This window comes from Carassius carassius, chromosome 14 (genome assembly GCF_963082965.1).
Source record: "Carassius carassius chromosome 14, fCarCar2.1, whole genome shotgun sequence".
In the NCBI taxonomy this organism is placed as follows: Eukaryota; Metazoa; Chordata; class Actinopteri; order Cypriniformes; family Cyprinidae; genus Carassius; species Carassius carassius.
This window is the reverse complement of record NC_081768.1, coordinates 32,473,551-32,534,498: the sequence shown is the minus strand read 5'-3', so window position 1 is coordinate 32,534,498 and position 60,948 is coordinate 32,473,551. Positions and strand designations below refer to the sequence as shown.

The 60,948-nt window shown below is 39.5% G+C and overlaps 1 long non-coding RNA gene across 1 annotated transcript; it reads left to right on the top strand.

Annotated features, from left to right (window-relative positions):
* Window positions 1-1,013: 1,013 nt before the first annotated feature.
* LOC132157520 (uncharacterized) lies at window positions 1,014-7,002 on the top strand. The gene is made up of 2 exons (XR_009437559.1): window positions 1,014-1,148; window positions 4,533-7,002. It is a non-coding gene; the product is annotated as an uncharacterized LOC132157520 (long non-coding RNA).
* The last annotated feature ends 53,946 nt before the right edge of the window (window positions 7,003-60,948 follow it).

Genomic DNA, 60,948 nt, shown 5'->3' with positions numbered 1-60,948 from the left:
TTCGAGACACCCCACAGAGTGGAGGAGCAGGAGACCTCCTCCCCTTCTGGCCATTTGTTTCATTTTAAATCCCTTCACCCATTCTTCCTTCTACTCAGTCTTCTCAAAATGATTACATGAAATGGTCAATGCAAGTGAACTAACAGTCATGTCTGGTATCATTTGAAATGTCTCAGTGCAACTGGTACAATGGTCTCAATCTCACAAAAGTAGATTAGAAGATAATACAGATCCGAAGAGTCAAGAGATATCTTGATTACTGTGATGGGAGTGCCCTTTCCTAGGGTCTTCCATGTAAATTACCCTTTATTCCCTTTGAGTTGTAAAACCACCCAGGCTTGGGACCTGAGTTAATGCAAATTCGAATTGTTAGTTTCTGTCTTCATCTCGGGGGATGTTTGTCTTGGTCTGAGGTATTTAAAGGATTGCAGCAAAAGGATCAGGGCGATTTCTGTAGCCAGAAAGCCCGTAGTGTGTTGTATGTCTCTTCACTTCATACTATGTATTTTCTAAGGTCAGGTATGCATATTTTACTTTTAGATTCATCTTTGAGAATTTGATGTTTTGTATTGATATGATTTGATGTGTTTCAATTGGATATGTAATTGGCAGAATACATATTTACCTGACTGATAATATATTGTTACATTTGATTTTATTCTGTTTTACTCTGAAATTATTGACTCTAGTAGATTACGTTGAATCCTTGTTAGCGACATGAGCACCCGAATGAACAAGTTAATATAAACTAAAGAGTTTAACCAGAATAATCAAATGTCATAAGAATAGGCCTACTAATTAGAAAAAGACGTACCACCAATTTGCATTCCAACCTAAATTCGAGGTCATATTAAAATGGAGTCAGATTAAATAATAATACAATGGAGTCAGATTAAATGATAAAATGGAGTCAGATTTGAGTTTAACCTAAAATGAATAACTCTACGCGCTGAAAGACCGAACACGCAGGAAACCTTCATCCAGCACCGGATACCTTCCTTGGGCCGAGTGCGTGGACCTTACAAAGTGGTGACCCCGCCGACGTGATCTCCCTACTTATGTGAGTGACGTCTTCCCAGCGCGAATTTCAGATTAATTCTCTCTGAAGATATGAGGTTTGAGCTTCTTCCCTGTCTACAACTGCTGTGGTAAGTTCATTCCTTTTTCTTATTAGAAGTGTTGAGGGAAAGCTTTTTGCATTTCACATATAGACACATTTTTAGAACGGGTCGACATACCCATTGTTAGACCGGAGACCGTAGAAATCCGGTAGGGGGAGAATTAACCGGGAAACATGGCTTTTCAGGGACAATACAGTGACAGTGTAGATCAGGAGATCATGGAAATTCAAGCATTACAAATAAAAGACACACTTCTTAGTTTAAACGATAAAGGATTAAATCTTAAATGGAAAAACAATGAAATTATAGCCTGGTTTTTGGCCGAGGGCAAAAAAATGGCATCTAAATCGAAATATAAAAATATCCCGACTGCTATCGTCTACCTGCTTCGTAAAAATTACCTTGAGACAATAGCCGAAAACAAACGAACAATAATAAGCATCAAAGAAATTGAAAAAGTGCGCTCTGAAGAATTGCAAAAACTAAGAGCACAGGTAGAGGCATTTACATTCGAAAGACAAGGTTGGACAAGACAGAGTGAGATGATGTCAAGAAAAATTGAAGAGCTTCAAAAGAAACTCCAAACCGGCAATAATTATATATCAGCTCTTGAAGACTGCTGTAATAATGCAGGCTTCCCAGTGGCTGCAGTTAAGCAAGTGGCACTGGATGAAACCTTTGATTATGATAGAAACAGCGATAGTGATGATGATGATGTTGCCGCATTAGATTCTCAGAGAAACCGAGATCCCGTTCAGAGACACGGAGAACAAAATCAGCGAAGTCCGATTAAAACCAGAGCAAAATCCAGCGAAAAACCTTCCAAATCAGTTAAAATTGCTGTACTCAAAACCATAACAAATGCAAACGATGAAATAACCACGATTAGCCGCCCATTAACATGCAAAGAGTGTACAACACACAAACAGATCGTGGGAATGATGCCCAGAAGAGGGCCATTCCAACCCTATTGGGAAACACTGATGCTACAAGCCACAGTGTATAAATTGGAAACTAGGGATGTATGGCAAATCGCACTCTTAACTATTCCTGAAGAACTCCGATCTAAATTAACCCCTCAAATGAAATCTGGAGACATAATCAAGCGAAACAATAACGAAACTGACGAAAGTATCTTTGAACGATTAAAACAGGCATTGCTAGATATAAGGGGTCCAACAAGCGCAGATTGGAGCAGGATACTAGAAATTAAGCAGGAAAGCAATGAACCGTTTGAAACATACGCTGAACGTCTGTGGACGACATACAAAGAATATTCCGGTCTAGAAAATGCAAGCCATGATCACGAACCATTATTACAACTCATAAAGAACAATGCTGGCACTCTAGTCCAAAATGCATTGTTAAACGGAGCAGATTCAGCCAAAAACACATTCAGAGCGATTGTAGATTGGGGTTCAAGGATAGAAAACCGATGGAAATCAAAGCCCCAAACTATTGCATCTGCACAGTGGATGACAGAAGGGAATTATTCTAAAATCAATGGGACTGAAAAGCATGTCCACTTCTTGGAGGAGGTGACTTGCTGATATGAATCTAGAACTTTTAGTTCAGAGGAAGCCTGTGCCACTGCTCAAGAAAGTGTGTCGATTTCAGTTCTTAAGGAGATGCAGCACCATAATAGCACAGAGTCATGGACCAGAGCGCATGGTGTAAAGAAAGCATTACAGAGTCATGAAAATCCTCAAACTTCAGGAGAACACAGCAAACAAACCTGTGGCAAAGATAGCAGGTTTTGTTCTTCCTGTCAGAAAATAGGCCATACAGAGGAAAAATGCTGGTCACTGGGAAGGGGTAGACCTCCACCTTATTTTCTGAAACGTAGAATATCGCTTTCTAAAGGCAAAGATCAGGGGTTTACATGTAACAAGTCTACCTCAGATAAAACTCTTAGTGAGTTGACTGCATTGTTCATGCAAGGCCTTCAGCTACTGACTTCACTTGCTAGTGGGTTAGCAGTTTAATAGCAATGAGTTTAATATGGAAACATCCAATTTCAATAATCCTGTTTGCATTTTTCAAATTTATAATTGTGCTAAACATTGTGCGCATAGAACACACATTATAGTTGTTTGTGCTACTAAATGTACACATAGCTTAGTTGAGTTTATTCTCTAAAAAAACACATGACTGCTTTACTGTAAGTGTGTAAACACTTAGGTTTAAGGTTGTAGATGCTACATGCATTCTAGACCATGTGTCTTGAGTAAAACTGGAATAACTTTAATACTGGAATTACATCGCAATTTCAAGTTGCATGTGTGTCTATCTATGTAGAATTTGTTTGTCTCCTGAGTGGTACACTCTGCTATTTTCCATATAGCTACAGTTAAACCATGTAGAGGAGCATAGAATTGCCATGTGGCCACAGTGTGATTTCATGAATGTCTTAATGAAAACGATCTCCTCACATATCGGCAAAAAGTCACTGTACCTCACCCCAATTTTTTTTTAACACAATAATGCAATATGTGAGAACTTAAACCTTGTGGCAGATTGATTTGCTTCACAGTGCCAAAAGGGAGGAAGTGTGATTTCATTTCAATAGTGTGGCACAAGCGATAGCAAACCAATTCATCCTTCACTGAGGAGCACCAACTAAAAATTTGATCTGATCAGAGAGAATGGCTAATATTATTTTTAAATGGAAACTGAATTTGCAACTAATCTTGCAAAAATAAAACATTTTATGGAAGTATTTTGAGCCAGATTTCACCTCACACTCGCATTTAGAGGCTATTACCTGTTACAGCAACAGAACCAAATTTACATAATTGTAAAACTTCCTTTCCTTTGTTTGGAGCATGACAGCATTTACACAAAGCCACAGTCGTATGCAGCCACAAAACACCATTTGATCTTTTAATCTTTTAAATTGACTTGAAAAATAATGAGAGTGGGGTGTAAAATACAAGAAGTCTTTATGTACCACAGAGATCTGCATGTGTGAACAACACAATAAAACAACAATTGTCAAACAGACAACACCGAAACAGGTGAACACATTTCTGCCCACAGATCTGACTGTAATGAGAGCAACAGCAACTGAAGCCATGGACATTGGTCCATTGGAATTCATGACGACATGGGTGATAAAAACACCAATTAATCTAGAAAATGTCCCCAGTAGAACTGGGGTCTCTAATGCTCATGACACAGCAGACTGTGAAGGCTCGACTGCAAGAGCAGCATCAGATGTTACACACTCAGACTGCACTGAAGCGGTAGCAGGAATTCAGATCTGACCAACGGAACTCCGTTTCATGTGACATCTGGATTAAAACAATACACGAGGATGAATGTAGTTAAAATAATTCCACATGCCTGAACATGAAACTGATGAAAGTTCAAAATTAACTGTGGTTCTCTTTGTATTTGTTTCTGTCTCAGGTTGACCACTGCAATTCTTTGGAGGACAGATACCAGGAAGGTGTCTGGTCCCATCTGCACCAAACCAGGACAACAGAATTGTTAGAACATAACCTGAAAAGTGGGAGATGGATGTGAAGACACTTGAAGGGGCCATTCACACCTCACAGGAGAACATCACCACACAAATACATGGCCTCCCGGATTAGAACCGGAACTAAATGTTTGCAACACAGATTGCTATAGATTAGACTCCATCAATCTCCCAGACATGAGCACAGAACACACAACTCCACCATTGCATCACCTCATTTAGACTATCCAGTCTGTACACTACAAACAGAAGACAATGATGGCTTAGATTACAAACGTGGTACTCCACTAAAGATCTACTGTCCATCTTCACACAGACAGAACCACATAGCCTCACACACACAGGACAATAGCATTAATTACATTCCAAAAGATACAACATATCTACTATCTGCAACCGTCTAAACTCATAAAACAATACTGTAACACACATTTGCGCGAAAAGTCACAGATCGATGGTGCAAATTTTTGAACACAGAGGCAGACAAGCCTTTACAATTTAAAATATTGAATCTTTCCAATTGTTATTAGGATGGTTGACAAGCCAGAGGGCCCCTGGTTTCCCAACACATCACTAATGACAATAAACATTATTAAAATGATCAAATATGAAGTGCCTGCACTTCATCTCTATCAATCAATTATAAAATTTTAAACTTTACCAAACCATCAACTGTGACTTAGCCTTTATATCAGATACCCATTCACACACACACACACACACACACACCCACACACACACACACCTGTTACAAGGAATTTAGGATTTACATTGTAGAAAAATGTTTTAATCATGTTCTAAGTCACTTCTTAAAAACCTTAGATCTTCTAAAGTGGCTTGCAATAGAAGATTCCTGAATTAACAGTGTGATTATTGTATATACCTTCATAATTGTGATTGAATATTGTTCTTATTGTCATTATATGATGTTTATTGATGCATACCTCTAAATTAATGCTCAAGTTATACTGACCTCTTGCTGCATTTCCTTTGATTCATTCATACCAAAATTTATGCTTACACGGGACCACTCTACCATATTTGACCTCGAAAAACTTTTAACATCAGATGTACCACTTGCACTGGCTGACATGAATTCATCAGGGTATTTTTTTGTTTTGATTTATTGTTCTTATGTTAACTTATGACTTTTCTATCTTACTCCATGGGTGATGACATTAAGCTGATCAGAATTCAGTCATTGAATGGCCATTAAGATGCTTTTCAGGTGTCCCACACAAATCAGTGTGTAAGCAAGGAGAACACTTTCACCTATTGAAGTCTGCTTAGAAAACTGCACCGCTGGAGGTGAGAGGATTCACGAAGATGGGTCAGACTACCGTCCAAGAGAAGGTGCCATAAGGAGCAGAGGTTTCTCCATAAAGGAATGACACGTAAAATGAACAAGTCGTAAAGGCTCAGATTGACCCAATGAACTGTGCTCACATGCTGAGCTCAACCACAGGTAGAAACCCTGGAGACATTCATCCACCTGCCAAACTCAAGCGACACACACATGCTGAGACTGAGTGTTCTGCAGATGTTTACAGCCCTCAGAAGGTTTCTAAAAGCTGCTATTTGAGATAACATCTCGAAGATAAACAATCATCTTACAGTGACCCCATTGGATTCATCTGAATGTGACCCATTGGGGGTCAAACGGAGGAACTGTAAGGATGAAAGAACCTGAGATACTTTGATCTCCTGAGAAACAGACAATACAAACTTACACGGGCATCTTCGAGACACCCCACAGAGTGGAGGAGCAGGAGACCTCCTCCCCTTCTGGCCATTTGTTTCATTTTAAATCCCTTCACCCATTCTTCCTTCTACTCAGTCTTCTCAAAATGATTACATGAAATGGTCAATGCAAGTGAACTAACAGTCATGTCTGGTATCATTTGAAATGTCTCAGTGCAACTGGTACAATGGTCTCAATCTCACAAAAGTAGATTAGAAGATAATACAGATCCGAAGAGTCAAGAGATATCTTGATTACTGTGATGGGAGTGCCCTTTCCTAGGGTCTTCCATGTAAATTACCCTTTATTCCCTTTGAGTTGTAAAACCACCCAGGCTTGGGACCTGAGTTAATGCAAATTCGAATTGTTAGTTTCTGTCTTCATCTCGGGGGATGTTTGTCTTGGTCTGAGGTATTTAAAGGATTGCAGCAAAAGGATCAGGGCGATTTCTGTAGCCAGAAAGCCCGTAGTGTGTTGTGTGTCTCTTCACTTCATACTATGTATTTTCTAAGGTCAGGTATGCATATTTTACTTTTAGATTAATCTTTGAGAATTTGATGTTTTGTATTGATATGATTTGATGTGTTTCAATTGGATATGTAATTGGCAGAATACATATTTACCTGACTGATAATAAATTGTTACATTTGATTTTATTCTGTTTTACTCTGAAATGATTGACTTGATTATTGACGTAATAGTAGATTATGTTGAATCCTTGTTAGCGACATGAGCACCCGAATGAACAAGTTAATATAAACTAAAGAGTTTAACCAGAATAATCAAATGTCAGAAGAATAGGCCTACTAATTAGAAACAGACGTACCACCAATTTGCATTCCAACCTAAATTCGAGGTCATATTAAAATGGAGTCAGATTAAATAATAATACAATGGAGTCAGATTAAATGATAAAATGGAGTCAGATTTGAGTTTAACCTAAAATGAATAACTCTACGCGCTGAAAGACCGAACACGCAGGAAACCTTCATCCAGCACCGGATACCTTCCTTGGGCTGAGTGCGTGGACCTTAGACTTTGTTAAAGATTTCGCCTCTGTTGCCAAGCCCCTCCACGAACTGACCAAAAAGTATGCACGCTTTAACTGGACAGACGAATGCCAGGAGACATTTAAACAGCTGAAAAGCTATCTGACGTCAGCACCCGTGCTGGGCTATCCCCTCAACAGTGGCCAGTTGCTCCTCGACACAGATGCCAGTGATTGGAGCAGTCCTCTTCCAAGTGCAAGAAGGTGAGGAGAGAGTACTCGCTTACGGGAGCAGGAGATTGTCAGCCACTGAGCAAAACTATTGCACCACCCGACAAAGAACTTCTGGCAGCTGTTGAATTCACCTCTCATTTCCGGCAGTACCTGCTAGGGAGATCATTCACCATACGGACTGACCACAGCAGCCTGCGCTCGTTGACTCGGATAAGGGAACCTGAGGGCCAGCTCACTTGCTGGCTGGAAAAACTGGCAAAGTACGACTTCCAGGTGATCCATCACCACCAAAATGCAGACGCGCTCTCCAGAAGACCCTGCGGGATATCCTGCCCATGCACAGTGCCAGAGCCTAGCCTTCATAACCAGCTTCAGCCCAAAAGGATTCAGTGCAACCTGGCAGAGAGTCCAGCTGCAGAAGATGCTGGGAAAACTCCTGCAGAGCAACTTCCAGGGGGTAGTGGTGCCCAAAGGTAGCTGTGGAGGTAGTCCTGCAGTCGAGCCTAAGTATCTTCCAGTGGGGGTAGTGGATGCTGAAAGTGACAATCAAGCTGGCCCTTCATGCCATCCAGGTGTCTACAGCTTGAGTGAGCCAGCCCAAAAGCTGACCCAGATTTAGCACCAGTGAGGAAGTGGATGGACAAAGGGATGGGCAGGCCACCCTGGGTTGACATAGCACCCTACAGCCCTGCTACCAAAGACTACTGGTCGCAGTGGAAAAGGCTCTACCAGAAAGACGGGGTTTTGTTAAGAAAGTTTTACTGTACGGATGGAAGGGTGTTCTATCCACAGAACCTGCTGCCTCAAGAGTACCGCATCTCAGTGACAGAACAACTGCATGATGGCCCAGTCGGTGTTCATTTTGGAGGAGAAAGGACCCTTGCACGTCTCAAGGCCCGGCACTACTGGTACAATATGAGAGATGACGTCACCCTGTGGTGCAGCACTTTCACCAGCTGTGCTGCGAAAGCCCGCCCCAAGAAAACACCTCAAGCCACCATGGGCACAGTGCGAGTTGGTGCCCCATTTGAAAGAATTGCAGTTGATTTAATGGAACCATTAAATGAAACTGAAAAGCACAACCGCTACATAATAGTGGTACAGGACTACTTTAGCAAATGGGTGAAAGCCTACCCTGTTCCCAATGAACAAGCAATGACAGTGGCTGAAAATATTGTTTCTGAGTGGGTGTGTAGGTATGGAGCTCCACAGTGCCTACATTGTGACCAAGGTACCAATTTCGAGTCAGCTATGTTCCAGGGAATGTGTGAGCTGCTGGGAATCGACAAGACAAGGACCACGCCGTTTCGCCCATAGTCAGATGGTCAAGTGGAGCATTTCAATGCCACCCTGCAGAAAATCATAGCCACCACTGCAAAACGATCTCATTGGGACTGGGACATTATGACACCATATGCAGTCATGGCTTACCGCGCTACCAAACACAGCTCTTGTTCTGTCCAGGCTGGACTATTGCAATGCCCTCTTGGCAGGTCTTCCAGCCAGTTCTATCAAACCTTTACAATTAATCCAGAACGCGACAGCAAGATTAATTTTTAATGAGCCAAAAATAATACATGTCACACCTCTGTTTATCAATTTGCACTGGTTACCAATAGCTGCTCGCATAAAATTCAAGGAATTGATGTTTGCTTACAAAACTACCACTGGCTCTGCACCCATTTACCTAAATTTGTTACTTCAGACTTATGTGCCCTCTAGAAGCTTGCGTTCTGCAAGTGAACGTCTCTTGATTGTGCCATCCCAAAGAAGCACAAAGTCACTTTTACACACTTTTAAATTAAATGTTCCCTCCTGGTGGAATGACCTTCCCAACTCAATCCGAGCAGCTGAGTCCTTAGCCATCTTCAAGAATCGTCTTAAAACCCATCTCTTCCATCTTTATTTGACCCTATAACTTTATATTGTGTGTGTGTAAAGACCTCTAACAGTAGCTTGCTCTAATCTTTTTCTATTCCATCTGTTTTCTTTTTATTTATTATATTATTTAAAAGCCCATGCTATGTGTACTGTTAACCTAACTGAGACTTGTTATAGCACTTATTTATCATTGCTCTTTTTGTTGTTTTTGATTGCTTCCACTGTCCTCATTCGTGAGTCGCTTTGGATAAAAGCGTCTGCTAAATGAATAAATGTAAATGTAAATATATTTTTGTGTTCCCTGTGTACAGTGTAAGTAATGCTGCTGGAGATATGTTAAAGGTTTAATCATTCTCCAGAGTGGGGGTAGTGTCTCTGCCTCCTCCTGCCCGCTTGTTGACAAATAGAAACGCGTATGTCTGACGAAGTGGGCCTTTTGGGTTTCGGTAGTAAAAAAAAAAGAACAGGAGGATAGCGGGAAATCAGTCTGAGTTGACAGTAAAAATGTATTAGTGACGCAGTCTATTTTCCAATCGAATGCTAGCAAGCAAAGAGCCTTTTATGTTGTGAATGTGTACCAAGGTGAGTAATAAAGCCCAAGTTCATTGCTGCAACCCACCAACGCATCAGTGTTTTGTGCTTCGGCTCTGTTAGCCCGGATCACTAGACGCAAGTTACCAGTCACGAGACAAGGTTTTATGTTGAGACCAGCTCGCTCCAAACTACGGTTCGGAGCGTGAAAGCTGTAAAAGTAACAGTTGTTTTTCTTTTCCTCATTATAACTATGCACTTAAAATGTTTTGAAATGGATAGAAATGTCATTGCTCTGTGAATTTAGCCTTTTCCAAAATTCATGTTTGCAATGTATTTGTATGTTTTTCATTGATACAGTCATACACATTTCTAGTGTTTTTTAGATTTAATATTTGACCTAGCAGTGATATTGCTGTGAATTTCAGTTCTTCAATGTTGTTTTTTGTTATGTCAATTTATTTATATAGTGCTTTGAACAAAATACATTGCGTCAAAGCAACTGAGCAACATTAATTAGGAAAACAGTGTGTCAATAATGCAAAATTACAGTTAAAGGTAGTTCATCATTGAATTCAGTTATGTCATCATATCAGTTCAGTTTAAATAGTATCTGTGCAATCATTCGCAATCAAGTCAGCAACATCACTGTAAATGAAGTGACCCCCGTGTAGCTGTTTTCTAGATTTACAAGGATAAGTAAATATCCTTTAAAATCATAAGATGTGATTTTGTTTTATTCATTGTTACTAGCAAGGTACATTAGTGTTAGTATTTTTTAAGTATTAACTTTCCATACATTGCACTTGAAAAGAAGCTATTGTGGCTCTTGTTGGTGAATTAAATGTATTTTTTGGAATATATTTTTTCTTTGTATCTGTCAAAATAGTACAAGATTAGGCTAATTCAATATATGTGATATCAAATAAGGGTTAGCACAAATGTAATCTAAATGTAATCCAAAAGTAATCAGATTATGTTACCAAAAATTTGTAATCTAAGAGATTATATTACTGACTACAAATTTTTTCATTTAATCTGTAATCTGTAACTGATTAAAATGCATAAGTAATCTACCCAGCTCTGCTTACAAGTATACTACTAGAAAACTGATATTGGTATACTTGCTACATAAAGTATACTTAAATATATACTTGAACTTTACTTAAGTATACTTAGTAAAATAAACTTGAAGTATACTACTTTTTAGTAAGGGCTCCTGTGTGTAAGCAGACTTGTCGCCGACGTGGATGAGGACAAAGACTGTAGTCTCATCTGCAAACTTCAGGAGTTTGTCGGAGGGATCAGTAGAGGTGCAATCGGTATACAGGGAGAAAAGCAGTGGGGAGAGGATGCAACCCTGGTGGTGCCAGTGCTGATGGTGCAGCTGTTTAACATGAATTTCCACAGTCTCACTAGCTGTTGCCTATCTGTCAGAAAGATAGAGCTAGGAACAGAGAGCTGGTTTAGTTTTGTCTGGAGGAGTGTCGGGATGATGGTGTTGAAGGCCGAACTGAAGTCAACGAACAGGATCCTCAAATAAGTCCCTGATTTATCCAGATGTTGCAGGATGATGTGTAGTCCCATGTTGACTGCATCTCTGTATCCAAGCACATTAATAGAGAGGAGAAGGGAAGGAAAAGATGTGTTAGAAAAAAAGTGTAAAAGCAATAGGGTTAAGCGCACCCTGGAGAGGATTGTGAAACAAAACCCATTCAAAAATGTGGGGGAGATTCACAAAGAGTGGACTGCAGCTGGAGTCATGGGTTTCAGCTGTCGCATTCCTTGTGTCAAGCCACTCTTGAACAACAGACATCATCAGAAGCATCTCACCTGGGCTTAAGAAAAAAAGGACTGGACTGCTGCTGAGTAGTCCAAAGTTATGTTCTCTGATGAAAGTAAATTTAGCATTTCCTTTGGAAATCAGGGTCCCAGAGTCTGGAGGAAGAGAGGAGAGGCACACAATCCACGTTGCTTGAGGTCCAGTGTAAAGTTTCCACAGTCAGTGATGGTTTGGGGTGCCATGTCATCTGCTGGTGTTGGTCCACTGTGTTTTCTGAGGTCCAAGGTCAACACAGCCATATACCAGGAAGTTTTAGAGCACTTCATGCTTCCTGCTGCTGACCAACTTTATGGAGATGCAGATTTAATTTTCCAGCAGGACTTGGCACCTGCACACAGTGCCAAAGCTACCAGTACCTGGTTTAAGGACCATGGTATCCCTGTTCTTAATTGGCCAGCAAACTCGCCTGACCCTAACTCCATAGAAAATCTATGGGGAATTGTGAAGAGGAAGATGTGATATGCCAGACCTGTAGTGTATTTTCATCTGCCGTGGATCTGAGGAATCACACAGTCTCTGGGTTTTGTTTCCAGAAGATAGACTTTATTTCAGAGAGAAACAAAGCCGTGATGTTTTCTGCAAGAAGATCTCCCGAATGCTAGGTGGCATCTCATTATATAGCCTATACAGGGCGTTTCCAAATAGTCAAACTTTTCTTTATGTTTACAATTTTAATACCTCCCTAGAGGGAAGAGGCCATATAAATTACACTACCTAGTGACTAAATAAATCACATTGTATTATCACCAGTGACTAGATTATGAAATTCCACTCTGAGGGATTACTGGACCAAACATCTCCCTCCTAATTTGACGAGGAGGGAGTAAAAGATCCAGTCTCCCTAATTCCTTCTTTAAAAGTACACAATGTTATAAGCATGAATGTGCAATTGGTTCAGCATTTGCCTGGGGTTGTCACAGTTATGTAAAATCCAAGAGTAATAAACATAAAAAATGTAACATCACAAAAATAGCATAGTTGATCTTCAGTCCAGATCTTTTGTGCACTGGAGAGGCCATTTTGGTTACCCTCAAAAATCAATTTCCCATCCTCTTGACATCTTTGAATTTAATTTGCTTAGCTGTGGCTTTGACTAGTGACCTCAATATAGGAAGTATACAGTAAAACAGTAAATCTCCTGTCAAAAATGCAATTCCTAAAAACATTCCCAGTTTAGCAAACCATGCTCCCCATGCTCCAAATTTCTCATCAATCCAATCCCAGATTTGTTGGTCTCTTCCGGCATTTGCTTTATCTACCATTCTTAGCCTTTTAAATTTGATAATTACTTCATTAAATGCTCCTTCTGGAGCAGTATTATTTGATATACTACTTACTGTACACTATTGGCATAAATAAAACAATATTTACACATTATGCATTGTTAAAATGACTCTAAATTCGCTGAGAAATATAGATATCAGCTTTACAGCCAGCCTTAATTGCTGTTTTCAATTAATAAGTAATGGTGCTTCATATAACATTATCCAGAGAAACAAATGTTAATGATAAATCCCCTGTTATGTTTGTACTGGCTACTGTATACAGGCCACTAGGGCACCATACAGACTTTATTAAAGAGTTTGGTGATTTTACATCCGAGTTAGTTCTGGCTGCAGATAAAGTTTTAATAGTTGATGATTTAATATCCATGTTGATAATGAAAAAGATGCATTGTGAAAAGGAGTAGGAGGATGCTTAGGTAGCTAGCTTGAAGCCAATGGGGCTGTCAATAAGAACAGGTCCAGTCTAGTCACTCTGATGTTAAGGTCTTTATTTTCCTTCCAAATCAGGTATTAGGTATGGGTGTGTATGCAGGGGTGTATGTGTGTGAGCGGGTGGTTTCTACAAAAAGGACAGAATTACAATGATTTAGTTAACAATAAACATAACATTGAATTCACAGGAGATAACGTAATTTAAACAATGCATAAGGCCATCTACTCATACTATAAATCTCAAATACATATCTAAATAACTAAAGAACATGCTTAAGCAGGAAATACAGCAAAATAAACACTTAGGACAAACTTAAGAAATACAGAATAATAGTTAAGTGTCAAACAAAAGCACTTACATGGTCAAATACACACACGCAGGAAAAAAACAAAGGAAAAAGAACTCAGTCCTCTGCACAGTGCTGTGGGCACAGGTGCAAAGTATAGTGTCCTAATTGGCTTGAGATCAGGGGGGTGGAGCTAGAAGTTTATCGTAAATTAACAAGCCAAGAGGGGTGTGGCACATGATTGGCACCTTGAAGCTTAACCCTTTAGGCGCCAGAGGTTTTTTCCTAAAACGTTCGATTTTGACATCTTAATTTCAGAAGGCTATATCTTAAAATTTATAAAAGATAGAGACTTTCTGTCAATTATACAAATATTAAGGATGACCCAATGTTTATGTAGGGATTTTATTTTCCCATCTAATTAGCATATTATGACGTCATATGGGGGTGGTCATCTTGAATTATAGAATTTTCATGAAAAGTCACATGTTTAAGTAATAAAATGCAGGACTTCTTTCCCCCCAAAAATGTCCCTCGCCTTCTGTGTGCTATATTGCACAATACTGAATGCTCAGGTAAATAGTAAGTAGTAAACAAACTGTGTAAATCATTACTAATAAATGGTAGAAACAAACCGAATGCATGTAGCAGTTGGGATTTTCAATTTACTACATACAGCAGGCACTCTGATTCCATGTATGGGGCACATATATATTATTCATATGACACACAAACACAAGTAGACAAGACCTGTTTAGTTCAAAAGCTATGCCCCGTGTCACATCGCCTCTGCTTCTGCAATGAGCTGCGCGGCCAGATCTGCCTCGCGCACGCGCCAAGTGTGCACAGCTCGGACTACTGTCAGTGTCATTGCGACTCCCCACCTTGCCTCCTAACTGTCCTATGAATAATTCGACCTCGTCTAACATACCCAGTGGCATTAGACAAAGTCTCCACTACAATACTGTCGCCGCGATTGCGGAGAGGCGCGGTCAGAAGACAAATATACATGTCTAGCGCGGTAAAAATCTCCCGCCTCGTCCCCGCAACAATAACACGCCTGCTAATTTCGCGATGAACACTCTGACCCCGGCAAACATTGTTCACACCTCTGACATTTGGCAAAGGACCATTTACATTAGGCAAAGGATTCACCGTTTGTGCTTGGTGAAGGGCTACTTTCACTTTCAGTATCACCGGCATCTTCTGAATAAAGATATTTCCCCTTCAGAATCAGTGTCCGGGAATAGAAGTCCCAACACCTCATTGCGGCTTTATTGAAGCTTTATTGATACCATTAGATAATAATAATAATGATTATAATAATAATCTAATGCCAATTCTCACTGACGTTGACAATATTGGTCAGATAAAATGGCTCAGTCTCACACTAGCTTTTGTTCGCACTGATTCAATACGCTCTAGCTCGAATATTTTGTATAAGAGCATGACGTTTTTTTGAGTCAGAGATGAAGTATTACATGCCTGCTATCTGGTGCAGGGCAGGTTGCATGAAATTTGACACCCTATTTGACAAAATCGGCCGTTTTATTCAGTGCCGCATCTTGTCGAGTAAACTCGACCGTGGCGCCAAGAGGGTTAAGGACACATAGCTTTTCAACAGCCGCCCCCAAATTTGTAGAGCAAATTTGATCAATCAGGGGAGATCGGGCAGGGCCGGAAGAGGAATGAGGCGGGCAATGGGCCTTGTATATGTCCTTTCCTTGACTTGGACATCAGCAACCCTACAACGGCCATTTTTGCTGGGATGAAGGGAGATGACCTTACCCACTGGCCATTGGGATCTGGGAAGTTGAGGATCTGGTATTAGAACAACAGTGTTAGGTTGTAGGTTAGGATGATCTGTGTGCCACTTCTGTCTGGACTGGAGAGAGGGAAGATAATTTCTAAGGAAATGGGCCCAAAAATGATCAGAAACGATCTGGCTGTGACGCCATTGACGGCGACTGTGCAGCTCAGAGTCTGGATATGTAACCAGAGGAAGGGAAGCATCATGCCGCCCCATCAGCAGCAAGTTAGGGGTTACCGGGTCAGGGTCAGCAATGTCAGAAGACACATAGCCTATGGGTTTAGAATTTAAGATGCCTTCAATTTCAATCATTACGGTGCGTAATACCTCCTCACTGACAATTTGAGCACCTAGGGTAGTCTCTAGAGCGATTTTGATGGAGCGTATTTCACGCTCCCAGGTTCGACCAAAGTGAGGTGCGTATGGAGGATTGAATTTGAAAGAAATCCTCTGCTTAGCTAGAGCTTCCTGAAGGTCAAGGGTCAGGGATTGATAGGCATCTATTAACTCTCTCTTACCACCAATGAAGATGGTACCTCTGTCAGAGAGTAGTTCAAATGGTTTACCTCTGCGAGCAATAAAGCGCCTTAGCGCCATCAGGAAGGAATCTGTATTTATGTGACTGAGTAAATCAAGATGCATGCCCCTAGTCGTCAGACATTTGAAAATTATTCTCCACCTTTTTTCAGGTCGTCTGCCAATCTTTACTGTATAGGGCCCAAAACAATCCATCCTAGTGGAATAGAATGGAGGTGTGTTAAGGCGAAGGCGAGCGGGAGGGAGATCTGCCATTTGGAGAACAATAGGATGTGCTCGGAACTGTTGGCATTTCGGGCACCTATGCTGAAATTTTTTTACTGCCTCACGACCCCTTAGGATCCAGTACCGACTCCTTAACTCAGCGCATAGCCTCTCTTGCCCAGGATGTTGTAAGTGGTCATCACAATCCTTAATTATAAGCGTTGTGATTGGATGGGCAGGGTCCAGGACTACTGGATGAATGGTATCAGGGGGTAGATCACTACTTCGCCATAACCTTCCGCCAACTCGAATGAGCCCTGATGCTGGGTCTAACTCTGGGGCAAGGGAGAGTAAACGGTTTGAAGGAAGAAGGGGCTTTTGAGTTTGAAGGCAGGCCAAATCATCCTGGAAGGAATCCACCTGGGCTTGTCTTAGGATGGCTGTCTCTGAATCACGGTAGTTTTCTGCTGATGGAGGCTTTGCTGCTTCATGAAGGGATGCAGCCATGCAGTCAAGGAGATCTTGGAATGTGGCAAATTGGCTGGGGTCAGGGATGGAGGGGTATGGACTGAGAGATACAGCACCACAGAAGCTGGGCTTACGGCACTCTTCAGCGTCATCAGATTTATCTATAACAGGGCTAGTGGGCCACAGTTTGGGGGATTGGAACATGAAGGCAGGTCCTTGGTTCCACCTGCAGGGCCTACTAAGTTCAACAAGTAGCTTTCCTCTACTTAGGTCGTCCACTGGGTTGTTCTTAGAATCCACATAACACCACTCCAGACCTTTAGTGAGCTCCTGAATCTCAGCTACCCTTGTTCCAACGAAAACTTTGTAACGGCAAGAATCAGAGGTGAGCCAGTGAAGTACAGTGGTAGAGTCAGTCCACAGAATAGTCTTTCATATACGGCGGGTGAGCTCTATTTGGAGGAGACTGAATAGCTGAGCTCCTATGAGGGCAGCACATAATTCAAGTCATGGAATGGATAGTTGTTTTTTGGGAGCAACGCGGGACCTCACCATGAGGAAGGACACATTCCCTTGCTGCTGACCATCTTCTGTGCGCATGTAGGCTACTGCACCATAGGACTTCTCTGATGCATCACAGAAGATGTGGAGGTCTTGAGTGACTAAGAAGGTGTCTACTGAATGAGGTATAAGGCAGCGAGGCAAAGTGATGGTGGAGAGGTTAGGGAGTTCATTCTCCCATGAAAGCCAAGCTTTTAAGAGATCATGAGGGAGATTAGGGTCATCCCATTCTCGTGCCTTTCCCCATAAGTGCTGGACAATGATTTTGGCCCTTGTGGTGTAAGGAAGGATATAGCCAAGAGGATCATACTGGCTAGGAAGAACTCTGTAAATATGACGCATAGTTGGAGTGGTAGATTCAATGGCTCTGTGCCTGTATCTGAGGGTATCTGTATGGCAGTTACAGAGCAGGCCTAGAGTCGACTCCAAGGGATCAAGAGAAGGATGGTGTGATAACCAGAGCTTTGTTTGTTCTGACCTGGCTTCAGGAGGAAGGTGACAGATGACCTGAGGATCATTACTGGCCCATTGTCTGATTTCGAAGCCACCAGAGGAGAGGGTAGTGTGCAGACTATAAAGGAGATCTCTGGCTTCCTCTGGGGTAGGGAAACTCTGTAAACAGTTATCCACATAGAAGTTACTGTGTATGGAATGGTGAATGCACTCATCTGCCTGAGCATCTTTGATGATCCTCTGGAGGATGTAAATGGCACAGCAAGGGCTTGAGGTTGTGCCAAAAGGGAGGACTTGCCATTCATACACAGTTGGGGGAGCTTTACAGTCCATGTCACGCCAGAGGAATCGCAGGAGAGGTTTATCCTGGGGCAATAAGCGCACCTGGTGAAACATTGATTTAATGTCTCCACTGATTGCAATCTCGTGCTGCCTAAGATGGAGCAAAACTCCAAGGAGGGAAGGCCCGAGGATTGATCCAGGAAGTAACTGTGAATTCAAACACTGATTTCGGTAGGAGAAGGAACAATCAAACACAATGCGATTTTTACCTTTGTGATGCACATTGTGGTGAGGTATGAACCAGGACTCAGGAGTATCTTCTAGATTAGAGGATGACAACTTCTTTACATACCCAGCATTAACTAATTTCTGGATCTCGTCAGTATAGTTCTCTGCCTGTTGTGGATTTTGAAGGAGTCGCCTTTCACAGCTGCGGAGACGGGACATTACTGCCTCCTTGGGGGCCTTCAGAGGGGGCCAGGGGTCTACACAGAGGAGGGGTGCTGCATATTGTAGGACACCGTCAACAGGTGTTCTGATAGTTTGGGTCTCAAGCTGGTGTATTGCCTCTTGATCCTGTTTGGACCGAACCACTGCTTTCATGCTTCTCTGTGGTAACGCATCAATCTGCCATAGTTTCTGAACATTATGGTGGATGTCATCAGGTGGGCATTTAAAGGAGATATAATGAGAACAAGTAGAAGGTAAGCTAGAAAGATCTCTTGCAGGACCTTGCAGTGTCCAGCCAAGCCGGGTCTTGATTGCTACAGGGGTTCCAGGAGGGCCTAATTTGACAGGTTGTGTTGGGATGATAAGCTGTGTATGATCAGCCCCTATAAGGAGAAGTGGCCTTACCTTATTAAGCTGTTTGAGAGGGAGCTGACGGAGGTGTGAGTAGCGCCGCTGGAGGAATTTCACCGGGTGAGAATGTTCTGACAAGGATAGCTGTTCAGCAGTGAAGGCTTGACTGATGACATAGGACTTACTAGGATGCACTTTAGGAATAAGGGTGAAGGATACAGAAGCTCCATTAGGAGTCTGAACATCCTGTCTCACAGTTCTCAGCTGTAGACTCTCAGATTTACCTTTTAGTGTGGAAGATTTTTATTAGTAAGATTTTAATTAAACAAGTATATAATCAATGTGAATCTAGCCATTTTTGTTGCTAGTTATTACTCCATTATAATCTTATAGGTAATAGAAAGCTACATGCTGGAATGTACAAAACTGAGGAGAAACATATGGTCAGACATACATACAGGGCCTTTGTTTAGAATAAATCAAGCAGGGGGCCTCTCCTCTCTAGGGAGGTATTAAAATTGTAATCACAAGGAAAAGTTTGACTATGTGGAACCGCCCAATTTAGTGTATATAAGGAGATACCAAATAACATTCGGGAGATCTCCTTGCAAGGACTCTCGGCTTTGTTTTCTGTAAAATAAAGTATTTTCTTCTGAGAGAAAAATCCCTGACTGAGTGTGATTCTTCGGAGAACTGGCAGACGACACCACAGATTTGGCACCCCAGATGGGACTGGAAAAGAGCAACAGAGTGGACAACCGCTTTTGAGCTGACCGATGATCAACACAACTGGGTGGCCACCATAAAAAAGGTAAGCATATTTGCTTATAAAATTCGTTTGTGTTGGTTGAGGTCAGTTCTGAGTGGTAAGGACACTTAAAATCTGCTCTTCCAAATTTAGAAAATAATAGGATATCTAAATTTAAAAAAGGGGGTTTTACTCCAGAAGAAATAACTGCATGCACATATTTGGTTTATAAATAGGAAAGCCTTGGAAGGTAACCTTGATTTAAAACAAAGATGGTGTAGGCAGAAAGACATTGTATGCAATGGTCTGTGTTTATTGGAGAACTGGGCCTAGGAAGGACAGTAATAAACGGAGAAGCAGATTAGTTAAGGAATCGCGAGGAAAAGCCCCACGGATACCGCTTTGAGAAAGTATAAAGTGAAAGGTCACGTCTCAAAGGTCTGAACGGGTGGGCCCTTAAAGACGCTCTAGGAAGAGCGGGGTTTTGTTGTGTGGATGTAACTGTGTCCGGACAAATGAATGTGTGAATGATGATGAATGTATGAACAAATAAATTCCATATTGGGTGGATAAAAGTTGAGCACCGTTCCTGGACCGTCCCTTTAGTGGGCCCTGGCAGAATTGGACTCAACTAGTATCCATTTGAGAGGGATGAATGTATGATGAGCCTTGATAATAAAAGGACAAGAATAAGCACTCTGGCTCAATAAAGAGTGTAGAAAGTGTGAATGAGTTTAGGAAAATAGTATCAATAAAGTTTGAATCAAGATATATAATAGGTTTTTGCATTTGGATGTTTGTGTGAAAGGGGAGAAAATTCTCGGAGCCCAGTGCAGTGGGAGTGGGAGCAAGGGATGAAGTTCCCACAAATAAAGAATTATTGTTAGAAATTTTTATCTAAAAAGTGATAATAAAATAGAGCAAATAAAATAGACAGTCAAATAATATTACAGTTTTTCTCGATTGGTTTGGCTCATTTCTTGAAACCGAGATGACATTCTCAAAACCATAAGGTCATTTGGCCAAACAGTCTTACAGTTCTGCTCAACATTATAGCTCACAAGCAAAATCAAATATCTTTCCCCAAACTCTTCTTCCATGCTTCAAAAGCAGATTCCTTTCCCATATAAAAGGTCAGTACAGTCAAAATAGCACAGATCCTTCTCAATTGCCTTGGCACATGTGCATTCATTTAGTGCTTTTGTCAAAATAACCTGGATGGTTTAGCACAACACCATGGATCCCCTGCAAAAGCTCATATCTCTCCCAAAACAGTTTATCCATGTGTCAAAACTAAATATCCTTCTCATATAAATAGTCAATGCCCCCAAAATGCATTATACCTTTGGCATTGTTTAAGCACTGCAAGTCAAAATGCTTAGACGTTTTGTCACTGAGGCACAGGTCTAGCAACAGAATACCACTATGAATAAAACTAAAAGATTTTACAGTAAAATCAGCCTCCAATAAACCACTCATACTCAAGGAAACTGTAAACATTTTTATTCGTACAAAGAAATGTTAACATTAGAGAACATACTGTGAAAAGAAAACATATACAGGATTCTGTAAATGTGAACAGTTATAAACACAAACAAAAAACAAAAAAAACTCTAGCCTACCATACTGTAAATAAAGTTTCAGAACTATAGTACAGTAATATTTTCAGTGGTCGCCATTGTCACCCTCTCTTTCCTGGCCACCATCCTCATCCTCCTGGCCATCGACGCGCTACTCTCTGTTAGGCCATAAATTCTCATCCACATCGCAACGGATATTTTCTCTTGCGATGCAGCGAGGGAAGAAACGGCGTGAATGTCTCAACCATCCCCTACATTGATCCCCTGTGATGTCCTCACATGCAGCATCCATTGCATGCAGCAGGGCCCTCTGGTCTTGAGCCTGATGCTCATACACCCTCCACCTCCAAGCTGATTGATTGTCAAGTACTGTCATAAATTTATCAAATGTTCCAAGAAATTCTTTCATGGTATTATATCTTTGACTAATTTTGACAGTTGAACAGACAATTGTGCATATGATGACTTACACAATGAAACCATGCTGATATGTTTTGGAGAGAGTAACCATTTCACTGAAAAATCAACTAATCAGTTTAGATCAGCAAGATCTATTTATTTGGAAAATGTGCTAAATGTGGGCTCATTGTGCTAACTGTAGCTACTTGTACATAATCATTTGAAAAAAAGCACAGAGTCACTTGAGACATGTACTAAAGCATTTGCAATTTGATAAAACCAATGAAAAATGACATTCTGTTGTGAACAATTGCAAGGTGGTTTGGAGATTTGTCCATGTTATTTTGAGAATGTCATCTCGGTTTCAAGAAATGAGCCAAACCAATCGAGAAAAACTGTAAAAAAGTGTAAATGCATGAGACAAAATAAAAAACTAAATTCAAAGAGGTATGACACACAGTAAAAAATAAAAAGTAGGGTGAAATTGGTAAAAAATAGTTAAATTAAGTGAAAGGAAAAGAAGAGATTGTAACCGAGTTACTATATAAAACTAAAAAGTTGATTTTTGATGGTAAAAATATAAATAAAGATATGGCAGCCACACCAGTGGAAGTAATTGGATTAAAATATCCACTGTGTAAAGATAAATAAACAAAATCTCAAAAAAATGGCAGAAGAGAACAAAAAATATGATGACAAAATGGCCAAAGGAAGGGACATTTGATGTGGCATTGTGTGAGGAAATGGAAACTCTGATAAAAAAACTATAAAACTAAAAGCATCAATATGAAAAGAGAAAAAAGAGAAACAAAGAGGGAAAAAGAGAAAGAGGTAATTGCCCTGTTTTAAAAAGAAGGTGAGGATATGTTGAAAAGTCTAAAACAGGCTAAGAAAATCCTGAAGGGGGCAGAGAAAGATAACATGAGAAAAGAAAAGTTATTTTCAGAGCTTCCCCCCTATTTGCCAGTACAAGGAGAGTTCCCAATACTCAAGGGAACAGTGGAAGTAACAGGAGAACTAGAGTTAGAAGGGCAGATAGAGATGGATGATAGAGAGGAACAAGCTGTAAAAACACAGAGGCAACCCAGAAAGGAAATTGCAGAAAGTTTGCATCTTGATTGTTACAGGCAAGCACGTACAGCTTTAGAAAAAATGAAAGCTAATCAGGTAGATAAAACCTGGTTTGATGAAGGATTAGAAAAAAAGAGGAGGAAAGATAGTGATATTGTAGCACAAGTACAAGCTATGGAAGAAGAAATGGAAGAGAAAATTAGAGAATCAGGGAAAAAGATACAAGAGGTAAATAAGTTGGAGAGAGGAAAGAGTAAGTTGTTCTATGGTAGTGAGGATGAGAATCAGGCAGAGGAGTTATTTGATAACGGTAAATGGGAACAGGGCAGAGAAAAAGGGACACTTAGACCACTGGCCGCACAGCTCCCAATTTTAATCAAGGGTGAGCAGGGACAGTATGTCCCCTGGGCTTCACAGGACCTTGAGGGGCTTGTCACTCGCCTTCCTGATATTCATGAGGGGGCGGGGAAATTTATTTGAATGTTTGAGGAGGAAATAATGGGAAAGCTATTGTCCGTAGGCGATGTTAAAGCTCTACTGGCTAAAATTATTGGAAGGACAAAGATGGATGAAATTCTCCTTACAACGACTCTAAACAGAGCATTGAACTCTCATAATATGGATGGGATTGTTTTTGATGCATTCCGCCCAGCAGTATGGCAGGCATTGTGTGCGGAGTATCCGATCAGACTGAATCCTAAATCACTGAAGGGAGAAGGAATCGGGGACGCAGAGAATCCAACCACATATGTACAGAAACAGTTGAAAAGGTGGAAACAAGAAACTGAGGGGGATCCCGAGGGAGACCCATTAATGGCAACATTGTTTCGGCAAGCTGTAAGAATTCACAAAGAAAAATAAGAAAAATATTCAAGCTTCAGTAACCAATGCAGCAGCCGAACAAATGACTATAATGCCTCCAGTAATTGCTCCACAACCAACTCTTCGGTCAAGCCCAATTACAGCAGTCCCTCCAAATGAACACTTGAACTCTGTGCCCATAATAAATGTTTATACTCAACAGCCAGGACAGATGGGATGGAGAAAAAACCCCATACAGCAAGGCCAAAGAGGCAGAGGCAGAGGCAGAAGCAGGCCACCAGGTCTGTGCTGGGGCTGTGGAGAGCCTGGGCACAATAAAGCTGACTGTCCAACTCGTCAATGGCCACAGCAACCTCAAGGTGGAAGGGAGGTGAGCTGGCAACAGCCTAATCAGGGTCCAGTGCAGGGTCCAGTAAACCCTTGGGGAGGTCCCAATCCAGGCTATTAGGGGTGCCCAGAGAATCCTAAAGGGGAGAGTCAGCTTCCAATTTTATCAACAAAAGCTGATCAAGAGCCTATTATGCAGATTAAAATAGAGGGAAAAGATACTCCGATGATGATTGATACGGGCGCAAATCTAACTTGCATTAATTTAAAATATGCTTCACATCTCCCCATGTCTGGAAAATTTGCAAAGACGATAGGATTCTCGGGAAAAATGCAATTGATCCCCATAACAGCTCCAGTGTGTCTACAAACAAAAGATCAAAGTATAACAATGCCCATTCTGGTATCAAATCAAACTCCTATTAATTTGTTAGGAAGAGATGCATTATGTAAATTAGGACTACAAATTTGGTGTTCTCCAGAAGGAATATATATTGATGCAATAGGAACAGAAACACAAATGATGGTTGCAGAGCCAAAAGCAAATGTTTATTGGATAGAACGGATAGATCAAGATGTGAGACAGACAGTCAATAAATGGGGAAAGTCTATTGAAGCACAGATACCTGAAGCACAGCTATCAGAGTCTGAATTTCATTGCACAATGATGTATGATCAAGAAAGGGATGAAAAAATAGAACAGAAATGGCAAAAAGAAACAAAAGGACTGCGAATTGAGATAGTCTGCCAGTACATCATCATAGGTAAACAGGGAGCAGCTTTAAACATACCAGAAGGTGAATTTGTCAAAAAATGGTTCAATGTAGATAACTCTGTCCCGCATATTGCAGTATATGTAGGAAAAAGTTGGGAAGCAAAAGATTTAGGACCAATGATGAAAAGGGCAGAACAAAGCAAATGGGAATCAACAGAAAACCCATTAATTTTTCATTCAGCTGACAAAAATTACATCAAAATTTTGTGTGCAACCAGTTTGCTGGGGATTCCACAGGAAGTAGTTATCAGCCAAAAGAAAGAGACACAGATGACTACAGCATCTGAGTTAATAAACACAACTGAGACTGAATTATTTAAGGAAATGGAGTGTCAGGTACCAACTGAACTATGGTCTCAGCATGACACAGATATTGGATTAATAAAATCAGCAAATCCAGTAAGAGTTCAACTTAAGCCAAATGCACGTCTACCTAGAAAAGCACAATATCCTTTACGGGCAGATGCTGAAGCAGGAATAAAGGACACAATCGAAGGCAGGAGTATTGAGAGAAACTACTAGTTACTGTAACACTCCAATTATGCCTGTAATCAAATCAGACAAAAACAGATGGCGACTTGTTCATGATTTACGAACAATAAATGAAATAACAGAAGATATGCCAGCTGAGGTACCAAACCCGCACACTTTACTGACAAATGTCCCTCCTGATGCCAAATACTTTACTGTAATTGATCTTTGCTCTGCCTACTTCAGTGTACCGCTTGCAGAAAAGAGTAGATATCTATTTGCATTTACATTTGCAAATAAACAATATACATATTCTAGAATTCCTCAGGGATATAAACATTCACCACATATATTCAACAAGATTCTTAAGGCTGATTTAGAAGACCTCGTAATAGACGGTACACTATTACAATACATGGATGATTTAATTATCTGTTCTACCTCACTAGAACAATGTCACAAAGATTCAATTAAGGTGTTGACAAAATTAGCACAAGGAGGACACAAGGTGTCTAAAAACAAATTGCAGTATTGCCAGCCTCAAGTGGAATACTTGGGAAGATTAATTGCATTTGGCACACGAGCTATAGCTCCAGCTCAGTTAGAAGGTATAAGTAAAACACCGTTACCTCAGACAGTAGGACAAATGATGACTTTTTTAGCAATGACTGGCTTTAGTGCCGACTGGATAGAAGACTATGCAGTAAAGACAGGGCATTTGAGAGAAATGATGAAACAAGCAGGATTACAACATTTAAGCAATCCATTAAAATGGAACACAGATGCCTTACTAGCATTTGAAGCAATAAAAAAATAATTACAACAGGCCCCTGCCCTGGGAATGGCAGAATATGATCAAATGTTTCATCTATATGTGGCAAACAGAGTTGATGGTTATGCATCAGCTGTATTGATGCAAGAGACCTGTAGTGGAAGGAAAAAACAGCCTATAGCATACTACAGCACAAAGTTAGACAATGTAGCCCAGGGATACCCACCATGTTACCAACAGGGTTTAGCTGCAGTGTATTATGCTTATGAAAAAGCATCCACAATAACTATGGGGTACCCAGTAACTATATATACCCATCACAAAGTTGTGGAATTAATAGAACAAGGGAAATTTGTTCTGACACAAGCTCGAATTCTAGCCTACTCCTCATTACTCACATATCCAGATGTTACCATTAAAAGATGCCAGACAGTTAATCCAGCTGAATTAATTCCTTTGGCTTTTGAAGGAGAACCTCATGAGTGTGTGAATGAGTCCTTGGCATTTACTAGATTACGACCAGATCTTGAATCAACACCTATTTCTGAAGCAGAAGTTACTTACTTCGTAGATGGTTCTAGCTTTAGGGATCACGAAGGAAATCATACAGGATATTCAGTAGTGAAGAAAAACAAAAAAGAATATGAATCTGTAATATTGTGTATTTATATAACATTGTGTACAGCCATGCTCTGCTCAATTAGCAGAATTAAAAGCTCTCACAACTGCATGTCAGTTAGCAAAAGGACAAACTGCTAACATTTTTACAGATTCAGCATATGCTCATGGTGTATGTCATCTATTCGGAGCAGTGTGGCAACAAAGAGGTTTCAAAAAGAGTGATGGGACTCCCATCCAACATAGTGAACAAATAGGGCAATTGATTTCTGCTATGATGCTACCAAAACGACTAGCAATAATCAAATGTCAAGCACACAAGAAGGGAAATGACTATGTCATTAAAGGAAACAATGCAGCAGATTTAGAAGCTAAAAAAGCTTCAGGGTGTCAGGTAGCAGTATTAGCACCTGTTGTACTTATCGAACCTCATTCTCAATTGGATGACGAATTCAACAACAAGCAGGCCCCTATGAACAATCAATGTGGCATCAAAGGGGAGCTAAAAAAGACTCACAGGACATCTGGCGTACACATGAAGGACACATTGTTGCACCTACTTCACTGTTAAATATTATTATTACAGATGCACATGGTTTTGACCATTGTGCAAGGGGACAAGTAGTAAGAAAAATTAAACAGCAAGGATATTCGTCTCCTTATTTATATGCAATGGTGGATGAATTTTTGTCCACATGTGAAGTATGTGCTAAATACAATGTAAGAAAAGGCATAGTGACACCAATAGGTCATATTCCAACACCTGAAGGCCCCTTTAAACATCTTGTATGCGATTATGTGGATATGATAAAGCGTGTACAAGGCAAAAGATACATGCTTGTTATCATAGACAGGTTTAGCAGATGGGTGGAGGCGGTACCATCCGCAGATCTAGGAGCAGGAACGGTAATAAAACTTCTAACAAGAGAGGTAATTCCCAGATTTGGGATTCCATCAGAAATAAGTTCAGATAATGGGTCGGCATTCATACAAAAAACTGTGAAACAAGTATTGCAACAATTAAGAATAAAACAGAGACTAGGATGCGTTTATAGACCTCAATCACAAGGGTCAGTGGAGAGGGTTAATGGAGTTATCAAGGCCAAAATAAACAAAATATGTGAAAGTACTAAGCTTAATTGGATTGATGCATTACCGCTTGCACTAATGAGCTATCGCATGCAAACTAACAGGAACACGCATTTAACACCGCATGAAATGCTTACGGGTCGACCCATGCCTGTGCCATATTGTAGAGGTCCCTATAAAGGACCGCCTCTAGAACAATTACAAATGGAACTTCGTTCTTATATGAAGAAATTAACTGCCATACATAAAGCTATCTATTTACAGGAAAAAAGAAAAGAGCCCAGAGAGGAATCGGAGACTGCCTGTCCAGTTGTTCCAGGGGACCAAGTTTATCTGAGGGTATTCCGGAGAAAATGGAATGAGCCCAGGAGAGAAGGACCCTACACAGTGGTGAGAGCTACTCCAACAGCAGTCCAAGTGGAAGGAAGCACAACCTGGTATCATCTAAACCACTGTACTAGAGTTCCCACAGGAAAGGCAGAAAGAAAGGAAAACAGTCAACCAGACAATGCAGGAGAGAGCAATGAGGAAAAATCAGAGACACATGATGAAGTGCAAACTGACGAGAGCTCACCAAAAGATACACAAGGAGTTTCTTTCCTCCTGTCAGACAAACTGGAGAGGACAGAGAATAAGTCTGACAACATGTCTGAAAACCATCTTATGCCTAATGCATCTCATAATGCAGACTCAAACTCAACCGATAGAAAGCAACCTGACTTCCCTTCCATTGACTTTTCAACCTTTGAACAAAAGTGACAATGTTATCAACTCAACAGAACCAATGATAATCAAAAATCGTAGAGACATTGATTGTTACGTCTGGTGATTCAAGAAACACGGAGAGATCCAAGTGCAGGTATGTGACTTTATTAAAGGGCAAATCCAAAGGGTAAACAGTCCAGGCATGAGTCGAAACCAAAAAAACATCCATCCAAACATAAACCAAACAAGAAGACAAGGCAAGGCAAGGGCAAGAACTGACGGACATGAATTAACATTACATTAAACAAGGACTCCGTAACACAGACTCAGACAGACCGGGTATAAATACACAGAAGGATAAAGGGGAAACAGGAGACAGGTGGGGAACAATCAATTAACTAAACAAGGAGGAAGGTGACCAAATAAGGGAACAGGAAGTGATAAGGTGACAGACACCGTGAGAAAGGAGGACATCTAGTGGAAACCCAGGGACACAACCCAGACACTGTGACATTGATTATGATGTTCAAGGTGATGAAGACATTAGTCAAATTGATGCATTATGAGATACAGCCCAAAATAATGAATGGTATAAATGGGCAGCCTTTACAGCTAAAGAAACAGGACAAGAAAATTGCATGCTGTGCTCCAAATCTCCGTTAAACAAAGTAATAGCCATACCAAATCCATATGATTATCGAAACTGTGCCCAATTTGGGAGAAACTTTTGTCATTTAACAGATTTTACCAGGCCATATTGCATTGCTGAATGCCTAGGATTTTTAGGAAATCCTAAATTAACAGATTATTTCTTCAGACCACTCTGGGGATCCTGGTGTCAGTATTCAGATATCGGTCAAAATATAAAAATTGAAAAACAAAAAGTAGAGATTCCAAAATGGTATAGCATAGATTATAAACAAGAATATGAGTGTTTCCATAAACCAAAAGGAACCCAAGATGTGGGTAAATTCAAAGGAAGATGTGCTATTATTTGGTATATAGATAAGAAGAATTCTTGGAAATCAGGAGTTCCTGCTAGAGCTCCAGAACTTTTAGCATTCGGAACAACAAAAGGAAGTAAGATAGCACCTGAAAAATGTGAAAATCAAACTATAGCCTTACCCCCAATAGAAATTTATGAAGACCAATCATTAGTAATAGCAGATTTCTTTTGGATATGCGGAAGTGAAATATTATTGCCTTCTTTACCAGTTGGATGGAAAGGTATATGTGTAAGAGTACGATTACTTCAAGAAGTTAGCATGGCACAATGGGGAACAGAACAGAGCACGAACAAGAAAGACAATAGAACTAAAAGAGGATATGAGGCAGATCCCAATGTATATTTAGACTTAATTGGACAGCCAAGAGGAATTCCTAATAAATTTAAGGCAAGGAATGAAATAAAAGGAGGTTTCGAGTCAATCCTGGTGTGGATCACACCAAACAAAAATACAGAGTGGATTAATTATATTTATTATAATCAACAAAGATTCATTAATTATACTGATGAGGCGTTAACCTTATTAGGCGACCAAGTGCATGCAACAAGTAGAATGACATGGCAAAACAGACAGACACCGTGTAACTAATATGACTGGATTATGGAGTAGCACTCTTGATAAGAAAAATGTGAGACTTATTAAGTCTCAAAGGGGAGAATATGTGGAAGATTTTTATTAGTAAGATTTTATTTAAACAAGTATATAATCAATGTGAATCTAGCCATTTTTGTTGCTAGTTATTACTCCATTATAATCTTATAGGTAAAAGAAAGCTACGTGCTGGAATGTATAAAACTGAGGAGAAACATATGGTCAGACATACATACAGGGCCTTTGTTTAGAATAAATCAAGCAGGGGGCCTCTCCTCTCTAGGGAGGTATTAAAATTGTAATCATAAGGAAAAGTTTGACTATGTGGAACCGCCCCATATAGTGTATATAAAGTGATACCAAATAACATTCGGGAGATCTCCTTGCAAGGACTCTCGGCTTTGTTTTCTGTAAAATAAAGTCTTTTCTTCTGAGAGAAAAATCCCTGACTGAGTGTGATTCTTCGGAGAACCGGCAGACGACACCACATTAGCTGAAGTGTTTGGGCAGCAGGGTGAAGGAGGATTGTTCTTTCGGACCCATCATCCAGTATGGCATAAGTGTCTAAGGATGGGTCTCCATTGCGCAGGGTCACTTCAACTACCTTCAGTAGTACTTTATTGCAGTCACTAGGGTGGTCAAGATATAGATTTTGCACTTGCCTCTGGTTTACGTTGCATAGGATGTGTAGGTGTTTCCCATTACACTGGCTGCAGCGTCCCTTCAGGTCACATTGGGTTGTAAAGTAATCTCGTAAACATCGCCAACAACGTCTCTGTTCCTTGATCCAGTTAGTTATCTGGGTTTTGGTGAGCTGGATGAAATCACCACACTTACTGACATGATGTTCGGTAGAATTGCAGTAAGCGCACACTGGATAGGATTCAGTCAAGTTGTTAGGAGGCTGAATAACTTTCGGTGAGGGAATTTGGGCTTTAGAGGAGGTCATGTGAGAGGAGGTTTTAATACCATGAAGTATGGTTGTACCTCTTAATGGGTGAGGAGGTGGAGGTCTCTGCCGGATAGGCTGAAATGTCCTTTCTCTCCTAGGCTGGCAGCGGGCTTCTTGTTTTAGCCAGTTGGAAAAATCGACGAGGTTATAAGAAAGGGAACCTGGTCTACTCAAACATATCCATCTCTTAAACTGGCAGAACTGCTCATGGGGAAGCTTCTCTTAAAGTCGCTCAACATGTGAGCCACAGGTAAGTTCAGATAGACCTTCAGGGCCCATGGACTGAAGGAGGCCCACTAATGCCTGCACTCGAAGCGAAAATTGGTCTAAGCCTCTACCATCAACTGTACGAATAACAGGCATCTCCATGATGGTCCGGAGCTCCTTCAAAGCAAGCTGTCTAGGTTGACCATAACGCTCATCTAGGGCTCGTATAGCTTGAGTGTAAGGATCTGGGGCATAAACATAAGCCAAAGCAAGTCTCCTCGCCTGGTCTACCTTTAGATGATCCAACAGGATGTGGTATTTATATTGCTCTGATTCTCTTGGATCTAACAAGTTGGATAGGGCCATCTTTAACATCATGTACTGACATTCATCTTCCCTTGTGAGATCAGGGAAAGAAGGATCTTCTACCCTCCTATGGTTTAACTGCAGGGGGCAACTAGGAGGAACTAGTTGGTTTTAAGGGGCAGCCGATGTCAGGTGGTGGGGCTGCACATTGAGAGACTGATATGCCGGCTGACCAGAATAGGACAAAACACCAGGCAAAGGTTGGTTTGGCAGTGTATAGGCTGGGTGCATGGGGTTATAGGAGGCTGGTGCTTGATAAGTGGCAGGAAACTGACCACAGCCAAGAGGATGCGGGCTCTGCAATGACTGTGGCATAGGTTGGGTAGGAGGGGCACGACTTACAGGAGGTAAAGGAGATGGAAGCTATGGCTGAAGTAGGAGAGGAGGGGGCCTATGGTCCTCTGTATGGGCTTGTGGAGATGCTGCTGATTGAAGGTTAAGATTATCAGGGCAAGGGGATGGCAAGCGAGACCGTGAGGAATGAGTGCTGCTTCCAAGCATACACTGCTGGATTAGTCTACCCTGATTTCTTAATTATTCTACTAATGGTTGTAGGAGTGCAGTTTGAGCATCAGGAATGGGAGCTATTGGAGAGGTATGTGGGTGCTCAACATCAGGGGTAGGGCTAGGCGATAAAACAATAACGATATGTATTGCGATAGACACGTGATCGATATCAAAAAAATTTTTTTCGATAAAACGTTTTTATTTTTTTTTCTTCGTCAGAAGCAAACAGAGGACGCGAAGCAAGTTTGGTTGCATTAACAAAGGCACTCACACTTTTGGTAACCTAGCAACATAGGGAGTGACACGCTAACAGCCAATCATGTAACAGTGTCAAGTTTGGTTGCGCCATATCGTTGTCTCGTGCTCCGTCTCTTCAGTAACTGGCGATTGATAAGCAGAAAATGAGTGCCGCAGCAAGTGAGGAAATTGTAAATAAAAGAGGAAAAGTCAGCTCGCCAGTATGGCAGTTTTTTGGATATTATAAGTCTCACCGTAGTCAGACCAATGTCGTCTGCAGGTTATGCAAGACCGTCGTACCTGCCAAGACTGGTAATACCACAAATATTGTTTTACCACCTTAGCCGCGCTCATCCTTTGGAGCACAGCCGTATTCAACCAACAACATCTGCGGCTGCAACACCGCACAAGCAGCAGACCACCATGGAGAGGTACTCTGCATCAGTGCCTTATGACAAAGAATCTAAACGGTACAAAGATATAACGGAGGCAGTGGCATATCATATAGCCAAAGACATGCTTCCGCTTAGCACTGTCGAGAAGCCAGGTTATAAAAAGCTCATACACGTGCTTGATCCACGCTATGTTATTCCTGGCCGAAAGTACTTTTCTAAGACTGCCATTCCTAAGCTGTATGTAATGTGCAAAGAATCTGTGCAGCAAGAAATATTGTCAGCCAAGTACTTTGCAACAACCTCTGACCTGTGGTCAAGCCGTACTTCTGAGCCATATATTAGCTTGACCATTCACTTCATCGACAATGAATGGGGTTTGAAAACCAGATGTCTTGAGACTGCATATTTCCCCGAAGATCACACAGGAGAAGTGATAGCAGAAGGCTTGAAGGAGGCACTGTTGTCCTGGAGTCTGATTGAAGACAAAATGGTGTGCACCACAGACAGCGGGGCAAATGTATTGAAGGCGACTTCACTGAACAACTGGACACGGCTGCAGTGTTTTGGCCATCGTTTGCACTCTGCTATTGGTGAGTAGCTTTGTCATTTTAATGCTCGTCATCAATGTTGGTTCCTTGGGTAATTTTATTAGCTAATAATTGAGATTATATATTATAATTATATTATTATGATTTATGGAAACAGCTTTACACACTGACATGACAGTGTGTATGTGTGGGTGTTTCTGTTTGTGTGCGTGTGTTTCTGTGTGTGTGTGTGTGTGTGTGTGTGTGTTTGTGTGCGTTTGTGTGTGTGTGTTTCTGTGTTTCTCTGTGTGTGTGTGTTTCTGTGTTTTTCTCTGTGTGTGTGTGTGTGTGTGTGTGTGTGTTTTTCTGTGTTTCTCTGTGTGTGTGTGTGTGTGTGTGTGTGTGTGTGTGTGTGATCTATTATCAGTTATTTACACTGGCATTGTTTTTCAGCAGGTGCTGCAGGAAAAGATAAAAGAGTGGAGAGGGCTCTAGGTGTGTGCAAGAAAGTGGCATCTGCCTTTTCTTACTCGTGGAAGAAAAAGAGTGCGCTCTCTAAAGCACAGGAACGTCTCCATCTTCCCACACACCAGCTGGTCACAGAGTCACTAACCAGGTGGGGCTCAAGACAAAAGATGGTGGCAAGGGTCCTAGAGCAACAAAAGGCCATCACTGAAGTTCTGTCTTCTGACAAAAACAACAGGCACCTGATCCCAACGTGGCAGGATATTGACGTCCTTGAGTCAATGCATGCGGCCTTAACTCCTCTCCTGGAGTTCACAGACTCCCTTTCTGGGGAGTCATATGTGACGGTCTCGTACGTGAAGCCTGTGCTCCACCTTTTCCGCTCCAGTTTGCTGAAAATTAATGAGGGGGACACTCAGCTCACAAAAGAGCTGAAGACAAAGATAATGACTTATCTCGACGAGAAATATGCTGACCCTGACACAGATGATCTTCTTGACATGGCTACCTTCGTGGACCCTAGATTTAAAGGCCAATACATCAGACCAGAGAAGGTAGGGGCCATTCAAATGAGAGCTGTGTCTGAGATCATGGATGAAGACCAGGGCCAATCACAGGCAGGGCCTTCTGAAGGAGCAGCAGACCAAGGTGCAGAAGGAGGAGCTGCAAGTGGACCACCTCTGCCACTGGGCGTGAAGAAGCAACGCAAGTCATTGGGGAGCTTTTTCAAAAAACAGTGCCAAGATGATGCTCTGCCTCTCACTGAAAAACAAAAAGTGGAGAGCGAGCTGGAAAGGTACCTGATGTGCCCTGATGCAGACAGTGAGTCTAACCCTCTGGACTGGTGGAGGCTACATGAACACAACTTCCCCAGATTGTATCAGCTGGCGAAAAAGTACTTGCATTCCAGCCACCAGCACCCCCTCAGAAAGAATTTTTAGTACTGGGGGTAATATTGTTACATGCACCAGGGCAGCTTTAGACCCAGAGAAGGTCAACCAGCTGGTGTTCCTAGCACAAAACCTGGACTGAAAATATACTTGAATAGTTCAACTTCAAGTATGATAATTAGAGTAAGAATAGCTTGAAGAGTTACTTTTTCATATTTCTGCAGGTTTTTAATTTCAAACAATGTTACTGTACTGTAGGTTTGTTTTTTATGTTACAGATGTACCTCAGTCTACCTCAGTTTTATTTGTTTACAAAACACTGCACATATTTTAAAACACTTTATTCACCAGAAGGTGAACAGCTAGTGAACCTCCTAGCACTAAACTTGCACTAAATTCTCAGGTTTCTCTGTTTATATTTAACACTTTGCACTATTTTATTACACTTTAAGCATTTCTTACATTTTCTTTCATTTTGCACCTTAAATGTTAAGATAATTGTTAAGTGTTCATTGTGACTTTAGACTTATGTTTACATTTTAATTATTTGAGTTTTACATGGTTGTGTTGCCATTTTATTGTCTTAAGAACTGAGGGTATTCTGATCAGAGGAAGGTTAAGTTTAAAAAAAATGTTTAAATGTAAAATTTTTCTCCTGGTCCTTATTTTAAATGGGTAATAAACTCTGCACTCTCTTAGATCTGACAGGCGAGTGAGGTTGTGGAATGTCCTCCTGAATGTCTCCCTCCGTGGGCAATTCTAACTCCTCTGGCTCTTCCTAAGACTCATCCTCTTTCCAGGGTTGATAATTAGGACCAGTACCAGGAATATCTGCAGGATGGAACAGTTGTTGTTCTGGTGCTTCTGCTGTAGGTTGCGCCCGCTGATGATGTTGTAGGATGAAATCAGGCCATCTACTCATATTATAAATCTCAAATACATATCTAAATAAAAAAAAGAACATGCTTAAGCAGGAAATACAGCAAAATAAACACTTAGGACAAACTTAAGAAATACAGAATAATAGTTAAGTGTCAAACAAAAGCACTTACATGGTCAAATACACACACGCAGGAAAAAAAAAAAAAGGAAAAAGAACTCAGTCCTCTGCACAGTGCATCCATGTGCACCAGAATGAAGGTGCGGTGGGCACAGGTGCAATTTATAGTGTCCTAATTGGCTTGAAATTAGGGGGGTGGAGCTAGAAGTTAATCGTAAATTAACAAGCCAAGAGGGGTGTGGCACATGATTGGCACCTTGAAGCTTTAACGACACATAGCTTTTCAACACATTGGGATCAGCATTTATAGACATTCTGAACTCTATTGGGGTTAGACAACACGTTTCAGGACATACTCATTGTCGAAATCATACTCTAGATTTAATACTGTCACATGGAATTGATGTTGATAGTGTTGAAATGATGCAGCCAAGTGATGATATCTCAGATCATTATTTAGTTTTGTGCAAACTTCATATAGCCAAAATTGTAAAATTCTACTTCTTGAAACAAGTATGGAAGAACCATCACTTCTACCACAAAAGACTGCTTTTTAAGTTATCTTCCTGATGTATCCAAATTCCTTAGCATATCCAAAACCTCAGAACAACTTGATGATGTAACAGAAACTATGGACTCTCTCTTTTCTAGCACTTTAAATACAGTTGCTCCTTTACGCTTAAGGAAGGTTAAGGAAACCAGTATGACACCATGGTATAATGAGCATACTCGCACCCTAAAGAGAGCAGCCCAAAAAATGGAGCGCAGCTGGAGGAAAACAAAACTAGAGGTATTTCGTATTGCTTGGTGGGAAAGTAACCTATCCTAAAGAAAAGCATTAAAAACTGCTAGATCCGATTACTTTTCTTCTCTTTTAGAAGAAAACAAACATAACCCCAGGTATTTATTCAATACAGTGGCTAAATTAACGAAAAATAAAGCCTCAACAAGTGTTGACATTTCCCAACACCACAGCAGTAATAACTTTATGAACTACTTTACTTCTAAAATCGATACTATTAGAGATAAAATTGCAACCATTCAGCCGCCAGCTACAGTATCGCATCAGACAGTGCACTATAGACCCCCTGAGGAACAGTTCAGTTCAAGAACACTCATTCTCTACTATAGGAGAGGAAGAATTGTATAAACTTGTTAAATCATCTAAACCAACAACATGTATGTTAGACCCTATACAATCTAATCTACTAAAAGTGGTGCTTCCAGAAGTCATAGATCCTATTCTGACTATTATTAATTCCTCATTGTCATTAGGATATGTCCCCAAAACCTTCGAACTGGCTGTTATTAAGCCTCTCATCAAAAAACCACAACTTGGCCCCAAAGAACTAGTTAATTATAGACCAATCTCGAATCTCCCTTTTCTGTCCAAGATACTAGAAAATGTGGTATCCTCACAATTATATTCCCTCTTAGAGAAAAATGGTATATGTGAGGATTTCCAGTCAGGATTTAGACTGTATCATAGTACTAAGACTGCTCTCCTTAGAGTTACAAATGATCTGCTCTTATCATCTGATCGTGGGTGTATCTCTCTATTAGTTTTATTGGATCTTAGTGCTGCGTTTGACACAATTGACCACAACATTCTTTTGCATAGACTTGAACATTGTGTTGACATTAATGGAAGTGCATTAGCATGGTTTAAATCGTACTTATATGACCGCCATCAGTTCATAGCAGTGAATGAAGATGTATCATATCGGTCACAAGTGCAGTATGGAGTACCTCAAGGCTCAGTACTAGGGCCGCTACTCTTCACGCTTTATATGTTACCCTTGGGAGATATCATCAGGAAACATGGTGTTAGCTTTCACTGTTATGCTGATGATACTCAGCTCTATATTTCTTCACGGCCCGGTGAAACGCACCAATTTGAAAAACTAATGGAATGCATAGTCAATATAAAAAACTGGATGACGAGTAATTTCTTACTGCTAAATTCTGGATAAACAGAGGTGTTAATTATAGGACCTAAAAACTCTGCTTGTAATAACCTAGAACACTGTCTAAGACTTGATGGTTGCTCTGTCAATTCTTCGTCATCAGTTAGGAACCTAGGTGTGCTATTTGATCGCAATCTTTCCTTAGAAAGCCACGTTTCTAGCATTTGTAAAACTGCATTTTTCCATCTCAAAAATATATCTAAATTACGGCCTATGCTCTCAATGTCAAATGCAGAAAGGTTAATCCATGCATTTATGACCTCAAGGTTAGATTATTGTAATGCTTTATTGGGTGTTTTTTCTGAACGCTTAGTAAAACTACAGCTAGTCCAAAATGCAGCAGCAAGAGCTCTTACTAGAACCAGGAAGTATGACCATATTAGCCCGGTCCTGTCAACACTGCACTGGCTCCCTATCAAACATCGTATAGATTTAAAAATATTGCTTATTACTTATAAAGCCCTGAATGGTTTAGCACCTCAGCATTTGAATACTGACACACTCTTGCAGTTTAAATCTAGATTAAAGGCCCATCTCTTTAACCTGGCTTACACATAACACTAATATGCTTTTAATATCCAAATCCATTAAAGGATTTTTAGGCTGCATTAATTAGGTAAACCGGAACCGGGAACACTTCCCATAACAACCTATGTACTTGCTACATCACTAGAAGAATGGCATCTATGCTAATATTAGTCTGTTTCTCTCTTATTCCGAGGTCACCGTAGCCACCAGATCCAGTCTGTATCCAGATCAGAGGGTCACTGCAGTCACCCGGATCCAGTATGTATCCAGACCAGATGGTGGATCAGCACCTAGAAAGGACCTCTACTGCCCTGAAAGACAGCGAAGATCAGGACAACTAGAGCCCCAGATACAGATCCCCTGTAAAGACCTTGTCTCAGAGGCCCACCAGGACAAGACCACAGGAAACAGATGATTCTTCTGCACAATCTGACTTTGCTGCAGCCTGGAATTGAACTACTGGTTTCGTCTGGTCAGAGGAGAACTGGTCCCCCAACTGAGCCTGGTTTTTCCCAAGGTTTTTTTCTCCATTCTGTCACCGATGGAGTTTCGGTTCCTTGCCGCTGTCGCCTCTGGCTTGCTTAGTTGGGGTCACTTCATCTACAGCGATATCGTTGACTAGATTGCAAATAAATGCACAGACACTATTTAACTGAACAGAGATGACATCACTGAATTCAATGATGAACTGCCTTTAACTATCATTTTGCATTATTGACACTGTTTTCCTAATGAATGGTGTTCAGTTGCTTTGACGCAATGTATTTTGTTTAAAGCGTTATATAAATAAAGGTGACTTGACTTGACTATATAAATACAGCATTCCCCCAAACATAACACATACTTTTCCTTCTTCAGTTTTCAAATGATCTAGAGCTTTTCTATTTTGCTCCTTTCATTCTATTTGTTGCATCCAGCTCTATTTTCCCTTCAAATCTTCCTACATCCACATTTCCCTTCTTCTCATAACCTTCAAATTCTTAATCTGCCATTACTTGACATTATCTTTCCACTTTTTCTTTTCCATTTGTTGGCTCACATCTGCTCCCAAGTATTTTGATCTCAGCAGCAGTCCCATCACTCTCTCACTCTATCTTCACCAGGGAGACTCTTTGCGAAGCGTTGCAATGGTCTTTCCATCGTTGGCAAGGGTGGGTCGTTACTAGCACGCCCTTCATCCCTCACTTCATGCTGTGTGGAGTTGTTGAAGCTGGTTGGCTTATTTTAAGGTTAGAGATGTGAACTCAGGTGTCACTCTGTAACCATTTTGCTGATTAATGCAAGGCTCTCCCTTGAGATCACAACTGCACCCACACTGGTTTTCTTTGATGGAGCGAAGCATTCCTTGGTCTTACTAGAACTGCTGTCGCCTGTAAATGGAAAACTTCCATTTACAATGGAAAACAAGTTTTTTGTTAGTGATATCAAGCATGCTAATTTGCTCATCCTGCTAGTCGTCCTTCTTGGTGTGACCTGTGGAAATGTAATGTGGGTTGAGGGCTGTTTTGGGCCCTTTTTGAGCTTTCACAATTCCATTGCTGTCCTTACAATGAGAAAAGGGTGAATACCCATTTTTATATTATAACAAAGAATTTGGTTTTACTCTGTTATCTGCATCCTTGCTATTTTTAAATTAATTTCAATTTTATTCTCTCACAATTTGCTTATTCAGTTATCTTTTTGTTTTGTAAACTGAGTTCCACTATATCACTGGATACTTTATCTAGGCCTATCTTGCTCAGTAGCATAGGCCTTTTGACCTGGGAAACACCCACTTTATTTATTTTAACAGTCAGAAAGACAATATTTTATCCTTTTGACACAGAATCAGCTCCATAATGTTATGCTGAAAAGAAAGTTAGATGTGGGGTGGACAGAGCAAGCTTGCTTTGCTCTGCCTTCCCATGTTATACGCTGCGCATGTGTGGCACTGTTTTTCTTTCTGCCACAACAATGACCTAGGTACTGACCAGGAAACTTAACCAAATTCATCCATGGTCATTATTTTACTGGGCATAAATTTGCCCAGTGGGCCCACATTCAAATTTGTATACAGCTGTTTTGGCAAATTGATTGAATTGCCTCAGTGTCTCGTCAGACACTCTCTTTCATGCCATACAACACCATCATTCATACTTTTTCACACACTTTCACACCCCCTTTTGGCCAAAAACATATTTTTTTCTCAAAATGTCAGCTGATTGTGAACTAAATTATTTTAGCTGTGGAATGGCACATTTTGTGTAGGATAACATGAACCTTTTTGTTAGACTCTACTTAGCGTAGACCTGCTATCATTCCACATAGTTTCTAGATGTCATGCAACTGGGCAACATCAGCCACCAGTGGCGGACTGGGACAATAAATCAGGCCGGGAATTTGACTCCACCCCAGGCCACCTCTGTTGCTGCAGTAACCACCACCCAATTCATGTGTCCACCAGACTGCTAAACTCTTCGGCTCTTTAAGTTGTTTGAATTGGGTTATACTTAAAAAATAAATCAAAGTATCAAAGCATACAATGTCTCTATCATCTTTCCTTAATCCCCCTCTCTCTCACTCTGCACATTGAGTTTCTATGCAAATAAGCACTTTCAATAATCTATATTAATTATGCAGCCATCAATTGTATGTTCCAATGATCACAGTCCTACTACTGATGGCCTTATAAATCATCAAAAGCACATATTTTTCTAAGAGTATAGCCAGCATGTTTAGTTTTGCTTATAGCTTAAACTTTACCTGAAGGTTCCTGCTCTGACTCAAAAGCTGAACTGTCCATCCTCTCTTGTTCAACAGCAGGAGCACGAGCAGCACTAGTGCTATTGTTGCTTCCTTCGTCACCTTCAAAATAAATAAGCATTGTACACTAGGCTACATATTGTAGGCTAGAAATGGAAAATCAATTTTATGGAATTAAATTTGTTTCAATAATAATGAACGAAACTTTATAAAACTGAACGTAACTTTTTCAGAAACTATCAAAAATATGCCATTACAAAAGAAAAAAAACACAATGAAAATGAAAAAAATGAAGTCAGTCGCACAAATTTAACATGCTCTTCAAATATGCTTCATTCTTTTTTAATGTTTTTCAAAGTTTCTTTTTCGCTAATCATGGATTCTAAATTCATTGCCACAGATTTCACTTACGTTTCGCAGTTTTCCGTTTGGTGTTTTGACACAAACCTCTCGTGGGGGCGGGTTTAACAGTGATCTACTCTGATTGGATAGTGAGCTTTTGATGGACAGGTGCTCTCTGACCGGGAAGTACAGACGCCACCCAGTGGCGCGCATATTGGAAAGCTCTCGCGGTGATTAAATCCTCTATGATTAAATCGCAAAAAAAATCTTTTTCATAGACAAAGTGAAAGACATTAATTTTTAGCTCATACACAGGTTCTACCCTGTAAAGAAGTGTATTCAAAGATTTAAATCTGACATTGATCTTACATGCTCTTTTTGTTCGAGTTCTGAAGAAACTGTACACTTATTTTGGTCATGTCACTACACTCAGAAACTTTGGGATGATATTGGTGTGTTTGTCAAGTGTAAGATTTTGCCAGGCTTCTCAGTACATATGAAAAACGTTATATTTGGGTAGTATGACTCTGACCCCAAAAACGAAAATAACCGTTTTGTTATTAACTAAAAAAAATTCCTAAACAAATTTCACATTCACAAATGCAAATTCTCTGTCTTCTCTGTTTTCCTAAAAGAAATGGAAAACTATATGAAAGTAATCTCAGTGTCTAATAAGAAAGCTATAAGGACTGTTAGATTTGCTCTGCCTTTGATCTTCTTGTTTAATTTTGTTTAGATTTTGGCCATCTTTTTATTCTTAATGTTTTTTTTGTGTGTGGTGGATATTATGTGATGTATGTTTATACCTTTGTATGTTTTTGTTATCTGCATTAATAAAAATAGAAAAATAATAAAAAGCTCTCGCAGTGATTTGTATGCAATACGTAGTGCCTTGTGTTACTAAATATATAAATAATATTTGGCCTTCGATCGTCTCAGTAAAGATGAGCTCTCAGGAGATACGGAGCGGCATCGTCTTCCTCCTCCTCTTGTCCTTCAAGGCAGCTTGAAGTAAGCTTGTGTTACTGAAGTAACCAATAACATTGATACAAGTTTTTCATGTTACAGTGTGCAACAGTTTGTTGCGGGTAATTATTGTCATTCAGTAACACAAGCTTTCTTCAGGCTGCCTTGAAGGACAAGAGCTCATCTTTACAGACTGAGACGATCGAAGGTCAAATATTATTAACATATTTAGTAATACAAATCACAATCACGAGAGTTTTCCAATATGCGCGCCACTGAGTGGCGTCTGTACTTCCCGGTCTAAGAGCACCTGTCCATCAAAAGCTCACTATCCAATCAGAGTAGATCACTGTTAAGCCCGCCCCCACGAGAGGTTTGTGTCAAAACACCAAACGAAAAACTGCTAAACGTAAGCGAAATTTGTGGCAATGAATTCAGAATCTGCGATTAGCGAAAACGAATCTTTGAAAAACATTAACAAAGAATGAAGTATATTTGAAGAGCCTGTTAAATTTGTGCGACTGAGTTCATTTTTTTTTCGTTTTCATTGTTTTTTATTTATTTTTATTTATTTTTATAGATTTTATCTATTGTAAGTCGCTTTGAATGAAAGCATCCGTCTGCCAAATGATTACGTAAATATTAGGGTGGAACAGTTCAACTTTTTCACAGATCGGTTTGTTTCACGGTTTTAGAGTGACGGTTCCGGTACCGTTGTATGTGGTATGTTTATGGAAAAACTATACTTTCAAAAAAATAAATAAATTACAAATAAATTATATATATATATATATATATATATATATATATATATATATATATATATTTATGTATTATCATATTATTAAGAATATTCTAACTACAAGCAACAGCACAAATAAATACAATAGGGTAAAGATACAAATTAAAATAAACTGACTTTCAGGGTTTTTTTAGGTAGGTCTTGCGTTAGTTTTTAGGTACAGAAATTAAAGTAATCACATATAAAACAGCATTGTATTTTGGACTATAAATTAAAGATTATTCTTTATTAAAGTAAAAAAAAGCTTTTTAATCAAGAGCATTGAGTGATTTCTTTGTTGTTGCTGTTCGATTAATATAAAGACTGTCACTTTAAGAGAATGCACTGATACAGTGTTCGTATTTGTATTGAACAAGAGTCAATGATTTGTAGAGGTTTTTTTTTTTCATCGCTGATGTTGTAATGTCTGGGAATCCAGAATGCGCTTCCATCAACAGAAACATATATTATCTGAACCCTGTTTGTTTTACGTGTTATTTATAGTAAACCATATTACAGATGCTTTGTCAGATTTAAGTTGAACAGCGGTTCCAGCGTGTGCAGAACAGTGTGTGCTAAACTGAACGGTTCGGTTTTTTCAGTGAACCATAGTAAATATAAATGTAATTCTGACCGACCTGCTCCCTTACTGGCGAACATGGCTGGGATTTTGCAGCAACTTGCTGCGTCCGTGGTTCTCTTTTCCGTCTTTGCTCCTCCTTTGCAGAGGAGCAGATGTGGTGATGTTTCACGTAAATGTTCAAAAATTGGTACACACATGTAACACACCAATACCTACAAAAAAGTCTCTTGGTACGAAATCCTAATCCCATGTGGTGGTGTCATTTTCACTCCGCGATTGCCTGATTCGTAGATTCATAAGTCCGTCAATTAATTCGCAGTTGCATACCAGCCTATTGCACGTCAGCCTGATCGACTGCACAGCAGCAGCCGGCAGGACAGAATGACCGATGACCCGATGGCCAGTCCGCCCCTGTCAGCCACCATAAAGTTTAGTTTAACAGCGCTGTATAAGCCTCTTTTTTTCTTTCCTTTTTTCTTTCTTCAAAATCTAATAGATTGATTTGTTTAGAATTTTAGGCTTAGGCATTGGGCATTTGAGAGAGCCAATTATAATTTCTCAAATGTCACTTGTTTGTCTAATTTAAAGTTTAGTCAAATACTTTTTTGTTATTGCTCATGAGCAACTTTGAGAAGAGGATTGGAGAACTCTGCATAATCTAGGATCCATGGCCATCAACGTTTCCATCTTGTTATCCCCAGTTATGACAGTATATGTGATTTCATGATTTCGGATCTTTGGAATAATTTTTTATTCATTATTATTTTATTCAGTCTAGCCTTAGAAAATTACCTTTAAACAAAATGGAGCAGGGCCATGCAGAGACCTTTGGAGGGGCAGGTGCTCAAAGTATAAAAGGGGCACATGGAACAAGGCTTTAAATGGCACTGTTCAAAATATCAATACAGCAATATATTGTGATGCATTCCTTGCTGATTCGCGTATCGATATGGATGATTATGTATTGATACGGCAGCAAATGCTCTGATGCAGTTTTGAAAAAGAAAAAATAGAAAAGACAATTTTAAGTTTAAAAGTTAAAAAAATATTTTCTTTCCACCTAATAATAGCTCTGGGATCAGAAACTGAAATCTCTTAAGTTGTCCCAATCTGATGGCTTTTTCTTCTCTGTTCTACAGAATCATTTTAAGAACAGCTGTTATAGTAAAAACTATAGAAAACGCTTGTGCCTCTACATTTTCCTCTTTCTCACCAGCCTCTGTCTCCTGGCTTGCTGTTCCCTGCTCCCTTTCTGTCACTTGTGCCTCTACATTTCCCTCTTTTTCTTCCTCTGTCTCCATCTCCTCATCTGGGGCCCGTTTCACAAAGGAGGTTAAGTGAAAACTCTGAGTATGTTTACCCTGAAATGAGGGAAACTCTAGGTTTTCTGTTTCAGAATGGGAGGTTTGTCAAACCTGAGAAAGCAGGGTAAGTCAAACCCATTTCTGAAAGAGAGGCAGGGCTCTCAAATGTCACGCATTGAGCGTGACAGTCACTCATTTCGGTCTTTTGTCACGCACTCCCGCCACACATTGTATTTCTCACGCAGAAAAACTATTTATAATATATTTAATATGCCGCAGCGCCCAAAAGTTATCTGGTCGCGCCGCTCTCACTATGGAAACAGGCAGGAATCAAGCGCGTCTCCCCTGGAGTTCTTAATCGAGCCTGCCACTTATCAGCCAATCAAAAAAAAGAAATAGGCTACACAATAGCCAATCAGAAAATAGCACTATTGTATCTGGGTAAGATTTAACGCAACAACCAATGAAAAAAAAGCATCCTGGAATTGTTCACCATCTTCCTCGTTCACCCACAGAGGAAACCACTGGAGCTCCGAGCATCACTTTGAGCACAAAGTAAGTAATGATCTCCTGTTACAACAAATTCACAACTTGTTTGACACAAACAATGACAACTTGACTGCTGTTAGAGAATGTTTCCCAGATAATTAGCATCAGTTTTTCATGAGTGTCTGTTACTTAGCCAACAGTTTTACAGCCTGTTCACTGACAACATCTGCTCAGAACAAGTAACGTTAGTCTAGGCCTAGTCATATTTTCGTTATCACACGATGACTGACATATTGTCACATTATAAATATATCTCTCTCCAATAGGCTTAATAATTTTATTAGCACTAAATTAATTAAAGTGTATTGCATAGTCGATGTTATAGGTCACTTTTAAAATCATGTCATATTTTATAATTATATAATCCTGGCATCTGTCTTTCAAAGATGTCAGGTAAAAGGCAACTAAGCATCCTTTCATTCACCCTGAGAGGAAAGCCCCCCAAAAAGAGCAGGTTACAGGATGCTGGCCCAGAGAAGGTGGCGAAAATGGTAGGAGTCCAAAAAGGCAACAAACAATTACAACAAACAACACCAGTCATAATCTCTCTCTCTCTCTCTCTCTCTCTCTCTCTCTCTCTCTCTCTCTCTCTCTCTCTCTCACAAACACTCGCACCCAAACACACACACACACAAAAATTTGAAATAGAAATTGAATAAACACTTTGTATTTGGTTAAATTGTAAGTGTCATGTCTCAAATATTTTCTTCGGGGGGGGATGGGGGGTGGTATGGGTTGGGAGTGTCACTCTTGCCTGTCTTCAAAACTTGAGAGCCCTGGAGAGGTAACTTACACTCAGAGTCAGTTACCATGGTAACTTACACTATGAACCTAACCTGGTTGGGAGCTGGTTTTCTTCGATAAACCCAGAGTTTCTTTCGGTCTCCTCCCCCTTTTTAAACACTTCATGAATGCACGCTGGAAAAAATGCTCTTCTTACTAAGTGTATTTTTTTTCTTCTTTTTTTTGCTCAAGTGCAAATATGAAAAAAAAATTATAAAATAAAGATTGATTTTCTATATAAGAAAATAATATAAGAAATTTTGTCTTGTTTCCTGGGGGGGGGGGGTCTAAATTAAGTGCATTTTACTTAAAGGGTTAGTTCACCCAGATAGCAAAATTATGTAATTAATAACTTACCCTCATGTTGTTTCAAACCCATAAGACCTCCGTTTATCTTCTGAACACAGTTTAAGATATTTTAGATTTAGTCCGAGAGCTCTCAGTCCCTCCATTGAAGCTGTGTGTACGGTCTACTGTCCATGTCCAGAAAGGTAAGAAAAACATCATCAAAGTAGTCCATGTGACATCAGAGGGTCGTCTAGAATATTTTGAAGCATCGAAAATACATTTTGGTCCAAAAATAGCAAAAACTACGACTTTATTCAGCATTGTCTTCTCTTCCGTGTCTGTTGTGAGAGAGAGTTAAAAACAAAGCAGTCTGGATATCCGGTTCACGAACGAATCATTCAGTTCACCAAATCGAACTGAATCGTTTTAAACGGTTCGCATCTCTAATACGCATTAATCCACAAAGTCATTACTGCTGTGGTGTTGGGAAATGTCAACACTTGTTGATGCTTTATTTTTTGTTAATTTAGCCACTGTATTGAATAAATACCTGGGGTTATGTTTGTTTTCTTCTAAAAGAGAAGAAAAGTAATCAGATCTAGTAGTTTTTAATGCTTTTCTGTAGGATAGGTTACTTTCCCGCCAAGCAATACGAAATACCTCTAGTTTTGTTTTCCTCCAGCTACGCTCCATTTTTCGGGCTGCTCTCTTTAGGGTGCGAGTATGCTCATTATACCATGGTGTCAAACTGTTTTCCTTCCTTAAGCATAAAGGAGCAAATGTATTTAAAATGCTAGAAAAGAGAGAGTTCATAGTTTCTGTTACATCATCAAGTTGTTCTGAGGTTTTGGATATGTTAATTAATTGGGATACATCATGTGACGAATATGGTCAAATCTCTAGTCAAAGAGTATTTAAAAAAAAAAAACATTCATAACAATAAACAGGGAGCCAATCAACAGACTCCCTGGAGACCCTGCTCTCACTCCCAAGGCTTCAAAACACCAAAAAAAACTCTTTAAAGTGAAAAAGTAAATGTATTAAACAGAAGTAGATAAGGTGCAACATAAGCTTCAGAAGGGGGAAAAGCCGAAACAAATAACAAAACAGTGCTAGCTCATTTTATAGATACTAACCTAGAATTAAAATAAATGAAAAAAAAAGTACAAAAGCTTCCCTCCCTAATTATCATAACCAGGAGAAAACAAATAATCAAATAAAAAGGCACCCACCTCCCTACCATGCTCCAATTAGATAAGGATCAGGATTTAACAAAAAGAATCATAACTTAGCAAAAGATAGTGGTTTACGTCAAGTGTCTCATAGCAATCATTTAACAAACACTATGGGCACCATGCTACATAAAGAACACATCTGTCTTTCAATCAAGGAAGCCATGAGCGCAGGGAGCCATAGAACCATGGTGCAGGAGACTTAAATACAGCGTCAATCCCTCCAGTCTGCTTTTGCTAGTCGCAGGGCTTCAGTGACTGAGAGCAGGGCAGTCTCAGCTGAGTGGCCGCTTTTGAAGCCAGATTGGTTGCTGTACAGTACAACCTCCTAGACAAGGAACATATGCCACTTTTCCATTACCAGTACCAGCTCAACTCGACTCGGCATACTTTTCGCTCCATTTTCCATTGCAGATAGTACCTCCACAATAGTACCCGGACGTCATAGCGATGCAGCGGGAAACTGCCATGACACAATCTTATAGGCGACACTCACCAGCTACCCACACACACAGAACAATGGAGGGAATCGAGTGTATGTTGTTTTTGATCCTCGGGATGTGCCGGTTTCTCACAGCAAGAAGACAAACGTTGTTTCAGGAGAGGCTGAGGGCAGCAAAACGAAACACTGCTGAAAAAAAACAGGAGCATTTGGGAATTACTACAGAGTTCAGACTACGAGATAAAGCCAGGGGGCAGGGTTTCATATTTTATTGAAGCACCCCTGGGCGCCGCCACTGGCTAGCGGACCCCCACCTGCTGTTAGTATTCCATTAACTCCCATTCATTTTGGCATCACTTTGACAGCGAATAACTTTACATCTGAGGCGTTTAAAGACTCCATTTGTCCATTCATTATTTCTAAAGAAACACGAAAATGTATTAAAGGCTCCATTACCTTGTATCTTACGTTATGGTCCCGTAGAAGCAGTTTTTGTAAAAAATAGGCTAACGATTGTGTCATAACCAGCGACTCTCTGTCGCACAGTAGAGAAATTACCGTATGGACAGGAGGAGAAGCTCACAGGCAATCTTTTACTGTCTATGAGGATATCGCGGGGACGAGGGATGAAGTTAAGGGAGATAATTAATCAGAATACTTACCAAAATTTGCTCCTGTTCACGCTCGCCTTCTCTGCAAGACTCTTTGGATGATTCAGATTTCTATTGGCACAGCGATTAGAAGACTTACAATTGTCAGACAGGTTGCTCACGTGACATCTACGTCATCAAGCTCAGTTTGAGTCTGCGCAGTACGCCCGACCCCCAGGAAGTGCGTGCTTCTAATTGACTTCACTTGTCTCCGTTGAATCCAATGGGGTCGCTGTGTCCATTTCTTTTACTGTCAATGGATAAAGCTGGTTGTTCAAAGCCAGCGCAAGAGGGTAAGTTATGCTAACGTAGCTAACGTTTGCATACAGTACAGACCAAAAGTTTGGACACACCTTCTCATTCAAAGAGTTTTCTTTATTTTCATGACTATGAAAATTGTAGAGTCACACTGAAGGCATCAAGGGCTATTTGAGCAAGAAGGAGAGTGATGGGGTGCTGCGCCAGATGACCTGGCCTCCACAGTCACCGGACCTGAACCCAATCCAGATGGTTTAGGGGTGAGCTGGACCGCAGACAGAAGACAAAAGGGCCAACAAGTGCTAAGCATCTCTCGGGGAACTCCTTCAAGACTGTTGGAAGACCATTTCAGGTGACTACCTCTTGAAGCTCATCAAGAGAATGCCAAGAGTGTGCAAAGCAGGAATCAAAGCAAAAGGTGGCTACTTTGAGGAACCTACAATATGACATACTTTCAGTTGTTTCACACTTTTTTGTTATGTATATAATTCCATATATAATTCCACATGTGTTAATTCATAGTTTTGATGCCTTCAGTGTGAATCTACAATTTTCATAGTCATGAAAATAAAGAAAACTCTTTGAATGAGAAGGTGTGTCCAAACTTTTGGTCTGTACTGTATGTGTAAATACTATACTATATACAAAGTATTTGATCAACTTTAGCTACCAGTATTACGTACTAAAATGTGTATGCTTTATGTGTTTTATATCTGTTTCGCTTTGCAAAGTCGTCGCAGCAGACCGTCTGTTTGGGCTTTTAACCGAGCTACCGAGTGGTGGGATGTTATTGTTCCCGTTTACAATCATGAAATCTAGGATTCTTACTTGCTGTGCTTTGCATAACCTTTGTGAGAGTCATAGAGAGGACTATGACAGTGACTGGGATGCACCTTCAGCAGCACGAGATGTACGAGAGGGTCCAGACCGTTCTCATCCCAAGGCGTCATATACTGACACTCTTGACATTTCGGCAACATCCTATGCACATGGCACCCTCTAGCGTCAATATTAGAAGCAGATAAAAATGGGCCAGAAGGCGCCTCCTAGCGGTCTAACCCTAACCTTAACCCATAATCTGTGTCTCATATTGACGCTAGAGGGTGCCATATGCGTAGGATGTTGACGAAATGTCAAGAGTGTCAGTATATGACGCCTTGGGATGAGAATGCGTTAGAGGGTCTGATGCGTTACTTTAACTGCTGTTTTTTTTAAGCTTATCACAGTATAAAATCTGAAAATACATGGTCAAACCTTTGTAAAAAAGCGAACCATCAAAAAAAAAAAAACATTTATAATAAGTTTCAAAAAGTTTTATTTAAACACACACATACAAATAGAAAAAGTATAATATAAATATAAATTCACACAACTAACTATATACATATGCAGTGTTGGGGCTAGTTACTCCAAAAAGTAATATATTACATATTACATATTACTCTCAAAAATAGTAATGCCTTACTTTACTTTATTACTCCCTGGAGAAAGTAACTAGTTATATTACTAGTTATATATGGGGCGCCGTTTGTAAAGCTGCTCATGATGAAAATAGCAGCAACATTTTGTCACATTTAGCTTCAAACAATGTAAAAAAAAAACGGTATGAATTTTTTGATGGTCACTTTTTAGCACATTTACAACAATACTTGTCAACTTAGAGATATTTTAAATAGTTAAATATAAATATTAAATGTTAAATCTAAATGCTAAATCTAAATATAAATGTTAAATCTAAATCTAAATGTTACATCTAAATCTAAATCTAAATGTTAAATCTAAATATAAATATAAAATGTTAAATATAAATGTTAAATCTAAATATTAATTAATTAAGTGACGTGACATTCAGCCAAGTATGGTGACCCATACTCAGAATTTGTGCTCTGCATTTAACCCATCCGAAGTGCACACACACAGAGCAGTGAACACACACACACACACACTGTGAACACACACCCGGAGCAGTGGGCAGCCATTTATGCTGCGGCGCCCGGGGAGCAGTTGGGGGTTCGATGCAGTTGGGGGTTCGATGCCTTGCTCAAGGGCACCTAAGTCGTGGTATTGAAGGTGGAGAGAGAACTGTACATGCACTCCCCCCACCCACAATTCCTGCCGGCCCGGGACTCGAACTCACAACCCTTCGATTGGGAGTCCTACTCTCTAACCATTAGGCCACGACTTCCCTCTCAACACACTTTATTAATGTTAAATCTAAATCTAAATCTAAATGTTGAATCTAAATGTTTCGGGTGAAACTAAATATTTAGCTAATATGCAAATTCAGCTCAATAAAAGCTCAATGAGGTCAGTGTGTGTTTATAGCATTGTGTTAAATAAGGAACGAATAAAAATCATCTCATCCGAGGAAATTGACTCTTGGACATGGATTATCGTGATAATGACTACCATATTTTCCGGACTATAAATCACACTTTTTTCATAGTTTGGCTGGTCCTGCGACTTATCAAAATTAATTTGACATGAACCAAGAGAAAACATGACCGTCTACAGCCACGAGAGGGCGCTCTATGCTGCTCAATGCTCCTGTAGTTTTTATATTTTTAACTCCACTTATGTGATTTTTTTTTTATAGAATTAGAAAACCCAAAATCGTTATCTCTATAATATTTTTTCAATTATTTTATGTGATTTTTTTTCCCTGTATAGGATCTCATATGATGAACACGTTAAATTTTTATTTACCGTTTTATGGCGTTATGATTGTTATTGTTAAATACAACCGTCTTGCCCTGATCTTTTATGTTATAAGTTTGGCAATAATAATAAAGAGGTACAGGTGCACTACCACTTCACAGCATCACTAACTCCACAGTCCAGTACAGTTTCTCTCAGTGACTCTGCAATGTCTGCACACGTCGAACAGCTGCTCCAAGATCTCACCTTTGGAGAAGACTGATGATTTTATACTCTAAAAATGTAAGTATTACTACTCAAAAATGAAGATTACCCCATAATGAACTGCATCCTTTGCCCACCCCAACACTTACATGCAATAATAATGATAAATGCCAACCAATAATTATATACATTTTTTTCCTTAAAATTACATTTTAGTAAAAGAAGCAAAATGTATTTTCTGTCATGACATAGCTATACATGAATATACACTAATGCAGTTGATGTGAATGCATCAGTTTTCAGTCAAGCAATTAATACACGAATAGATAAAATATTTATATTTTATTTACTGACAACAAGAAACATGTCTAAATGATCAAAAGAATGTATAAATGTTAGCATCACAATAAATGCATACATGTACAAGTCAACAACACATGAAACAAAGCTTCATTCAAACTTACTGTTCTAACAATCATGTATTTACAGATGGTGAACCCCAGATCTTACTCTCATCTCAACACAGCTGTTCTGATTCTGCTGCTGCGCTGTGCTTCACAGTCTCACTCTTCTCAACGGGGATGTCTTTGAGCAACAGGATGAGGAAGACCATGATGTCGGCTCTCTGAACCACACAACCTTGAAGCGAGAGCAGAAGAACACGTGCAGGACAATCTGACTGCTGCTGTGTCTGCTCCAAACAACCGTGTGCCTGCTCTCCACGAGCACCACTACCTTTAAAACATTTACACAGAGTTTACAAGTACATGCATAGATTTATTACTTTTGTAGTGTGCTAAACCACTGAACTGGTTCAAAACCAGCAGTATGTCTGTGAGCACGGCTCTTTTCTCCAGGTGGATCAGAGGATTGTAGGCCCCTGTAATAAGAGCACGGTCAATCACTTCAGATAAATGCTTTTGAAGCTTCTGAAAGTCAGCTTTCATTGTATAAACAGAAACCAGCAGAACAAACTTTACCAAAATCAAATCCTCAGTGTCTTTTGGTCTTTCTCTATATGCTCTGGGGCCACCGATGAGGAAGAGACCACAGCAGCATCTGGTCCTGATGAGACAGTGAGAGCTGGAGTGATGGAGCATCTCATCCATATCTCTGGACCATGTCCGGATGCTGCAGTGGACTTCTCCATCCTCAGTGCACACACCAGTCTGCAGACATTTTCATAACCTACACAAATACACACACACACAATACAAAAAGTCATTACATTATTCTTTTGTTTCATGTATTTCCTTTTTTCCCCTTTCCTTGCAGGTCCTGCTCCACCACAAAAGATCTGCAGCAAATGCCCAGAAATCAACAATAAGAAAAGTGCTATAATCTCTTTGAAATTACACTAATTAAAATGTTTCATTTATTTTTGCAGTGTACTTCCACAAATCCTTTGATGGCAGCATTCCTTCATCAGTCACTCTACAGCAGATAAACATCATCTGTTCCTGTAACATCCAGACAAGAGTCAGTCTCCTCTGTGATTTATCTGTGATATACTGCATCTGCATGTTGAGTTAGTAAATGATGTAACTCGCTTTTTATCCAACACAAATGTTTCTAAAATTATCAATATTGCAAATGGACAAATAAAATAGATAACCTGTGTTTAGTTACTGTATGTAGATGTGTTTTATTACATGACTTACACTCATCTAAAGCAGTGTTGACAACAATGAGTGAACTCAGATGCCTGTTTCATGTCTGTTAAATGTGCTCACCTGCAATACTTATCAAAGACTATCCTGTCACATGATAGACATTTAGTAATAGTCTTCAAGATGTCTATATGGTTTATGTAAATCCACTTTTGAGTCGTGTACTTAATTGAGCTCCCCTGTTAGTTATTCATTATAAAACGTGTTTTTACAGCACAATCACAAATATGCTGTATTATGTAAGTAACAAACAGGGTTTAGATTAAGCCAGGATCAGGCCATGGCTCAAGATCTTGCCTGGAAACCGGAGAATAGCGTCTTTACACCTTTTGCTTATACGTTGCTGACTTTACACCTTAGATTTAATAGATTATTAACTCCAAAATCAATACCACTGTATGAAAATAACTTGTACTCTTAAATTTAAATAATTATTTCGTGAAAAAAATATATTCTCACCATTGTAACTCACAGCAAGCCGTCATATTCGTCTTCTTCCCAGTTTAATGGCGGTTGCCATCCAGCTTATTGGCGCAATACCGCCCTCTTCTGTTCCGGAGTGTGGATCAGATGTTTTCCTACTAAACGTACACAACGTGTACATTTTTTCCAAACGTGTTTATTATTTTAGGTAGTCATTATCACGATAATCCATGTCCAAGAGTCAATTTCCTCGGATGAGATGATTTTTATTCGTTCCTTATTTAACACGATGCTTTAAACACACACTGACCTCATCGAGCTTTTATTTTGGCACTTTCGGCATTTTGAATTTGCATATTAGCTAAATATTTAGTTTCAACCGAAACATTTAGATTTTACATTTAGATTTAGATTTAACATTTAGATTAAACATTTAGATTTAGATTTAACATTTATATTTAACATTTATATTTAGATTTAGTTTTAACATTTAGATTTTACATTTAGATTTAGATTTAACATTTATATTTAACATTTATATTTAGATTTAGATTTAACATTTAGATTTTACATTTAGATTTAGATTTAACATTTAGATTAAACATTTAGATTTAGATTTAACATTTAGATTTTACATTTAGATTTAGATTTAACATTTAGATTAAACATTTAGATTTAGATTTAACATTTAGATTTTACATTTATATTTAGATTTAGATTTAACATTTAGATTTAACATTTAGATTTAGATTAAACATTTATATTTAGATTAAACATTTAGATTTAGATTTAACATTTAGATTTAACATTTATATTTTACATTTATATTTAGATTTAGATTTAACATTTAGATTTAGATTTAACATTTAGATTTAACATTTAGATTTAGATTTAACATTTAGATTTAACATTTAGATTTAACATTTAGATTTAGATTTAACATTTAGATTTAACATTTAGATTTAACATTTATATTTATATTTAGATTTAACATTTAGATTTAATATTTAGATTTATATTTATATTTAACATTTAGATTTAACATTTAGATTTAAATTTATATTTAACATTTAGATTTAGATTTAACATTTATATTTAGATTTAGCATTTAGATTTAACATTTATATTTAGATTTAACATTTAATATTTATATTTAACTATTTAAAATATCTCTCAGTTGACAAATATTGTTGTAAATGTGCTAAAAAGTGACCGTCAAAAATTCATACCAGTTTTTTAAACATAGTTTGAAGCTAAATGTGACAAAATGTTGCTGCTATTTTCAGCATGAGCAGCTTTACAAACGGCACCCGATAGTTATATTACTAGTTACATTTTTTTCTTAATTACTCTATTATTGCCTGAGGGAGAACATACAAAGGAGGAGTGTTCTTTGGGCCAACAATAGACTGGCACTGTCTAGCACAAATAACTACAAACAACTGTACTTGTGCAAGCAAGTACAAACATGTATTAACTTCCTCAATGTTTAACAAACACCGTCTGGTGCAAACAATCAATAAATTTGATTGTCAATTTATAACAAGTCCAAACATATATTAACTTCCTCAATGTTTAACAAACACCGTCTGGTGCAAACAATCAATAAATTTGATTGTCAATTTATAACAAGTCCAAACATATATTAACTTCCTCAATGTTTAACAAACACTGTCTAGTGCAAACAATCAATAAATTTGATTTTCAATTTATAACAAGTCCAAACATATATTAACTTCCTCAATGTTTAACAAACACTGTCTAGTGCAAACAATCAATAAATTTGATTGTCAATTTATAACAAGTCCAAACATATATTAACTTCCTCAATGTTTAACAAACACTGTCTAGTGCAAACAATCAATGTGATTGTCAATTTATAACAAGTACAAGTCACTCTGTCGCTTCGCAACGAGCTTGATGTGTCCGTGCTGTCGCTGCAGGTGCTTCTTCAAGTTGGAGGTAGAGTTACAAGCAGTGGCGGATACAGAACGTCATTAATAGGTGGGCCTGGTGAATATACGGAGGGGCCTTGGGTTTTTTAATCTTATACACCTGATTCCCGGGCTCCGTATTATACAGCTTTCACACTGCGCACGGATGCGGTCCGGCGATCCGTTCCATGTGCGGTGCAGTGCAGAGATCGTTTCCACACCGAGTCTATTTCTGATGTGCTGCACGCGCTGAATTAAAGTGACAGGCTGACAGTGCATGGTTCGTGGTCAAAATGAACACAGATTGACATGAAAATATAATAATCTCACCATAAATGCATTTAATTAAATAAAATGTAGTAATCTCACCATAAATGCATTTAATTTAATTATACTCTTTTACACAGTCATCTTCTTTTTTTACTTTAGGACCGGGGTAAAGCAAGGAAAAATAAAATTTACTTCAACAAGGCAACATAATGAACAACTCTCTTCTCATTCATGGTGGAGGTGAAAAAACAATTTCTTTGTGACATGCAATAGGCTGTCAGGATCCTGCCCTGACAGTCTTGTCTGTCCTATCTTTGTTTAATGTGTCTCTGTTCATTTTGTGCTTGAGCACATGGTTGTGTCTTTGTTTATGTTGGCCATGTGCTCCCCTTGTCCTGCCTCCTTGTTTCTAATCACCACGCCCCCTTGTTTAATCCTTTGTTTGTCTAATTGTTCACCTGATCCTTGTGTGCTCTGCTCCCTTTATATTGTGCTCATTTCCCTCTGGTCTTTGCTGGTTCGTTTTTGTGTGTGCCTTGTGTACAGTCTCTAGCTTGGATATTTAGTCTTGTTAGAACTCCTTAATCAGTATTTTGCATCTTATTTGGTTCCCTCTTATTTTTTAGTTTTCATTTGTTCCCATGTGTAGTCTAGTTCTAGTCTTTGTAGTTTAGTGTTTTGGTTCTTGAACCTTTTAGGGTTTTTCCCACCTTTTATTTTCTTTTTAGTTTTCAGCAAGGTTGCTGTTTTCTTTATTTTGGTTTGTAGTTCTAGTTAGTTATTCCCAGCTTTTTCCAATCGTTATCCTTTTGTTTTCAGTTAATTCCAGTTATTTCTAGTATTACTTTTGTTTTTCCTTTTTTAGTTTTCTTTTCTCCCTAGGCATTGGTTTGCAAGTTTAGATTCATTTGTCAAATTCTTGTCTCCCCTGTTTTGTCTTTGTGTCTGTGTTGGTTCCTGCCCTGCTTCCTGAATCCTCCCTGGTCGCTGGTTCTTCTGACCTGACAGACATTGGGGCGCTACAAGGGGTTCCTTCAACCGGGTCAGGCCCTTCCTACTTGAGTTGCTACAAGGTCTCCTTTTGCCACAGAGTCTGGAGCCATCTCCTTCTGATCAGCCAGTTCTCCTGTCGTGTGCCCTGCCCTTTTGTGGACTGTCTTAGTGCATCACCTGTGTTTCACGCTTGTTAATCAACTGTTTCCCCTGTTAATTCTGCATCTGGGTCCTCCCTTGCCAAACCTTGACATAGGCTATTTATTGTATTAAAACTTAAATGTAAAAGAAAAGGAATGATAGTCGGCTGTTTTTGTCAATTTTAAGTTTTCATTTGAAATGTTTGCGATTTTAATATAAGTACTACATGGTTAAATATTTTACCACTTGTTTGAGCAACTTAATATTTAAATCTATATAAGTAGCGCTGAATAATACATTGTTTAAATTGTGTTAAAACGTCTAACAAAGAGAATCGCAATGCTGACAAACCTTTATTTTTTTTTTACTTTTTTTTTTACTTTTTTTTTTTTACTTTTTTTAATAAAAGTTTCTGATAACTTCTGGATTTTAAATACAAATAGTGAGTATGTGTTTGTGGTAGCCTACAAAAGAAGCACTTAAAGCAGAACAAGTAGAAGTACAGGTTCCACTTAGCAAATCAGAATTGAAAACTATAATTAAAGATGGTATTCATAAACTCTGGCAAGATAAATGGGATAAGGGGGAAAAAGGTAGGCATTTATATAGTATTCAACAGAATGTAACAGTTAAAATGATCAGCTCACTTTCACGACAGGAGGAAACCTGGTTCACCAGGTTAAGGTTAGGTCATACAGGACTGAACACACAATAGGGAAATATGAGACAGGAATGTGTCCATATTGTACAGAAACAGAAACCGTGAAGCATGTACTTCTGACATGTAGGCAGTACTCTGAAAAAAGAGAAATATTTAAGAGGGTAACAAAGAACTCTGTTACTTTGAGCAACCTGTTGAGTCTACCTGGAACAGTCTACAACCAAAGCAGTGATAGAGTTTATAAAAGAAACACAATTAGCAAGAAGACTTTAGCCCAATAATTTTTTTTTTTTTTCCTCTGGAGGTTTGAGCTGAAGTTGAAGCTGGAGGAGCTGAACACGCAGCGCTAGCTGAAGCTTGGGCTCTGATCTCTGATTTTTTTTTTTTTTTTTTTTTTTTTTCTATATATTCATTTATTTATGACTTCCCAATGTGATCACACCTCAATCCAGTAGATGGCGGTAATGCACAAAGATTGCAAACTGCCAATAAAATTCACTGAAGAAGAAGAAGTGGTAGCCTACAGTCGTGGATCAGTCACGCTCTGCACACACGGAGTATGTGTGTTTCACAGTGTAACAGTGGTGTTACGCCACTTTTAAGTCAGTGCGCACACGGAGAGCGTGTGGCCGGCCGTGCAGAAAAAAAATTCACTAGCGAACGAGCTGATTCTGTGTTTTAAAAAGAATCATGACAGAAGAAAACAGGTATGCTATGTGTTATATATTCACAAGGCAAACAACCAAATGCTATCAAACATGTTTTTACTGGTGTTCAGGTCACACACAGATTACATACACAGATAATCTGATTGGGTGGGCCACCAGTCAAAATCCGCGCCTGGTTACAAGCGGTCGAGAGCAGCTTTCTCCCCAGGCAGAGTGTGCACTTCACCGTCAAGTTATTTTCCTTCCGTTGAACATATTCAAAATAATTACTGAATCTCCACCCGTCGAAAACTAGCTTTCTGTTACTAGCTTTCTGAAAAAGAGCTTGCCGTTGTTGACGCTTTCATTTTTCCCCATCTGTCTTTGAGGGTGCCGCTCTGCTGCTGGCTGCCGGGTGTCGACCAATCGGTGATGATGGTAAATGATACCTTGTGCCAAACCCAGACCAATCACTGTTCCATTCACGCCCTCCTCCCCTTCCCTTCTGTTCTCTGTGTTGTGTGCCTTGTGTGTGATGAAGGTGCTACTGGCAAATGTAACGCAATTAACTAGCTCGGGAAAACTGTAATAATATTACCATTTTCAGACGAGTAATGCCTTACACTACCAGTTACTGAAAAAAGTAATATTATTACAGTAACGCGTTACTTTGTAACTTTGTACTTTGAATTTTCTAACTTTCATTATGTTGCGCTTTCCATATTGAGGCCGTACCATAATTAAAGGTATTATATATATTTATATATTGCAATTTTAACTAATGGAATATGTTTAGCAGAAGTTAAATTAAGTTGATTACCAAAAACCAATAACAAAGATTCAGCTATTCGTTCAGGAACTTGACCCATCTGAATAACTTGAACATCTTCCACCATTTGATCCTTTAAATTTTGAACTAAAAATAAACACGCTGCATGGTGTGTCTCAATATTAGATGATTTTGCTAATCCGTCTGCCACTTCCTTTGCAGCATTATTAAGATGTTGACCCGCTGCTATAATATGTATAGAACCCTGAAGAGCCTCAGTACGTCCTTACCCTGTCATTTTTCCCACCCACTGAGTGTATTTACTTAATTGACTCATTTGAGCAGTATTACTAATTGAATTGACAGAACCAAATACCCCCGCTATATCTCCCCATATACTTCGAGGTTTACGATTTTGACTACTCAGAGGATCTTTGGAGGTATAATATTTTACTTCTTTTTCCAACCAACTCCTTATTTTTTTTAAATTTCCACAATAAGACTGATCAAAAACAGTACGCAGAGACATCAAATTATAATTGATACGTTGTCGCACCATGTGGGCTTCATTTATCAAGGTTTTGGTTTCTTTTGCTAACAAGATACCATGAGCTGGCACATTAGTTGTATAAGGGCATGTTTTAGCTAGTCCAATTTACCCATTTTCTAGTTCAGTTTCACAATATTTGTTCTCATCTTCTGAATGCCATACTCTTACATAATTTCCCTTGAATCTTGTCGTTCTGGAGGCAGTATCTCTTGTAACGATTTCGCACACTCTTTGGTTTGGGGTTTTTTATGCTGGGGTGCCAGACAGGTTTACTGTCATTAATTTAGTTCAGTACAAAAACGTACAAAGGTCTTGTGCAGTCTGTTTGTCTTTCACAAAACCCCTCACTTATTTGAGAAAAGAATTGCAATGCAATAATACCCCCCCAAAAAACACTCTTAAATAGACCACTACTGCATTCAATATGACAAACAACTAGAATTCATTCAAATATGTATATGTAAGTGTCCACACAGTTTTAAGTGACTCAAAAATGACCTTGAGTTGAATAGGAAAAAGAAAAACAAAAATTAATTCACAAATTGTTCCCCACAAAGGCCACAAAAAAACAAACAATATAAGCTCAAGTCACCAGATCAGCAGTAATTCCAACAGTTTAGTTCATGTAGTTCAATAGTTCACATAGTCATATAAATACATTTCCACGATCAAAGAAAACAGTCAAAAAAAAAAGTCAAAAAGTCAAATCACTTGAAAACAGTCATCCAGAACTGGCCTAGTAGTGTACTCACGACTCCGTTTTCCTTTAACAGTCTGGTCCACGTTTTTCTGAAACTACCCAGACAGTGAGTATACAGGCTGAAGGCTCCCAATCCGCCAATTCCGCCCGGGTTTTAGAACTGCTCACTCGTCTCATACTGTTAGCCCTGCTGCGTCTCAACGACCATCCGCTAGTCACACCATAACGAGGATACAATCCTTTCCTTTTAATGATCCAGCGCGCGGTTGATTAGAATGCAGACGAAACCTTAAGCCACGGATAAAACAATGAATCGCGGGAGTCTTCGAGCGGAGCTCCGCAAGTGAACTCAATGCATTGCTTCCGGCAGCCACCTTAACTTCCTTGAGCAGCGCACGTCATCCAAATAAAGGTGACTGGCCTGTCCCCAAAACGTCACCGTCTTCGT